This window comes from Prosopis cineraria, unplaced genomic scaffold (genome assembly GCF_029017545.1).
Source record: "Prosopis cineraria cultivar Desert tree isolate PC_DT_omini unplaced genomic scaffold, ASM2901754v1 PC4, whole genome shotgun sequence".
Lineage (NCBI taxonomy): Eukaryota > Viridiplantae > Streptophyta > Magnoliopsida > Fabales > Fabaceae > Prosopis > Prosopis cineraria.
Window position 1 is genome coordinate 9,655,026 of NW_026555335.1, and position 72,089 is coordinate 9,727,114.

Sequence of the window (72,089 nt, forward strand, 5' to 3'; positions counted from 1 at the left end):
TTTGGTTCGTATTTTAGTTCTCGACTTGTCACTGGTTTCACGTCAACCGGTAATTACTATGTTGAACTTCTTGATGCCTCCCTATCTTCCTTGTATATCCACTTCCTACAAAGGTTTTCCAAATCCTTCAAGAGAAAAAGATATATATATTTCCAACTTTATCTTTTGCAAACTCTCATTACGTCGTCATGTTCTGTTCTTCAAAATGTCATTGCGAAACGTTTAACATGGTTTTACTTTTCTTCATTCAAGTTCTTTTATGGAGTAGTAGTCTATTAGTTCGCTGGTCTCTCGTTTTCCGTTGACCATTTCCATGTGTGTTCTTTGCTGTGGTTGTGAAGCCCATCTTATCGTTGCCAGTGGGTCAGTATTTTTTTTTTCTTGTTCAGTAGTTATTGTTTCGTCTTGACCAGTGAAATTTAAATTGGTAGGTCTTTGTGTCTGTAATCGTTCTTTTTGTGGTTTAATAAAATTTATCTTTCATTAAAAAAAAAAAGTCTAACTCGGACAAATCTTCCTAAGAAAAAAAAAAATTTGCCCCCCTGAGGTTACTTCCAATTTCAAGCCAACTTAAATTGACAATGCTAATCGCCATGAAAACTTACTCGAAATTAGTTTATTGTGAAGAGAAAATAGAGAATAAAGAATATATATGAATGAAATGCGTAAATTTATGATTAAATTTTGGCAGGTAAACATAAAGTTCGGTCACTTAAATAAACTTTGGGTAGGGGGATACATTGACAAATTTATACTGCAATGGGTCTAATTCAGACTCGATGTAGACCAAAGATCCAAATTCTAGAAGAATAGTCAACCTTAAATGTGTTTGTTAACTTTGAAAATGCCCACCAAGTCCAGAGAACAATAGCAGCAAGTGGTAGGATCTTGATGGAAGGAGCGACTGACTAGTAGTATTATGTTTGCTTGCATTCTTGTTCTTAATCAATCAATTACTTTCTTATTCTTAATCCATTGCTCATCATTACTCAACTTCCTTGTCAAACGCTTCTGCTCAAAAAAAATCACGAATGGTGGCTCTCTAAGTTAAGATTTTTTATGATATGATTTCTGTTCAAGAAATCACTTTTATCTCAATGATGTAATATTCCCGCAATGTCTTTTGACAATTATATGACACTTTATGAGCACGAGAGTCCATGATTCAAGTTTGTAGAGCAATGATCTTTGATTAGGTTATCCCTCAAATATTAAAAAGCTCGTGGCAAGTTAAGATATCTAAATTCAGTCATGTTATTTGGTAACCCATGGACTCATTTGGAATGAATAAAGAGATTATAATGTAATAGATGATCATGCATGCATATTTTATGTAAATATATGGTATTACATATGATTTTATGATTTGGGATGTAAGACTATTATGTCTACACAATCTTAAATGCTGATTGAATATATGTTAGAAATTAAGAATTCATTGATTATTGAATATTATTAAATTCATTTTGATTTATTTAATAAAAATATAATAATGATATGCTTACTATTTTAAATTTTTCTAACGCATATATTGATATATATAAATTTAAATTAAATTATTATAAATTTGTAATATTAATATTTGATAATATTTTTTTATCAATGTTACAGTTTTTTATTTTTGTTCACGTTTAATGTTTTGTTCTCGAGCTGCATGTTAAAGTAGCCACTTTGATGATTTTCCACAATTTACACTTTCTGTTTATACATTCACACAAATCTAGGGGTGTACTTGGCAGACTAAATACTGTGACGAGTACTAAATGCTCAAATACGTATAATTGAAATTGATAAAATGAAGATAGATAATATGCACAAATTAATTGGATCATCAAACTTCTATTAACAATTATAATGTTCATGTTTCTGATACCCACCTTCTAAATGTAGAAATCTTTTATACGTTAAAATGACTCCTCTTGTCACATGGCACAGTTCATTTGTCACCTTGTATTAAAAAAATAAATTGATAAGCTGATGAGAACGGCGTGAGCAAAAATATGATTTAGAGTCACATAATTAATTATGCAGAAATGGAGGTGTTTGGATTTTTTATACCAAAATTACGTTTCCGTACAAATAATTTATCCTCATGACTAATCCAAACAGGTACAATGATTTATTGATTTAATCGATTATCTTGCCTTGATTTTTGATATTAATTAAAAATAAAATATATTAAATATTACCTCCATCTCAAATTATAAAATATTTTTAAAAAAATTTATGTTTTAAAACATAAAATACTTTGATAAAAATAAAGTTTCATTAATAATTTTTTTAATATTATTTTTTAATATATTAATTTTTTTAATATTTTTTTATTAGTTGAGTTTTAATGAAGAAGTAATTTTTAAAAGTTTATATTTTTTAAAAAATAAAATTATAAAATATATTTAATTAAATTTATTAATATGTAAAATTTTATTTAAAAATATTTTATAATTTAAGGTGAAATAATATAAACATATGGTGGTAAATTTTAATGCCCTTTTCGAGGAAAACACAGCCCGAACTCCAAGACAAGCGGTAAGTTGCTCAAGACAAAAAATAAAAGTAAAAAGTTGGCACGTGCTTTGTCAGCAAGAGAGAAATTGCGTCAATGTTCAAAGAACATGGGTTGAAACTTAAAGCAAATCAAAAGAAGGAAGACTCGTCGTTTTTACTCTGACCATTTGGCAGGAAATACTGTGTGTGTGTGTGAACTGTGAACGCCCGATCCTTTCTTCGCTGGTGCCTCTTATTTTACTGGCAGAATGATTGATAGATCTCAAAAACTAATAATTTAATTAAATTTTAAGTTTTAAGTTTTAATTTTAAGATCGTCTTTGAATTTTGTAATTTTTATAATAAATTTAAAATTTTAATGTAATTAAAAAATAAATAAATTTGTTTTCTTTGTATATATTTAATAAATTTGTTCTTCAAATGTTAACAATGTAAAAATAGAAAGATAAAAGACAGTTCTAAAGCAACTGGAAACTCAACATCCAAGCAATATCAATCTTATGCTGATCCCGCAAATAAGATGATTTATTTCATGGGATCGCGTCTCAACTTTCTACCAATCCCACACAGATATTTGTTGAATGAGGATTACAACAATTAATGATGTTTACGACTATTGTCTGAACAAAACGACAGCCGCTAATCCAATCTAATCCAGTCCAGCCTTAATTTTTCAACAAAACCATTTGGATTCATTTCATCATTTCAACGCCAGCTTTCAACCCTCTCTGGATTTTTCCAACTTTCACACAAATATATTAATTTTATAAACCATCGTTTTCAATCTCATCACTGATAACAAATTAACAATGTTTTGTTTCCATCTCGGTCACTCTTTTTTATTTTTAATTGCAAGCTCATGGCTTTGCAGTCATCGAGGGCCACTCGCTTTTTCATATTTTACGAAGACCGGAAAAATTAGTTAAGTTTTTTTTTTAAAAAAAATAATACTATATTTAGCAACCGTTTGATTTCCGGTTTTAAAAATAAAAAAATTATTTAGATAAGTGTTTTGAATTTATCTATTTTCAAAACTATTTTAGTTTTTTTTTAAAAACAAAAAATCAAAGAATCTTAAAGTTGCTTTGCTTTTTTATTTTAAACCATACTACGTTTGATTGTTATAGTTCATCATCTTTAATCACTATCAACTATCATTATTGTTCATGTTTTTAACTTTGAAATTGTTTTCAAATTAATATATTCAAGAGAATTTTATTTTTTTTATTTTGAAAAATATTTTTAGAAATTAATTTAAAAATAGTTTTAAAAATAAAGAATGAGGACAAAATTAAACAAGTTGTTAATCAGTTACCTTGGAAACTACTCTATTGATAGAAACTCCATTTTAATAATGAAAACAATAAAGTATTGACATAGGAGACAAAGTAGATTAAAAGGCCTAAGTTTGTGTGGCCCAAATTTATTTGTTAAATGAACATTTATCGGAACATGTTGGAACTTATCTTTAATTATAATATTAATATTAATATTAATGCTAGCTAGCGTAGCATGGTATCATTGTCACATTTATAATTTTTTAACCAACTTAGAATATTGTGAAAGCAGTGGTGGGGTCAACATATTCACCGTACCAGTTAAAGAGCAATGTTGTATGGAAAATCACATTGGATGCCTCCCTTTAAAAAAAAAAAAAATAAAAAAAATCACGTGCACATATGTGTGAACACAGTTAATTTCCGTGCAGTGACAAAATTTATTTGGTTGTAGGCTAGGGTAAAGTTTTCAGATATTTTGTAAGAATTCATTTTGAAAGCCACAATAAAAAAATATCGTACTGGACGTTAATTATATAATTTTTCTGGTCCGAAATTAACCATGTAAATTGATTGACTACCAAAAGTTTTAATTCAATCAACTTATTTTATTATTTAGCATCCAATATTTATCATTAACTATTAATTAATAATGTCAATCTTGTGTATTATATTTGCATGGAGATTCGATTTTTTAAAACGACACAAAGTTAAAAAATATGCCCGGATAGATACAAAACTTAAGGCAAATCACGCCATATCTAAATTATTGACAATATAACTTATCTTAGATTTCACTAGGTAATACATGCCAAAGCCAAAACAAAAACAAAAAAAAAACAAAACAAAACAAAAAGTCTAGTTTTGTGTGTCTAAATCAATAAACCCATCACATTGACAAACATCTTAGTGAGCGAAGTCTTGGATATTTCCCCAACAGGCACTAGCTACTTTATTTTCCCTGCATATTAACTTTACACGCAATTTCCTACGAAAATTTTATTTTATTATTTTTAAATAAACATATGATGTGTTATTAAAAAGTTTAACTTCTCTTCAATATTATAAAGCATTTTCTAACTAAATTACACCTTTCAATAATAGCCTATTGTCTGGTAGTGGGGCATTTAAAAAAACAAAAAAAAAACAAAACAAAAATTAAAATCAAAAACACAATATGTGTAAAGTTTTCTATTTGTAAGAATTCATTTTGAAAGCCACAATAAAAAAAATATCGTACTGGACGTAATTATATAATTTTTCTGGTCCGAAATTAACCATGTAAATTGATTGACTACCAAAAGTTTTAATTCAATCAACTTATTTTATTATTTAGCATCCAATATTTATATTAACTATTAATTAATATGTCAATCTTGTGTATTATATTTGCATGGAGATTCGATTTTTTAAACGACACAAAGTTAAAAAATTATGCCCGGATAGATACAAAACTTAAGGCAAATCACGCCATATCTAAATTATTGACAATATAACTTATCTTAGATTTCACTAGGTAATACATGCCAAAGCCAAAACAAAAAACAAAAAAAAAACAAAACAAAACAAACAGTCTAGTTTTGTGTGTCTAAATCAATAACCCATCACATTGACAAACATCTTAGTGAGCGAAGTCTTGGATATTTCCCCAACAGGCACTAGCTACTTTATTTTCCCTGCATATTAACTTTACACGCAATTCCTACGAAAATTTTTATTTATTATTTTTAAATAAACATATGATGTGTATTAAAAAGTTTACTTCTCCTTCAATATTATAAAGCATTTCTAACTAAATTACACCTTTCAATAAATTAATTAAATTATTTCTTATATAACATACTCTTTTCATATTTATTTTTATTTAATAGAGTATCTTAGTTAAAAAAAATTATTAATTACACCCCTTAATTAAGAATTTTTTTTAAAAAAATTACTACTTATACTTTGAAAATTTTAAATACCTTATTTTTTTAATATTTAAACAAACAGAGGGAGTGAGACTTAATCTCCAGATTGTTTAGTTGCAAATACACCTAAAAAATTAGATTTCCCCCGTTGAAGAGCATGTATAATAATTGGTCGTTGATAAAAAGGCAATGACGTATGAAATCCATATATAACCAATCTCATGGGGCCTGGTTTATTGAAAGTAATCAGTCCTTCTTGATGTGACAAATAATTTAGTTAAATTTAAATTCTTATTAAAAAAAATATTTATATTTAATATTTAATTATGTCTCAAATATGATTAAAAAAATAAATAAATGCGCACAATACTATAACAAGGTTTGTTAGTGCCAGGATGAGCACACATACAGAACATGTACTTTTTAGATCGTAATATAAAATATTTTAAAAAAATTAAAATTTAATCAATTTTTAGTATAAGAGGCAGTGATCACTAATGGGATTGTGACTCTGTGACCAGATGGTGTGCATGTGACGTGCTATGGTCCGCATGCTGAAGTGGAGTCCTTTTAGGCCTTTATTTCTTTGGGATGATATCAGATATAACAATTGTTTTTTCCCCAGCTCTAAGCATGGAAAAAACGAATAAAAAAAATTATGAACCCTCATATATTTATTCAAGGCAATAATATTTGATGATAATAATTAATAATATAATATAAAATAATACAAATTACATAGCACACCATAGCAATATGACATCATTTTTTTTAATTATAGCATCATTTAATTTTCATTTCAATTTAGCTAAAGTTCTCACCATTGATTTATTTTTGGCCTGAAGGTTCTAATAATTGAGTTATATACTATTTTGTCTTTTTGCCGTTTTGAGAAAAGAGATAATAAAGGAGAATCTTTCGAGGGCACGTGTACAGGGGGCATAATAGTTGGCTGCCAGCAGTTAAATTTATTATAGTTAGATCTTGAAAAATTTATTAAAAATGAGTTGTTAATATTAATTTAGACAAAAATAAAGGAGTGAGGGATAAAATTAAATTCCTAATTTACATTAAAACTATTCTATTAACAATTATCAGAGTCAATATCTATAATTTATCATTAGTAAAAACATTTGAGATCTATTTGCTATTAAATTGACATTTTGGAATATAATTTTCATTGTGCCATGTGTGTGTTTAGAATTAATTTCAGTGCTCATCGTGATAAATGCTAACAGCTCATCATTTTGGACTATTTAAATTTAATTTTCATGGCTCAAATTTACAGTTTTTCAACGTATGTTTTTAATAAAAAATTAATTTTTAAAAACAAATAATAGTGAGAAATTATTTTTTATTTTAGATTCTATATCCATTAAATAAAAAACTGTAAATATAAATCATTTAAATTAGACATGAACAATTTAAAAACGATGATTTTTTATACGACGAGTACTGAAACTGATTCCACGTGTGGCTACCCCCCAACACACACACACAGATACAGAGAGAGAGAGAGAGAGAGAGAGAGAGACGGAGCGAGAGTGAGAGAAGCAACATGGTATGCACAAGTTGATAAGAAGCTTTTCGAAAGTTGTAAATATCCATAAAGTTATTTTTTTCATACTTCACTCCAGCTGGCGCTGTGGAGTTGATTGATCACTTGGAGAGACGATGACCACCCCTTTGGTCCCTTTTATTTGTGTAGTATATATATACTCCGATGAAAAAAATTTAAAATATTTTTTAAGAAATTAAATATTAAAATATATAAAATATTTTTAATATTCTAAGATATAATTAATATTTTTTTAAAGTGATCATAATAAATAAATTATTTTATATTTTTTACCATCAAAGGAAATCAAGCAATAAATCATTATATATTATTTTAAAAGAAAGCATTTTATTAAATAAAGGTAAATATAAAAATATAATATTAATTTAAAAATAATTAATTATTTTTTTGAGAGTAAGGTTTAATTAAAAATGTTTTATATTTTTAAATAAAGGAAGTATAAATTATGAGTTTTGGATAAATAAATCACTTTCTTCATTTAGTTCAATAACTCAACTACATTAAGGACCATTTTGTTGAACATTTTAAAATTAAAAATTAATTAGGATAATTGTTGGAAGTTATTGCAAAAATTTAAATTAAGCTATTATTGTTAAGCTCTCAAGTTGAGTCCCTGACTTTATTATTTTTGTATTTTTAGCACACAAAACTATGTTAATTAGTTCATGAACTTGAACTCGATGTAAATTCAGTTAAACTGGGTGAGTTTACTCTCAAGTTTACTATTTTTATATTTTTAACTTATACAATCATGTTAACTTGAACTAGATAAGAAATCGATTAAACTTATTAAACTCATAGATTTTTATCAAACTGAGCGAGTTAAGTATATATCATGCAGAGCTTAGGTGTGAAGTGTGAGTGATAAAACTCGATTCAAAGAAAAATTAGACTCAAAAAGTAAACTAATATTGATAAAAAAGAAATGCCAAAAATAAGTTGTCATATTTTAAAATTTATATGTTGAAATATGAAAATCTATCAATGTAAATGGTTTTAATTTTAATAATTTATATTTAAAATATATTTAAATAAAATTATTATTATATTTTATATTTTAATTATTTAATGATATACTTTTCATGACTATCTATTAATAGATATAAATTTTAATGAGTTTCTGATTTTAGTTTATATTTTTATAATAAATTTATTTAAATTCACTAGTTTGGCTGTTTTAAACTAAACTTAAAGGAATGTGATGGAAAAAGTTTATTTTAATATGTCATCATTATTATAAAAATGAAATTTAGAGATAGACAAATCTCTCACTGAATGCTATTTTTTCTAGTTAAATTATACTTTAATGAGGAATTTTGTCTCTCGCTTAATTTGTAACTAAAAAAAGCTCGCTGAATTTGTGGCTAAAAAATGCTCATTAAATTTAGCAAGGGATCGTATTTCTCTTGCCAATCAGTAAGGGGTCTAGTAAGAGATTCAGTCCCTCGTTAAAATTAGCATGGGACTAAATCCCTCGCTAAACATGTTTATATTTAAAAATAGTGATGCCACATCATTTGTCATGTGTGCGTCAACTTGTAACATGTCACTAACAATCTCGTGTCTCATCGATCGCCATGTCACTTACCATCTCATGCCCTATCACCCGTTACATCTGCAACAACTCATGACATGTTATTGTTCACCTTACGCCGTGTCACTTGTTCCTTACTATGTCATATATTCATTATATTTATGCTAAAACTAAGACTTGAACTCTTGATTTCATATCTTTCAAGTCTTATGTTTTTTTTTGTCAGTTGAACTGAAAGACACTTGCAGTTATCATATGAAAAATAAAATGTATACTCCTTCCGTTTAAAAATGTAAGACATTTTTAATTGAATCTTACCCTCTAATAAAGTGATTATCTACTTTCAAACTAACCATATCTTTTCATATTTACCCATATTAAACATTTCATAATAAATATAAAATAATCTAATAATAGGGACACTTTTGAAAAAAAGACAATAATCACACTTCAAAAGAAAAAATGCTTTACATTTTTGAAGGGGGGAGTATTATTTAACCACATAAATATATCAAATAAACATCATAAAAATACAGTCATATACATATTAAATTTTATTTTCAATTATTAATATGTTAAAAATATTTATATTTTATTGAAATTATTTTCATATTATATTTTAATAAAAATTATTTTATTAATTAAAATAAATTTAAAATAAATAAAATATTAAATATTAAATAATTTTATTATGAATATTTTAATTAATTTTTAAATTTAATTTTTATTTTAAAATAAAAGTAATTAAATATATAATTAAAGTTATTGTCAAAAGTTTTTTTTGTAGTAATTAATAGGAATAGAATCCCTTACTAAATTCATCACTAATTCTTTTATTTTAGAGAGAAATTCGTAATCTCATTATTTTTTTTCGCTAATTATTTTATTTTAGAGAAGGATTAACAGTTTCTCATTATTTTTCTCATTAATTTTAAGATAAGCTATGAAATTAATATTTCTCACCAATTTTCTCATTAATTTGATATTTTAAAGAGGAATAGATGGCCCTTCATTAAATTTTCTCATTAATTTATATTTCTCTCACAGTGAATTTGGAAAAATTATAAAAAACAGTTCTAAACCCCGTGGATTAAATTTGGCCAAACAAAATCTTGTGGATTAAAGAATTGGTGGTGAACAGTGAAGTGGAAACGGAATGAAAGATAAGATCAGCGATCTAATCGATAATTAACAAGAGATAAGAACTGATCCGTCGTGATTATTGTGACAGACTCAGATTTCCCTGTTGTTAAATGATTTCATATCCCGGAAGTCCAAGGCCACTCCAAGTGTGGGTGAAATATGGTAGGTGAGGTAGACTTAAGTTAAATAAGTTTAAATCTATATGATAAATTAAAAATTTAAACTTAACATGAAATTTATATAAAATTTTTTTCATAATTTAAACTTAAATTTATTAAAGTTTGACTTGATTTAAAAATTTATTCAATAATTATTCAATAGCATACTTGAAAGCAAGCCATTTAAATAAGCTCGTCTTTTAATTTCATATGTCTTAAATATATTTTAAAACTATTAATATAAATATATAACTTACTTGAAAGCAAGCCATTTAAATAAGCTCGTCTTTTAGTTTCATATGTCTCAAATATATTTTAAAACTATTAATATAAATATATAACTTAATTTATCAATTACAATATAATATAATAATATTAAAATTAATATATAAGTTCAATCTAATTAAAAATATATATAAAAATAAAAATATTAATTAAAAATTAAATAATAAAAATGATGTGTGATATATTATATAATATATATATATATATATAAATAGGTTGATTTGTTGAGTTTTTAAGCTAGATGGTAAAAAAGTTATACATGATTTATTTAATTAATAGATTTAATTAAAAAATTAAAATTGACTTGAACTTAGTAATAGATAGTTAAGTTGAGTTTATAGGTTGGGGCGTAGGTTCCCCATACCCTATTTCCACCCAAACTCCAAACGCACAAAATTAAGTAGCGCGAAACACGACAAATTCTCATGCCATCTTGTCCACACATGGTTGGTTTGCATTCCCTAAAATCTCACCTCCCACTAAATGCTCAATTTTCTCCTCCCTCTTATCTTACGACACTTACTCGTTGGTTAAAAAATATAAAATGTTTTAATTAAATTTTACACTTAATAAAATAATTATTTATTTTTAAATTAATTATTTTTTGAATTTATTTTATTTAATAAAATGTTTCACCCTGAAAATTATAGAGTAACTTATTTAATAGGATCACTTAAAAAAAGATAATGATTACATATAAAAAAACTTAAAATGCCTTATTTTTTAAACATTCAATCCCTTACAAAATATCTTAATTTTTTAATAGGTGAGTATTTTTAAGTGTCTCAAACTATTTTATATTTTAAAAAATTATTAAAAATATTACCTCTCTCTATTATTAATAAAAGGTATTTTTAAAATTTATAAAAAAATAAAATTTTAAATTATATTTAATGCACTTCACTACATGTGTAAATTTAACAAAAAATTGCCTTGTAAGTTAATGGAATATCAATTAATTAATTAATTATTACAATTTTTATTTTTAATTTTTAATATATATGAGTTATTGCGAGAGCCAAGAGTTAGTCTTGCCGATGAGTATCAATTTAGATTGTCTATATTTAATATAATTTTATTTTTAATTTTTAATGAATTAGTATTTTAATTGACACTCCTTCCATTTAAAAAATATAAGATATTTTTAATAAAATTTTATCTTCTAATAAAGTAGTTACCTACTTTTAAACTAATCCTATATTTTCACATTTACTCCTATTAAATATTCTACAATAAATATAAAGTCCCTATCAATAGGAACACTTAAAAAAAGGCAATGATTATACTTTAAAAGATTAAAAATATTTTATATTTTTGAACATTCAATTTTAAAAAATGTCTTATATTTTAAATAGAGGAGAAATAATTTAAAATAAACATAATTCGTTATTGTTATTCCATGAAAAAATAATTTTTATATAAAGAACTAAAAATTAAAAATTTTAAATTTAAATCGTAAAAGTTAATTCAAACAATTTCAAGATCCGTGGGTAGTCATCCCTGTGCAGAAGATATGCTAATCTTTTTGGAATCGGCTTCGGGAGAGAAGCCTCCGGCGGAAAAAAATTTTGACCGTTCACATTTAATTTGAACGTCCATATTTAATAGTTTTTATTTTTTATTATATTTTAAAATGAAAAGATATAAAAATTATAAATTTTTTTAATAAATATACTTATCAATCTGACATTCTAAATTTAATATAGATAATTTAAATTTACTTTTTTAAGTATATTTTGAATAATGTAAATATATTTTGAAACAAAACAGTAAATTTATTAAAAAATTTTTAATATTAATTTTAAATCATTTATATTAATTTAAATTATCAGATTAATAAGTATATTTATTAAATTTTTTTAACAATTCTATATATATTTTTTATTTAAAAATATAAATAAAAAAAAAAAAAATAATTTTAATAGTTCAGACTAAATCTCTGCCTCTCGAGGAGGCTTCCAGAAAAGCCTAGACCATTCTTTTCAGTATGGTTAGTTTTGAGCTGCTTGATCTGCCCCGCCATAACTTCGCCGAAACTCATAGCGTAGCGGACCACAAAAGTGTGGCTGAGTTTCGGGCTTCAAGTTAAAAAAAAAAAAAAAAGGATTCAATGATTTATTTAATTGATATTAAACGATTGCACTACGTCATTTTGTTTGCGTCACATGGTCCTATAAAAATAATCTAGCTGGCCGTGTTGGTGAAGATTTATTATTATATTTTAACTTAAAGTAAATAAACTATTCACTTCAGACGCGAGGGACCACTCGTGGACGACGCAACAGAGGGGGAAGACTTGCGATCTGAAGCCAAAATACATGGACAGTTTTGGCCTTTGGGTTTCGCCCACATTTTCTCACCTGTTCATTCTATAGAGTATTTGGGGAAACCAATGGTAGTTGATCCCAATAATAAATGACTTGGTTTTATTTAAATAAGATTTTGAATTTGAGTTATGTATATGTAAAAAATTTTTATTGAAAGATTTATCACCAAAGTCAGATGTGTCAAACGTCGTGTGCTCGTGAGTCAGGACAGTATGCTACAAAAAGTTATCGAAAAGACAAATAGAAAATATTTCGAAAAAAAAATTGAGAACCCCCATCTAGATTTGAGTGTCTCTTTGTTAAAAAAAAAAAAAATCTAACCATTTTCATTTGGAAGCCTCTTTTTGTGGGGATTTGTCAATCTTATAATAGAAAGGAGGCTATTTTTTTAGTAGACCAAAAATTAACCTCTATTATACGACAAGAATTGGACTCTGTATCACAAAGCCATTATTCTCTCTTCAAAATGCTAACCTATTAAGACGTACATGCACCTGCATATATAATCGGGCTCTTACCAAATCCCTCCCATGTGCAGACTTGATAACTCCCTCGATCAATTCATGATGCCCCTGTCATGGGTGGCCCATTAAAGAGACCCACAACTGAACAAACTCAGGTCTGGCTTAATACCATTTTGTCATGGGGCCATTACTCTCTCCACAGAAGCTAACCCATTAGGGCGTATAACACCTGTTTATATAATCTGAACCCTCCTCAAGTCCCTCCGATATGGGGCCTAACATCTAACCTCTTTTTTTGCTCGTATAGAATCAAAGAAGATTGAAAGAGATGGAGAAGATGTAGCGTCTATTTAAAAAATTATTTCCTAATTTTTTATTATCATAAAAATGATTTTTTATTATTGTAGACAGTCACATGCTTTCGATATTGTTGTTGATCTACATGGCTACCATATCATTTTTTCGTTAGCCATGTTAGCATAGTATTATGTGTTAATTTTTTCTTATAAGATTACGACCCAATTTAGATAATTCATAAAATATTAAAAATTAAAATGACAGAAATTAAAATTAAGGAATTAAATTAATAGAACCCGGAATGAAAGTTTCAGTGAAAGGAAGATTTTATTAATTTTTAAAAAGAACATAAAAAAAAAAGCTTGACCCACGTTTTAAATTAAAATTTTTAGGTTTTAAAATCACTTTCTTCAATTCACCTCCATTTGATCTTGGTTTTCTCACTTCTTCGAAAATTTAATTCATATACATTTACTTAATTTCTAACCAAAAAAAAAGAAAAAGAAACAGTAAACATGGGACCTGTTACCTGTGTAAAAAATAAATTATATTATTTATACTTTAGCCGAAAAATTTATTTTCTCTTCATGAAGAAATTTTTTATAAATTTGTAATTTATATTGATGGTAGGGAAAAGCAAAAGTGGCATACTCAATTTAGCATCCATACAGCACTGCGACACAAATGCTTTTTTGTTCCCAGCTCATTTCCCTTCTCTTGTAACTCGACACATCAATGTCATTCTCGTAGAATGGGATACGTAAGCATTATAATTATAAAATTCAAATAAAAATATATCACAACTATAATATGTCTTGATGATCAAATATTAACTGTTTTGATGCTTATTATCAAATTTTAAAAAATATTATTGAATTTTTGCAAAATTAATAATTACAAATAATTCTAGTGACAGCTTTCATAATGCAGTATAATTTTTCATAAGACATGGTAATCCCATTCCTTAAAATATCCTATAACTTCAACTCTCTCAACATTAATTAATTTTACAAAATTTAACAATTCTCCATCAAAAAGTAAAACGCAGGCAAGCGGCTCACTGTTAGTTACTGCCGGCGCGCTGAATTAGTTGAAATTCCACAAATATTAATTTTGACAAGTCTATGTCGAGAATTCACTCAGATTCTTAAATAACTTGTCAAGTTGTTATTTTGATTTTTAAATTCTGAAAGACCCTTTAAGTCAGTTAAACAGTAGTAATTTCTATTTGTATTCTAATTATAACATCTAAAAAAATATTTTTAATTCTAACGCAAGACTTTCTCATATAACTTTTAAAGACTAGGTCGGTCACAGCATTATCATTGAATTAAGCGAAGTCACCATCGGTTTTATATTTTTATTATTTTGAAACTGAAAGTGACATTTTTTTTATCAATTATACACTTGAATTTACATTCTATGCATTATATAGAGCTTGAAAAATAATTTGTAACCCTAGTGTGAGAGTTTGTACAAATTTTTTTTATCACTCATAGATATACTTCTATTATAAACATGGTTTATCACTAAATTTTGCATTTTTAGGTGAGATTTGAATTTTGATTCATCATAGACTTGTCCCTTTCACCACACCTAATCCATGTGATAAACATTTGTTTACATTTTTATATTATACTTTGATTTTACGGTATTAAGTTTATTTTCATGATTTTAATAAAAATAATAAAAAATTTATTAGTTAATTAAAAATTTAATTCATAATTTATAATGTTGTGGGTTTATATCTCGTTATTAATCTAAAAATATAATCTTATTAAAGAGGATTTTGTAAAATAAATATACCTTTGAATTCGAAGGCATGCTTGACCCTAAATGAATTTCAAAAAAGCCAACTCACATAAAACTTTAAGGTTTAAACAATAAAAATTGATTTTAACAAAGGAAAGACATGGGGAAGCATCATTTGATAACAAGAAAAAAACACGAAGAATGGAAATGTTGACCCTAAAATGGACCAAAATAGGATAAACAGCCGCGAAAAAATCCGCGAAAAAATGATTTCACTCCCACTTGTGTTGGCGCCGGCACCCTTGTCATAAATTTGATTTGATTTGGTTGTGTGTATATCTCTCTCTGTTTGCTATATTTATTTTGAGATTATAATATTGAATACGCCACGTGTTTAAAGGAGAGTAACTTAAAGCTTTAAACAAAAGGCCAGTTTCAATCAAGTAAACGTCAACGTTGTTACAATATTAAACTATAAACATAAAGAAAAGCATTTGAAGCTTTCGTTCACCCTTCACACACAAAATAACTCAAATATATAACCACAACCATTGTGTAAACCCTCTCTCATCCTCTTTAATTTCTGCGCAATCGTGTCAGCGAGCACATCAGAGATCCGTCCATGGCCGACCCAGTTACAGTCTCTGCTTTCATGGCCAGCTGGTTCACGCCTTCTTCTCTTTTCCTCTTTCTCAACCTCGTCATCGGCACCATTGTCCTCAGTTCCCGTTTCAATACCCCCAGAAAACCCTACGACCACCACGATGGCCACCCACATCTCGTCCGTTCATCGTCCCTGCTCGAACGTCTTAAGTCCCTCCATTTCTACAAACACGACACGGCGTTTCCAGAAACCGAGTATCTTCAGCCCCCTCACGACTCTCTGCAGCTCGTTCGAACGCCGTCACCGATCGAGCGAGTCAGGTCGTTTGATTTCCGGTTTAATAACAGCTGCGAACCACCAGTGCAGAAACAACCGAGTATCTTCAGCCCCCTCACGACTCTCCGCAGCTCGTTCGAACACCGTCACTGATCGAGCGAGTCAGGTCGTTTAATTTCCGTTTAATAACAACTGCGAACCCACCGGTGCAGAAACAGTGTCCGCTCCGCCCGATGACCCGACGGAAGACGAACACCCGACCGAACCGCAACTGGCGAGAACTCCCTCGCTCCTGGAGCGTCTCAAGTCTATAAACTTTTCGTCTCTATACAGATCGGACTCAATCGAAGCGGCCGGAGAAGCAGTTGAAGGTGAAGGTGACGTTCGGGAGTCGAGAGAGGATCATGGTTCGAGTAATTTAGCGAGAAGGAGCAAATCGGAAACGAGTAAGAGGACGCCGGTGAAGTTACCGGAGAAGATGAAGAAATCGGCGAGCGAGAAGTCAGCGTCGAGGAAGCGGGAGGAGGAGGAGGAGGAGGAGGAGGAGACCGCGGCGAGACATGTGGAAGGTAATGAAGCGGCGTCGTGTCTGGAGGACGAGATGGTGGATGCCAAGGCTGACGATTTCATCAACAAATTCAAGCAGCAACTGAAGCTGCAGAGACTGAATTCTTTCCTGCGTTACAATGCTTCTGTGCGTGGAGTCCCACCGTAAGGATAGGGTCAAACGGGCAAGGAAAGCTGGGGACTGAAATTACTAAAAGGCCCTCTAATTATTAGTCATTAGTAGTTTTTAAACTTTGGATGCTCCTTCTCGTCACGTAGTTGTGTTATATGTTGTGGGTCTGTTTCATTCTATATACATAATGAGTGAAAGCTAAGGCATATTGTAAAGTTGCTTGCATTAGTGAGGACGATTACTCGCAATTATATATTGCAGATATTTAAATAATTTAGCAGTGTTTAGTTTTTTCATTTATTAAAAGTTTATTTAGTAAAAATTTATTTGATAAAAATAAGTTTCATAAAAGTTAGTTGTTATATATAAATTTTGTATTTGAATATAATTTTTTGAAAGTAAGTTTGATATATTAAAAGTTATTTGGTTTATGATAGTAAATGTAATTTTGAATATATAATTATCAAAAAGGATATTAATTTATGATGATTTGTAATTTTTATATAAATGTAATGTAATTATTTAAAAAATGTGATAAAGAATTTAAATAACCTAAACCTTTGATCTATAATGTTAAAAATTTGATCTTTAGTTATTTAAAATCATTTTATAAGCAAGAAAGATCTAAATTGTAATGAGTAGATAATTATTCAGCTATTTTGTTTGTTTAATTGGATTGTTATTTATAGAAGATTTCATAGGAAAGAAGACAGAATTGGCGCATGTTCGTTTGTTCCTCTGATCTCAAAGTTCAGAGTCACTTCCTGAATAGAAAGTGATGATTTGGAACTTACGCCAATGGTAGCATTATTCTTTCAGTCTTCGGGTTAGCGCATTGGTCTTTTAATTTGATATCGAAGATTGGATCTTCAGAGAATGATATACGGATGCGAATCCAAGTAAATTTACCCATTAACCATCCAAAAATGTTTGCTGCTAAATTTGGTACGTCATCATTAATAATAACTTAATTGAATAAATTTAAGTTAACACGAGTAATGAAAATTGTGGATTTATGGTCTCTGATGCCCTCTTTGAAGTTACTTCTAATGTCCAAATCTCAACATTCACTTCAGCTAATGGCAAGAACAATTTCATTTAATTCCCTCAAATAAAACCCAAATCCAAAAACTACCGTCTCCTTTAGATAGATTGAAAGTTTGATTTCCAAACTTTGTATGAAGTAAAAATCTAATTAAGAAGCTGGCTTCACTATTTGCATTCTGGACTTGAGTGAGATTTTATGTAACTGAAAATATTTGAAGGATGCATTTAGATGCTAATTAACATAATTTTCTTGGCATGCATGCTTCTCACCAGATTGGGAATTGAACCAATATTTCAGAGATTAAAATGCAATGAAAAACAAGAAATAAGAACCACACATTAATTCAAACCACTTTTTCTTATCATGCTTGGAAGTCTGAACTATTGTCGTACATTATCAACACCTTTTGAATTTGTGTATCAATATTCATCATTTGCTGGGTTTTGCTTTTTTGGGGCGTGCCAAAGGATGATGTTCTCAATTGATATGATATACCTGATTTTCAAATCAAATGATGAGTTTTTAAGATCCCTTAATTGTCACAATTCCCCCCGATATAAGATCTTAAAAATAAAAAAAAAGGAAATGAAAATTGAGAAAAATGAGATACTTGCATTGTGAGAGCAAAGATGATGTTGATGTTGATATTGATATAAAACAAATTATAAAAACTATAAAACACAAAACTAAAAGAAGAACACTGAGGTGGTAGTGGCACCGATCTATTGGAAGCCATGGCTCTATTGGTTGCTGGAAACTTGCAGCTCTCTATTGGAAATGTGTTGCTCTAAGGGAAATTACATCTAATTTGATAAAGGATGAAGTGTCTGGTTTGATTAAATCAAATGTTGAATTAATTAGAGTATTATTGAGTTGATTGAAGTCCGAAAAGGCGTCCAACACGTGTGGCTTGCTTCTCTTTTTATTGGCAAAAAATGAGAGTCTTCTGATGGCTTCATATTCCAATTTTTTGGGGCACTAGCTGTAATTTTTTCCCCCCATACTCCTTCACTTTCTCCTTTTTTTTTTTTTTTGTGCGGCTGAAGTGGTGCGCTGGTGATCAAATCCTCTTATTAACCCCTACTCTTTTAAAAATTTTAAACGCGGTCTGGGCCAAAAATTGAATTTTAGCCCAAATAATTAGTCTTGGAGCAAAAATTACAAACACATTGTTATAATATCAATGTTAAATATAAATATATCAGAAATTATACTATTTATAAGCTATAAATGATTAATTTATTTATCAAATTAATTGTTGTAATTATGAAAAAACAATTGGAGTGTCTTTGTTCATAAGCATTCCTCTACGTGGCCTCCTAAAACTCAATTATGCAGCAGTGATACAGTAAGAAAATTAACATGCATGAGCTTGACTGTTTGGGACGACAGGGAAGCTCTGCTTTTCAGTTCAATTCAGATTAGCTCCATTTTCTTTCTTTTTTCTGTTTTGGGAGAGACATGCAGATTGAAGAAAAGCTAGATTTTTTCCCCAAGGCCAATTAATTCTTTGAAATCTTGTAAGAATGATAGGATAATAAAGTATATAGTACTAAATAGAAAGTGACATTTATATTTGACGCTTATATATATTTTTTGAAATATTTTAAATTAAATTTAAAAAATATCAAATTTATTTTTATTAACATTTCTTTTACTTAACTTTTAAATAAATTGGTGAAAAATAAATATTACTCTATGTTTTTTAAAAATAAAAATAATAAAAAATATATAAACTATATTTTATAGATTTTTTAATTAAATACTTTATAGTTTAAATCAAGAGTAACTGCATTACTTATTTCCTGAATTCCGAATCCAATTTCCAGAGGCAAAAGACAACGATTTTTCTTAACTAGGAAACAAAAGAGTACAAAGATAATAACCAAGTACGAAAAGCAGTAGTTTTCTTCAATTTTTCACATTTTTCGCGCGAAGCAGCAGTTTTTGCCCCCAGTATTACCCCGCCGGTTTATTCTTGGTTTGGAACACTAATCATAAAAATTTCTAGTAGCATATTTTTTTATTTTTTGTCTCGAGTTTAGTTAATTAGGTATAATAATCTAGAACATGATTGTACAATGAGATTATAAATTATGTTCCTTTGATTTTTCACGGACACAATTATATCATTTTGGAGGTTCATTGGAAGTGTAAGTCTATGATTTGAATGCATAAAAGTTTAATTGAAAGCTCGATGATTATTATGGTGAAAAGTCATGAACATATTACAATAATTACCCGTGGACATCAACCAAATTGTATGCATACAAAGATGATTTTTTTGGTGTGTACGTATATGTTCAGAATAAAAATCAAAGTCCATGAGCAATACGGCCAGGCGGCCAGGGATATTCTTTTTCTCAATCCACAGCATGAAAAAGTATAATTGTTTTAAGGTTGAATATAACGGTCCATAAACCCAGACTCAATTCAACAACTCTATACTTCATCACCATTTAACATCATCCTATGAAGGTAGTTAAACCACTGACCATGCATACAATGTGTAATAAGGTCCGAGCCATGTTCCTTCGGTGCCAATGACTAATCACAATGCTACTACCCATAAAAGAGTTTAGTGGACTGAACTTCAAATTCAACACTCCAAACCTAAATAATTTTGCTAAAGTCAATCAGGGACCGTGACTGGGGGCAAAGGATCGGATCTGACTGGCCCAAGATGTACAAGTTTATCAGCCCTTTACTTCAAAAGTACAGTAATATGGCTGAGTTTAGCAGTCAGTCTAATAAAACTCTCTTCATGCCTGCATTTCAGAGTCAAGCAGCCGGAACTTTCTTTCCATCTTCTATGAAGAAAATTGCAGTTTCTGGGACCTGCAGCGGAGACAGCCTTTCTATCACAACCATGTTTTGATTTCCGAGAGAAAGGAATTAATGAACTTATACAAATGAGTCGCATGCATAGCAAAAAAAAAAAAAAAAAAAAAGAGAACAAAGATTTGGTTCAACCCATGAGAAAAAAACTCCTCACTTGAAAATATAGTGGTTCAACTAGTATCTTGTCTATGCCGATTGTACTGTGTTTTTTTATGCGAAACAAGAGATCTCTCCTAGAAATTGGTTCCGTCCCTTGTTGTGTTTCCCCTTTCCGGGGCTTGTATCTTTGAAACTCTACCAGTACCAGGAACTTGTGCTAGAGTGAACTTAGACACTTAAGAATCTCAGAAAAGGGGTTTCAGAGTCAACAATTAAGCGGGGAAAAATAATTTTCATTATCAGCATCTCATCCAATAGGCAATAACAAGAAGCATGCCACCTTAGCCAATGAAATATATATCAAACATGAAAGCATCATCGCTAAGATTACAATTGGCCAAAAAAAAAAAAAAAAAATACAAAGGCCATTTATAAATAAAACAAAGGCAAAAAAAAAAAAAAGGCTTTCCTCTAAACAAGCACATTCTTCTACGTTATTCATAAGATCATACATGATTAAAAACATGAAGGAGCCCAAGCTACTAAGAGAAAAAACAGAATTGATTATCCAGCAAAAAAATGTCTTGAGCAACTGACAATACCGAGTTATATTAGTTTAATCCAATAGAAACAAGTCAATACTACTAGCTTCCAATCATAGCTTCTACTTGCCTAGCTGACAGAGGATAGACTTAGTCACCACATACAAAACAGAATCATCGGTAACTGAAATGTTCCAAAAAATGCACAATTCAATGTAAATGTCCACAGATTACCACATTCAAGAATGCACTGTCCTTGCTGTAACTTTTGTGCTCGAATCAAAACAGTCACTCGTGTCTCTTATACAAATAAATATGTGAATTTAATAACACAGATTATCATACTGAGACATGAGAACACTTTTTTTCTTCCTTTTACTTCTCTTTCATTGATTGCAGGAATTGCGTGCTAAATCAAAATATAATATCATTAGAAAACTAAGAGTCAAAGTGTCTTACATCAGTCCATGTTTCTGTAATGAACTCCACTATGTCGTAGGATATATCTCCTTGGACATCAATTTGCTCTTTCTCCGTTGGTCCCTGAAAACAATCCATGCAAAATATTGTAAGATATCATACACAGATACTAAACAAGTAATTAAATAGACACCAACTAAAAGCTAACGAACCTTGACAACAGATGCTCCTGTCGCAAACTTTTTCCCAAGTTTCTTTGAAGCTTCACTGAGCTTGACACCTGAAATGTGATAAACAGACAGAGGTACTAATAAGAATGTAATCAGCAAAACAAGAGCCTATGGCAATAAAACAAAAGGGCTATCTATAGCTCACCAAAAAGGTCAAGGCCTTTCACTGTGGTAATACATTTTCGTTTATTGCGAATGACTTCTCAATGACAACCTCCTGCTTCTCCTGGGGAAAAAAAAGTGCCACTCTCATGAAATGATTGGAATCATTACTTGGTGCCAAAAGCCAGTTAAGTCCTATTAGATAGAGTGAAGGAATGCCGTGGAGTACCTTTTTCTTTATCTTACCACCAGGAAGACGCTTGACTTCTTCTTGCTTAGGTGCTGAAACATTGAAAAGATGCTGTGAGCGACTATTTGAAACATTATCATCATAACCAACATGCAAGCAGTAGGAAAGCAACACTTCACATTATTACAGAATTAAATTGCCAAGAAATATTTGGCTCAACTAAATAAGCATGATGGATGTCTAATTAAACATCCAAATTCATGGAATTATGGGGAAAACACTGACAGGTTACATCAGCTGTACAGAATCTTCAATGTTCTCATAAAGGAAAAATTAATTTACAATAAGAAAATTAAGAGTTCAATCTTTTGTGCAATTACATTATTTCATTCAACATTAGAACGGGAATAACTCAAGTTACTCAAATGCACACAAAAATAAATATTTTCTCAATTACCTAGAAAATATTCAACCCTAGTCAGCATCAATTGAGAAGTATAATATTTTAAAGACATGTAGTTCTCCAGAGGAAAGTAAGCATTGTCCAATCAAGTAGTACCCTATCAAAGTTAAAAACAAAGCACAGAAATAATATCATAGACTATTAGTTGCGAAGTTCATTCACTATTTTTTTTCCTTGGCTTCTGAGCTGCCAATTCCTTCATTGCAACTTTGTTTAGTTTCTCACGTTACATAGCATCATGAACATTGAAGCTGAGGTATCTTTTTCGTTCTTTCTTAGTGATTTGAGAAATTTCAAACTTTACTTGGTCGATGGAACATAACATATATAAAATGACCACTTGTATTGTGAATCAGTGAAAATTAAGCTACTTCTCCAAAGAGAAATGATCTGCACTGAGGCACTTTTCATAGTTGGGGAACATGACATTAACTCAATTGGAATGTTCAGATGCAACAGCATCCATGCTGTCCCTTGTAAAAGTAAAATATCATAATGCATTCCAGCCAACAAGGTAACTCAATGGTAATGACAATAATGCGCAGGGAGCAGCCTGAGCCAAACTAATGGAAACATTACAGCTTACGAGATAAAAGAAATATTAATGGCGAAAATTTAACTAGACGAACAAAAATGCACTCAGAAATGTAATTAAGCTTCATTACAAGCGATAAAGGCTATAATCTTGTTCTAGGTTAAATATAAAATGAAATTAACAACGAATGCCGCAAAAGGCAAAGTACTTGAATTTGCTTATTTTTGAGAGAATCACCAACAAAGAAACGTGCATCTCAAAGTACGAAAGACCAAGTATACATTACATTAGCGGCTCATATGACTGACCCTTAAAGGGGGTAATAATTAACAAAAAGGGGTTCATGAAAGTTCTGGAGAAAAAAAGATTTAGAGTTAGTATAGCTTCAATTAACTACTAGTTTGAGTGACCAAATTGAAGAGGGAGGAAAAAAACGATAAAGCAAGGAAAAACACAGAGAAAGCCGACCTGAGGTAGCAGCTCCATCACTAGCCCCTGACGATATTCCGCTATTTTGCAATTGGTCGGCCACTTTATCAGCTTCCTTATTGCTCGCCTCTGCGCACAAGATAATCCAATTTCATATGATGATATTCAAGGGATTAAAATACATTTTAAGCAGTGCAACAGCGAGAAGAAACCAGCATCGAAGAATGAAAGAGACCTTTAAGGAGATCGGGGTATAATTGAGGGGCGTTCTGGATCAACCAGGGCTTGCATTTCTCGAAATCGGGTCCGAATTCGCAGTACTCAGCGGGCAAACTGCAGACAGGGCAGTATAGCACCCGAACCGGTTGAGGTTTCTCCGCCATCGCACCACAAAGAACTGCTCTCTTTCTCTCTGCGTCTCACAGAGCGGTTGAGAAAAACGGAGACGGAAACGGTGCGTTTAGAAAACGCAGCCCCTTCGGGGAAAAAATAAAAAATAAAAAAAAGATCTTCGAACGTGTTCCCTTCTTTTCAGAATCGTTCGCCGGTCGCCAGTCGGCATCTCAGACACCTGGCTCGCTGGGAGCGCGATGCCCAATTCCGTAATAGCGACGTCGTTTCATTGCTTCCTCCCCGGCCCCAACAGGCAACAGCCCAGCCCATAACGGAGAAATTAAGCCATTGACAACTACCAAAAAATGTCAATGCAGAACAATGCACGCACACGCATGACACACCACTGCACACATGTGTGCACACACACAGCAAATATCACGCGCAATTGTGAAAATATAATTTTTGGTTTATTTGAGTCCCTTCAGTTTTTTATTTTTAAAACCTATTTTGTAAGCTACATTTTAAAAATTATTTACATTCAAAAAATTATTTTAAAAATAAAATAAAAGAAATTTTTGTCTTATATTGTTCAATTTAAAATAATTTTAGAATTAAAATTGTAAAAATTGGCCATGATGATAGTGATCGACGGCCAGCTAAGTAGCAAATATAGTCTTTTTGTTAAAAAAATGGACAACTCTAAAATGTTTCCGTTTTTTTGGAAACTAAAAATTGGAAGTAATTTTTAAAATTATTTAAATACAAAATACTTAGTGAAACAAAAAAATTATTCTTTAAATGAAAATAATTAAAAAATGGAAATCAAATAGACCGTTCCTAATATATTTTAATTTTAACTATCGATTCAATTCTTATATTGTGATTAATGATTTATAATAAATCAGTCAGTGTAGTTTATTAAATTAAAAATATATAACAAATAAAAAAAATTCCAATCACTCAAACAGTTTGTGTCTGATAAGAGCACGGGCTTGAGCCTAATCGAAATATAACAAATCAGTCAGTGTAGTTTATTTAATCAAGGTGTTGTGTCCAGAAGGGAGTATGGTTTCAGGGGGAAAAAAATTGTGGTCAAGGGCAACAAAAGAAGAATAGAAAATGGGAAAGGTTGGGGCCAGAGCAGGAACCTGGGCCACGGCTTCGTCCATGTTTTGAAGTGGCCCCAAAATAAACTTAGAACTTTGCGTTAACATGCGTGTGTGAATTATAAATAACCAACAATAATGAGATCTAGTGCAAATATGCTTGGGAGAACCAACCTCTAAGCCCACAACGCTTGGATTTGAACGTTGAGGCTGTCAGCCTTGGATACTGAATGATTATACAAAAAAAAAAAAAAATAATTAAATCCAGTGGAATATGCTAATCTCTGATAAAATTATATTAGTTATCTATATTTAGTGCATGACATGATTGCCTCTAACAAGAAGATGCCTGTAGAAATTAAAAAACTCATGCACTGTATAACTAGCAGTCTCATTTGTCTATTATAAGATTTAAACAGTGAGAAATTCTTTAATAGATCGGGTGCATTATATCATTTGTGATTTGTCTAATTAGAATTCTTTGAAGTCATTTGAATAAAATATTGGCTAAAGTATACATTTAATTTTTTAACTTTATAAAATATCTTTTTAGTACTTTAATCCTAATACTATTAGTTTTATCCCAACAAATTTTTATTAACAAAACATATTTAAATGTTGACATATTAATTTTAATTTTTTTAAAATAACAATAATTAATACAAAAAATAATCATTTGAAGTTAAAGATGTTAGGGTTAAAGGACTAAAAGATACATTACAAAATTAAAGGATTAAATTAAAGCATTAAATAAAGTTAAAGGATTAAAAGTATACTTTAGTCTAAAATTTTATGTGATATTATTTAAATTAATTTTATTCTTATAACAAAATTCATATTTAATTTCTTACATTCTCTCTCTACTATCATTAATGTCAAAATCAATTTATACTTAATATCATATGAATGTTATGGTTTTATTGGTAGATCACAAATGATATGGTGCATTTGGTTGACTTAAGAATTTCTCTTCAAATAATGTGCCTTTTGTTCATATCGCATGGACAAACTTTTTTTATTTAAAGTCCAAAATAAAATTAATAGTATATTCATTTATTAAATTTCTATAATGCATGAGAGATTTACTATCTATTTTTTTATCTGTTATATACAGATCCAGCTATTTCTTTGAAAATATGGCTTAATTTATAGGAGTTTTTATATTATATACTCATACGTATCGATAAAATATTGTTTAATCTCGCGAAATTATTTGTATAAACCTCACGGCGGTTATCTATATAACTCATAAAACGAAGAATATTAGTTGTATTCATTTCATCATAATTAACTGAATATTAGTTGTATTTATTTCATCATAATTAACTAAAATTAAAGTATATATTTAATCCTTTAACTTTGCATAAGGTTTCATTTTAGTGCCTTAACTGTATAAAGTATTTGTTTAGTCATTTAATTCTAACATTATTAATTTTATCCTAATAATTTTTTATATTAAACTTTCAAATATTAACAAAATATTATCAAATGTTGATATATTAAGTTTAATTTTTTTAAAAATAATAATGATTGATACAAAAAATAATCATTTGAAACTAGTGATGTTAGGGTTAAAAGATTAAAAAAATATTTTACAAAACTAAATAACCAAATTGAAACCTTATATAAAATTAAAGAACAAAAAAAATATACTTTAGCCATTAACTAATCAAGTCTTATGATATATGTTTCATTTGATAATATGATCACTCATATTTTTCAATCTGCAAGCAACTTCTCTGTAGTTGTGATGCATTAGTGTCTTTGTTGGGAGTTAGAACGCCTGTATCACACATTTTGACCTGAAATAACTTCAATTTTTTAGGTTCTTTTATGAGCATGAAACATGATTATTTGGACTGAATGAATAAGTCATAAACCATAATTCTAAATGGATTTGTTTGGTTATTAGCTGCACATAATTCATAAGTTGACCTTTTGTATATACATATATTCATTGCACATCTCCTCTCTTTTAAACTTTGTCAATTTTAAGCTCCTCATGTCTGTCAGAATTAAATACCTAATAATCAAGTTAAAGGCTCGTAATTAATAATTAATATCGTCATTAACCAATCTCAGGGATCTCGTTGACATAAATTCATTATTCCCACAAACTGAGATGATTGACTTTATAAAAATAAAATATATGATCGTAAATTAAGGTTTCGGTTTCAAGAAATGATTAGAGGCTGATTAATATATATATATATATATAATAGTTGGTCAAAGCCTCAAAGGCGCAATTTTCAATAGTGATAGTCCGAGTTTGAAGATTATTGATACGTTAAATCCCAGAAAATATGTTGAGCATACTCACTTGTAGCAAAGTACGTACAGGCGTACTGCTTCAAAGTCTTTCTTGCAACGAGTGCAACTTAATTATGTAATAAACTAATAATAAATCTCAAAATGTCGGTCAGTGGTATATTGCTTAAGAGATTTCAAGCCAAGCATGCACCAGAAGGGATAACTCAAATTGTGATTAAATAGTTAACAATATCACCTCCTCAAATCTTCATCTCTAATCATTTCTTCGTCAAAATGCTCCATTTGCTCCCAAGTTCAAGACATGTTCTGCTGTAAAATCGTTTTTCATACATATAAATTACAAGTTGGATACCGAATGCATTAATATATTCGATTAGGATCCAGATAGGAAAGAAATAAAGGGAAATAAATAAATTCTATCAAAATTGATAAATAAGATAAATAAGTACCACAAAATGTGGTAATTACTTTGAAATCATTGGGAACTTGTCAAACATTTTTTTTGTGAAATTACATTTCTAGCCTTAAGCAAAATAATAAAAAGTATATGCGTTGATACAAAAACTAAAGTTATTAATAATGAAAGTAAAATTGTTAATATAGGAACTATGGTTGACAAATACTTTTTCTATGTTAACATCTTCATCTTACTAATTAATTATTTTAGTTTAAATAATAACAACACGATTAATCATAACTTTATTTTAGTTATGCAATGACAACTACACTTTCAAATATTAAAAGATTTCTCTCATTATTAACAATTTTAGTTTTTGTTTGAACAGCTACACTTTCTATTATTTGAAAGGGATTAGAAACACAATGTTACGACAAAACTTTATGATAGATAAGTTTTAAGGACTTTAGAATACTTATCCTGAACAGTGTTATTTTGTCATTTTTCTCAAAAAAAAAATGACTGCAAAAAAAAAATTAAATGACTGAAATCTCTTTACCTTAATCATGCATATATTCGTAGAGCAAGACTTTGCAATTTGCTCCTCAAGAATGCGTGCATTTAATGTAATGAAAATTTGAATGGGTTATATTATCTAACACAAACTAAATTAAATCTCTTGTCTACAGCAATTAAATATATGAAAAAAATATTGATAAGAAAAGATGAAGAGGATAAGGATAAAGTGTGTGCGATTTTATTATAAAAACACACGGCAAGTTAATTAACTAGCGACTTTATTAGTAGATTTAATTTAATTTGCAAAACAAAAGAAAAATAAACAAATTGCACATGTTTTTGAAGATAAATTACATCTTTCATGTTCTACCAAAAAAAAAAATTACATCTTTCATGATTACTAATTATAGTACATTTCCACTCTGGACACAGAAACGAATGAATAACATCCATACTATGTTTGTCATATATAATTATACACATTTACGCATTCAAAAATAGAAAAATATCAAAAGAAGTGTAAAACTATGCATGAGAGCAACATTGTGCCCAGTTAATTTCACCAAAAAAAGTTTGTTTTTAATTCATTTATTTTGAGTTATATATATATGTACCAATATTAATCGAGTTACTATCAACATAACTGATAATTCTGGGAATTCTATCAAAAATGCAGTGCACTGTAGTGTTTAGTTTATTGTATATTTTATCGAGGATGATGAGAAGGATATAAAATTGATTTGGCGCACAAGTTCAGTGAATATTTAATAATCACAAACACGTTTACCAAAGGCTAAGTATACGTGATGAAGTGTAAAGAAAAGGTCGGCTTCACGTTAGACTGGAAGCTGGCTGGACAAAACCATTTCTCAAAGTCACTTCAATTCATTGCAAGTCAATTAATTAATAAACTTAATGAAACAATATATGTACTCCAAGTCCCTAATGGATAATTATTGTAAAAAATTGTAAAACCATGGGCTCATAGAAAATATCTAGGGAAAGAAAGGATCGAATTAAGAAGGGATTAGATGGGTTAAATGAAAATTTCACTTTTAAATTATAAATCTAGGAACATCTAGGATCATAAATTCATTTTTATTGCAATATTCTCTTTCAATTTTTAAAAATGATGCAATGTTGTCCGACCTATAACAAAAGTTATTTTTAATTGTTAATTGACTAAAAAATAATATAAAAAATTAGTGAAAATGGCTTGAAAAATTATAGAAAAAAATCCAAAATTACAAACAATAACCCAAAAAATTATAGGAAAGAACTAACAAAATTTTTTTTATCTTTTTTTATAATTTTGTGGTCAATTAACTATCAAAGTTAACATTTATTAGTAGTTGGTGTAATGTTGTACTATTTTTAAAAAACTGAAGGGAATTATTATATTAAAAATGAGTTTAGAACCCCAAATACTTTTGGACTTGTAGTTTAGAGATAAATTTTCCATTTAACCCTATTTTAATGATCACTCTTTCTTGCATTTACCTAAGATAAATAGATAACTATATTAATTTTGATTAAATTTCATTGACCTTTGAAATTTCAGAGATGTTATTCCCTTTGTTTTTAAATTAAATACTTTAATCCAATTTTAAATCTTGCAAAGGGTATTTTGTTAAAAATTCTAAAATGTTTTCAATTAATTATTCTAACAAATTATTTCTTGCTGAAACATTTTTATTAAAAGAAGAACTTATTTTGTGTTTGATGTGATCATACAAATGTTTTTTATTTAAATGTGCTTCTCAAGATAATAAAAAGACACTCGAAGTGGCTTCTTAAAAACATAAGAATCATCCAATCTTTTTACTTGTAAGAATCTGATTAGATTTCGAGAGCCAAAAATTGTATAAGAGTAAGCCACAATACATACTATTTCTGAAAATAAATTACATAATTTTTATGAGATTATAGAAGTTTTGTTATTTTCAAGATATACACAGTTTTTCCCCAAAATTAAAAAGGTAAATTTATTTTTTTGAAATATTATTAAAATTTTTCAGACATTAATATTATTTTCAAAACTTGCACAAAGTTCTTCTACAGACAGCGGAGAAAATTCTATAGACAATTTTTCTATTTTATTAAAATTGTATTGACTTCCTTTATTTTTTTCAAGAGAAGTTTGCGTGTATTTTAAAATAGAAAGACATTATAGATATAGATATATGCATTTCACGCTTTATTTTCATGAGGAATTCGGGTTAGACTGAAAATAAAAGAAAGGTTTTTGGAGTTTTTGAAAATGAAAAATAAGTCTATAGAATTTGATAAAATTTAACAGAATTTTGTATCACATTATCTTAATAAAGTTAAAAAATGTAATATGATATTATTTTATTGAAAGAAATATTTTTTTTTCTTTCTACACACTTTTTTCCATCATCGTATTCAATTTTGTATTAATGGTAGGATTTTTCCACGTTTCTGTATTACTCAAAGAGACAAAAGATAAATGACCTAGAGATAGCAAGATTCTAAACTGAAATCTCTTGCAAAATAGTTATTTAAAATTCATCTTTGGACATAAACATTACTCCCTCCATTAAAAAATGTAAAGCATTTTTAACCGAATCTCAACTTTAATAAAGTAGTTATTTACTTTCAAACTAACTCTATTTTTTTATATTTATTTCTATTAAATATCGTATAATCAATATAAAGTCATTTATTAATAAGGCCACTTAAAAAAAGGCAATGATTACACATTGAAAGATTAAAAATATCTTATATTTTTAAATATTTAACTTATTAAAAAATACCTTATATTTTTTATGGATGGAGTACTTTTTATGGCTAGACACCTGCTACTTTGGAGAAATTAAATCGACAAGATATGAGAAAGAATAATGTATAAAACCAAAGTATATACAGAGAGCATGTCTGAATCATAATTGAAATTATTAATTTAATATTTAATTTATATTCTAATATGTTTATATATATTACAAAAACCTTCCCTCTACAACAGTTAATTTTATATACAATTATGATTTTATTCAAAATATGAGGATACAGCAAACTCTGATGAAATTAAACTCTAACAAGAGATTCTGGACTTTTGCTTGATATAACAATAAAGACAATTGATGTATTCCTCACAACATCTGGTTCTATTTGTTATATATGGGATATGATTTTTATTTTATTTTAATGTATTTGTATAATTATACTGTCACAAGTGCTATATATAAGTCACACTTTAGATGAAATTAACAATTATTTTTATAAATCACTTTGAATAAAAAGCACAAACTATTTTACTTTTTTGTTGGTAAAAACTATTTTACCTTTTTTAATTTGACCACTGGACTATTTTTAATAATTTAATTATTAAATTACTTAATATTTTAAATAATCATTTAATGAAATTTGATTTTCATATCCATTATTAATTAGGAGCATGTTTGATTACCTGCTTTTATTCTGAAAAATAAAAAACTCAATGGTTATTTTGAAAATCTAAATAATCAGAATTTTTTTATGTTTTATTACTTTTTGTTCTGCAAAACTAGAGAAAGATAGAAAATATCAAGTTTTCGTTATTGATAATTATATTAATAATTTTTACCCTTTATTTTACCATTTTGGATATGTTTTTCAGAATAATGATTCAGCCAGAATTTTTTTATTTTTTTCCTAAATGTTTTCTACAAAACCATTTTACAGAATTCTTTTAAGAATATACAAATAGAAAATAGAATCAAACAATGCCATCACTATAACATAACATGCGTTTTGGAGAGTACAAGGCCATCGATTTTAAATTTAGTGGATGATTAATTTAACTGGTAAGATAATGTTTATAGCAAACAAGGCTGCTAATATGATCAGTTACAATATTTTTTGACCTATCAATTACAATATTTGAAAAATTCGAAATTACCGTAATTGGAATTAAATATTACTCCGGATGATTGCGAACTCTCTAACAAGATCTATAAAATAGACTCTATATATTGATTAATATGCTTGAGTCGTCTTCGCCAAAGGAAGAAAAATCTCATGTCTTTTCTCTGCGGATTCGATCGTTTGAAATATTCGACACTATCGATCATCTTGGTCAAGAAAAATCTGAGAAACATGATCCGATAAAAATACACGAATTGATTGAAAATCGATACATGGTAATTATTATCATTATCTGGCTAGATATTCTTGAGAAATATGGCCCCCCTTATAAGAATTGCTTTTACGGGGCGAGAATGTTGTGGGAGAAAAGAAATTTCGATGGCTACAAAATCTCAATAGTATGTCAAACGTCCCATCTTACAAAATTAAATACTTGTTGACTTTGACGAATTATATTGCTTGTGTATATATAATATAATATAATTATGCCAGTCAGCAGTTAATTTAAAATGAAATCATTAAGTTTGACTATAATTCTTTATTTCCTTTTTTTCCCGTCCATTGAGTAAGTAATTTTAGAATGATCATCAAGAAAGATATGGCCATTTCCCACTTTTATTTACCAGAAAAAGGAACAAGCAAATCTTGGTTTTATTTCAATATATGCGTGCATCTGAAAAAGGAACATTCATTCACAGTGCAAGGCGTGAATCGTAAGTTTTATTTTTGTTTTGCTTGTAAGCTTCAAGATTTCAAGTATTAGCTAGATTTGATTTAGACTAATCCAATTATCGGTTGTGGACACTTTTTTCAAAGCACATGCCTCCTATCAATAACTTAATTGCTGTTGTATTTTTAATGTTTGGATTCGTGATCTTTGATTAAGAAAGATTAATCACTTTACCAGTCAATTCAAACCTATTTACCGTAAATCATTTGTTCACAACAAATCAAACCCACAAAAAGCCTTCCCACTAGACGACGTCGTTTCACTCCCCCAGTCCGCTCCAGCTCTTCCTAATTCCTATATATACACAACAGAATACCACACACACTTCGCCCCATTAACTCTCTTCAAACAGATCAACCAAAAATAAAAACTAGTCTGCGAATCAAATATATATATATATGGGGAAGCCTTTCTTGGTGGTGCTATGGCTGACCAGCATCCTAGTAGTCTCCGAGGGACAAGATGAGACACTACTGTCGGTGTTCCAAGGACCAACAGAGGTAACCATAAGGCTGAGTCGTGACCCCGTGTCTCTGTCAGAGGGCTCCGCAGATTACGGCCACATGGTTCACAAGAGCCCCGTGGCGATCATGAACCCGGTGGCCACGAGTGACATATCGGTGCTCATAAAATTCTCAAACTCGTTGACCGTTCCGTTCAAAGTGGCGGCGAGAGGGGAGGCTCACTCGGTGAGCGGGCAAGCCATGACAGATGGTGGGGTTGTGGTGAACATGAGCAATTTCAGAGACGTTAATAATGGCGGTGGGGTGCTTGTGACGTCGGAGAGTACGGCGGCGATCGGCGATTACGTGGACGTTGGTGGTGGGCAGAGGTGGATCGATGTTCTGCGTGACACGCTCAAACGTGGGCTCTCACCTCGTTCTTGGACGGATTACTTGTATTTGACTGTCGGTGGTACACTGTCTAATGCTGGGATTAGTGGCCAAACCTTCAGGTTTGGTCCTCAGATTCAAAATGTTTACGAGCTCGATGTTGTTACAGGTATGAATCACTGTTCACTTCGTTCCCCCCCCCCCTCAAATGAATCTCAAATTTTTCGTTTACGTTTGAAGAAAGTATGTTTTCCCCCCATATGCTATCTATGGTATATGTTTGTCTAATGTATTAACAACTCTACAGTCTACATAGATTAAAGAATGCAGTTCAGACTAGTCAATAATGCTTTTAAAATTTCAAAGTCATCAAAGACTATATTCCTTTTGGCCCTATTTATATAGAAAAAGATTTTTTCAATCTCATTCATAAAGCTGATTTTTTAACACAAGTTTTACTTTTTCTTTTATTAAATGTTAACGAGAGAAAATATATTATTAAAATATGTACAATCTAATAGCGGTAAAATTAAAAACGTATTAAATTTTAAAGATAGTTAATAAATTTTAAGATTTTTTTTGTGATGAAATATGTAAAAAATAATTTATAGAGATAGTTAATAAGTTTTAAAATTTTTTTGTGATGAAATATGTAAAAAATAATTTATAAATAGGATAAAAGGTTATTAAATTTTGAAGACTTTTAAAATAAGGAAGGCATTTTCAAGGATACGAAACGGCAATACTGAAAAAAGACAGCTAAAGAACACAAAACTTTTTATAAGTTAATTTGTTTAAAGGTCAAGGAGAGAATTTGTCATAATCAATAAGGATATATGTCATTGGATTTAGTTGCATGCAATAGAATTCCGTTCACCATCTATTAATTTTAATTATTTGATTACGTAATTAAACTTTATTAGTCACACCATATGTTTGTAGCATATTTTAAAGGGTTAATAAGCACCTGAATCATAAACTATTATTTAAAAAATATCATGAACTTTAAACTTTTAAAATGAATAAAAATTCTAGTTTAGGATTCATGATATTTATTTTAAAAATTTAGAGTCTAGAATGTTATTTAAGTAATAGTTTAAAATTTGTAATACTCATTAACCCTATTTTAAATATGTAAATACATGACAACAGAAATAAGCCGTTATTTCTAGAGGGGACAGGCAACAAATTAATTAGCCGGTCATATTTGATCACCTGGAAAGCCTGTGACATTTTTTTTATTTTATTTTTTACCAGCGATAGGCTGTGACATTTGGAAGTTTATGTATTTCACTAAAATAATATTTGTTCTAATTTTTTGACCAAGTGTTCAGTCTTCTATACAAAATGGATTCAAATTTCATAACTTTGTAATCAAATAATGTTAATAATATATATTGTGAAAAAAAGGATATGATAAAATTATTGTGAAAGGTATGTTAAACTACTTTCTTTTCGTTATATTTTTTAACCCTTTTCCTTAATTTATAAATCATCACTATTTTTATTTTCATATAAAACATTACAATTAATTACTAATTTTTCTTTTTTATATAAAAATTCATCTATTTGTGTGTGTTTTCTTTTATTTTCTTTTAAGTATATATCACCCTTAATTTCCCTCTCATATTTTAATATGATATAAAATCATAACTTTAAGTTTCTTCTACCTTTGAAATTGTATGAAAATATTAAATATCTTTTACTTTATTGAATTTTTCTTAAAATTAAAAATGATGCACGTTAATAAAACACATCCTTGTTAAAATTTTCTTGAATATTTAGTTTAATAAAATTATGTAATGAATTTTTTTTTGACAAAATCAGATCAATCAATCAGTTTTTTTGGCTATATATTTGGCTGAGACCATACGACCAAAACAAAAGTGTTGAACTGTGGTTTTTGTTCATTCCAATTATTGTTATCCTATTGTTTCGATGTGTTTGGTCGGTTTGAAAAAAATATCATAAAAGAAGCATAACAAAGACCCAAAATAAATAAAACACATATACATGTAACTGTCACGTGACTTCACCGGATATTGATCCAGATTACATGTAAATGACTGAATGGAGACACATCATCACTAGATTGCGACAGCAAATATATTCATTGGTTCTGCCTAAAAAATCAGCCACATCATCAAATGTCACACTTGGCGTTTGGCACTATATATTCAATACACGAAGAGGAAGTGTGCTTTAATTCCCTTGATAATAATCCTATTGACCAATCTCTCTTAACAGATGTCAACAATATTCTGAGATAATTTAGTATTATGAAGAATATTGTTTATTAATGAAAAAAAGATGGACTAATTATTTATTAATCAAAACCTAAAGTCAACTCTTCTCCTGGTTTGAGGATTACCTTGCCATTTGTTTGTGTGGCAACATATTACTGAAACCTGGAGCAATTCAGCTGATTGAGCGGGTAAATTATTGAACCAGTATGTTGACTGCTTTAATGAACAGCTTTTCTATCTTAATTAGTTTAATCAAGATTCAGTTATGATTATTAACCCTTAAATTAGTGTATACCTGACTGGTTAATGATGAGTCTGGTTTTCAATATCTTAGTTACTTGCATGAAGGTCAGTCAATTCATTTTTATTTGTGCGGTCCATTACCTTATAGCACATTATAATTATTGAGACAGATATTCTTTTGTATTCTTTTTTTATTCGACGTGATTGGTAGTCCTTGTTTAATACTGGTTTGATTAGCATTTTAATACTTATATATATAATCTTTTTTAATCAAAACCCACGTTACAATTCAAAGTGATGAAACTTAAAATACAAGAATTTAACAGTATACTTGCGCGGGATTATTTGCAGGGAAAGGAGAAGAAGTGACATGTTCTCCTGAAATTAACTCGGACCTTTTCTACGCTGTTCTTGGAGGTTTAGGCCAATTTGGGATCATTACCAGAGCCAGAATTGCTCTAGGGTCGGCACCATCCAGGGCAAGTAGATATGTGTAGATATATAGATATATGTGTGCGTGTGTGTGTGTGTGTGTATCTTGTTATATAATAGATGCAAACATATAATAATATAGTAAATTATTTGTTTGATTGATTGCAGGTGAAGTGGCTGCGATTGCTTTACAATGACTTCTCTGTACTAACTTCAGATCAAGAAAGACTAATCTCGATGAACGAAAGCGTGCAAACCAACATCCCTAATTACTTAGAAGGATCGCTTCTGCACAATGAATCATCCTTGGATCTTTCCTTCTATCCACAGACTGATCGTCCAAGAATCACTTCCCTCATCAACCAAAACGGCATCGTCTACATCTTAGAGCTTGCCAAGTATTACACCAACGATTCTCAGACAACCGTCGACAAGGTACGTACGCACGTTAGATAATTAATGATGTTGAGAAATCTCTGTGCTGGGACTTGACTTGTGTTCTTGAACTGGAAACAGGAAGTGGAGGAGCTGATAAGTCGGTTAAAGTTTGTGCCTACGTTTGTGTTCGAGAAGGATGTGTCATACGAAGAGTTTCTGGACCGGGTTCGCAGTGATGAGCTTGTTCTTAGGCCTCAAGGACTCTGGGATCTTCCTCATCCATGGCTCAACATATTCGTTCCAAAATCTCGAATCTTGGATTTCGGTGAAGGCGTCTTCAATGGCATTCTTCTCAACCAAAACCTTTCTGCAGGAGTCGTCCTCTTCTATCCCATGAGTCGAAACAAGTAAATAACATATATAATTAGGATTTAAATGGCAAATTTGCCCAGAGCATCTAGACCTGAACTCATATGTTTTTTTTTGTGCAATGTTTCAATTTTGCAATATTGCAATATTACAATGTTATACATTTTTAAAATGTGAAATGGAAATATTGCATTACAAATAAGTTTAGGTCTAACTTACACTATAATTTGAGAGCAAATTTGCCTTGTTATCCTGTATAATTATCACTTTGCTTGATTGATGAGATCAAATATATATGTTGACTTGATGGATGAATGAAATATTATTTGCAGGTGGGATGATAAGATGTCTGCTATGATTCCAGACGAAGAAATTTTCTACGTTGTGAGTCTTCTGCAGACGAGCACGTATGATAAAGTGGAAGCATACCAGAAACGAAACCAGATGGTGTTGCAGTTCTGTAAGGATGCTGGTATTCAGATAAAGCAATATCTTCCGCACAACATGACGAGGAACGATTGGACCGATCACTTTGGAGTCAAATGGAAGGTTTTTCAACAGAGAAAAGCTCGATATGATCCCAATCATATTTTGTCACCTGGGCAAGGCATTTTCACTGAACAATAAATATAATTAAGCTGCGCGCGCGCGCCCCTTTCTCTTCTTGTTCATCTTAATTTGTATTTTAGTATTCGATCATACCACCAGAATTAGGTCAATTTATGTATAAATAAGTGGACGGTTTTAATTTGAAGCTAAATGTAAACAATAACGTCTATGCCATCTTTATGGTAAATATTGCAATTGCTTAAAGACTTGAGTTGCAATTTGTAACAAATGTGAATTTGTTTTTTTTTAATCATTTTTTTAATCTTCATGACTGGGATAACTAAGTCAGCCGGAATCATAATTTTAGCTATGACTAGCTAGAGTCCCACATACATACATACATACATACATACATACATATATATATATATATATATATGAGAATGTGTATATAAGAAGCTAGCCAGATATATTATTTTCTTTATTTCCGTTGTCACTAAATTTATCTAAGTAATGTTAAGAGACAGAAAAAACCTGGCAACTAATTTACGCCCACATATAAAATAATGACAATGGAATTCACCAAAAAAAAATGACAATGAAACTTTTAGTCTTTCCAGTTATCTCAATTATCAATTTGTTCTCTCAAATTTTTTTACTTTTATTGATTTGGTTCTTTATGTTTTTTTTTTAATTTTCATGAGTTCTTTAAATTTTAAAACATTAATTGACTCTCTAAATAAGATTATATGTTAAATTATATTAATGACTTGACATGTATAAGTAGCTAAATGAGAATAAACTAACCATCAAATTAACTTAATATTATCAATATAATCCCTTACACTATATCATATTCTATTATTTTTTTTAAAAAAATTTGAATCTCTTTTTTCTAACATAAATAATTATACTTATTTTTATTAATTTACACGGTTGCTATCAATATTTTTTTTAATTTATATCAGAAAATTTTAATAATGTAACCTCCTTTTTAAACAATAAGGACCAAATTGAGAATTGAAGTAAACTTAAAAAATTAAATTGATAAAAATTAAATTTGAGGGACTAAATCAACAATTGAGAGAAACTTAAGGGATTAAAAATTGTTATTATCCCAAAAAATTTGGATGAGAATTTTGTAATTGTGCTACAAATTAAATTTGTAATTACTCAAGGTGAGAAGATAATTTATCCTTTTTAAAAATATGGCACATATCTCTCACCAAATTCATGACTAATTATGAAAATGAACAATATATATATATATTCTTTGCGTGCACGTTCCCTTCTCATGCCCCAAAATTGACTCCATCAAACCTAACCAGAAAGCCCTCTTTCTTTGAAAATAGTAATAGTAATTAAATTTGTTAAAAAAAAAAAACTTGATTCAGTCAGATATCTTGTATGGGTTTGGTAATGTCATTCCTAGCCGCGTACTGATTTCATTACCTTGACTCCAAAATCAACTAACAAATATCGTATTACCATATGGTGTGTGATTAGTGGTGAAGTTAGGATCCGCTATCGTGTGTGATTATATTTCAAATGCTAGATACGATATAGTTGAACTTTTCCCACAAAATTTTAGGGATGCTTTTTAGAAATTTAGTCATAATTAAAATCTGTTGAACGAATAACTTCATTGAATTTTTGAGATATTTGACGAGGCTAACTATTGTTTCATAATGACTTTTCCTATAATGCATCCAAATATTTAGATTGTATCAAATATCACTAAAGATCACACACCATATGGTTTGAATTGAGTTACTCCTACTTAATTAACTATCATTGAAATTTGAAAAAAGTTTGCAATTCTTCCCTTCATTTATTTGTCTCCAAGTCTTTAATCTACAAATATGCGAATGGAAACAAAGTCAAGATTCAGTTAGATTTTGTATCAACATCTGATGCTTATTTCTATATTTTATATGTATGTATATTTTATCTCTTCTAAAGATCTCAGTAACGTCACATTATAAATGAAAAAAAAAATATACAGGATATACATTGTTCCAAATTCGAGTGGAATATGGACCAGCTTGACTTGTGAAACACATGGTATATTGTACAAGAAACAAAAAGATGCTCCGAAGTTTTCAAACAATCAATTAATTTGGAAACTGACTTCCTGTCATCCACTATATTTATTTCTCATTGGGATTTTATATAAGCTATAATAGCTAGAAATAGGCACCCACATAGGCTGGTCCAGACCCACTACAGTACTCATAATTTTTCTAGCCTTTCAATTTTTTGGTTCACATTTGGTCACCATGATTACTTCCACATATAATATGCGAATGCATAATGATCTAACCACTCTAATAATTTCCTTTTTCTTTTCTTTCTTCAAGTGATCTGTTTGGTTAGAAGATTAAGTTCTAGATGGCTGGGAGGGACAGTTCAGGTCCACATAGAAAAAAAGTTTCTTCAAAAAAGCCAAACATTAATGCATGCTAAAACATAATTAAACTCAGTAATTTAAAATCTACGAAAAAGAATTAGTGATGGAGTGATTTATCCCGGCAATGTCCATATAATTTGCTCCATGTTTTTCTCATTTCTGCTGCTAATGATGATCTAGATACTTTTAAAAAGCAGTACGTTGCATGTGCGATCGGTGTTCATATATATTAGCTACATTAATAATATTAATACACTGTAATGTTTAATTTTCATGAATTACTGCATTCATATGTCTCATGTATGTAGCTATAGATATCATTATTAATTAATATCTTTGATTAATTTTCTTTGTTGATAATGATGATGACATGAAAAATGTGTCTTGCACTCGTGCATGCGCAGATGATAATAAACATCTTTAGAATCTTATATATGATTGAGATTTGGATTGTCATATGCATATCCATCTTTTCTTCTTCACGTGCGAATCACAATCTTGTGGATTTGTCTCCAGAGAGACAAAATAATTACTAGAATTAGAAAAATCAGGAGCATTGTTTTCAATAGGACGTCATCTTCTTCAACTTTAACTTTAATTCCCTAGTTTCAAAAGAAAAAGGAGAGAACCACTTTATTTATTATGAACTGATGAGCAATACGGAACTAAGATTGTGTGTGTGTGTGTGTGTGTGTGATCCGTGGAGGATCATTTGTTTTCTATTTTATAAAGAATGAAATTTAATAGTATATTATATTATTTTCGTTAGTTTTATCCATCAATATAGTAAAAGATTTTTTTTGCAATATTACTTTTTTTTTAATTCCATTTTGAGTATTAATCCGTTAGTTAAAGGATGAGAGTTCTAATCGCTTACATCAGCCTGAACAATTGGTAATTTGATGACTATTTTAGTTAGCTAATACATCTTATGGTTGGTAATCCTGTGCATGCATATAAAATGCAAGATAAAAGTTGCACCATTTATAATCTTAATCATAAACAAAATAACTTTCAATATGTTATATATGTTGATTTCGATAATGATTTTGACTTCCATTTCATCATCACACTACTCTTTTATATTAGTTTCAGTCTCATAGAGTTCTTCAGTTCTGATTCTTTTGGGATCATTAGCTTTGATCAAAACGCTTTCGTCAGACAAAAGTTCAGAGCCATTTTCATACAACTGCAATAATTAATGAATATTTAACTAATTTAAACATCTAATAAGTATTAGTAGGCTGTCTCCAGGGACGGATATGCTTGTATTATGGAGGGGGCAATTGCCCCCATAAGCCCAAAAAAAAAAAACATAATGACCCTAAGTATTTTATTTGCCCCTATTTAAAATTTTCAGCTGCCCCTGCCCCCTCAAAAAAGAAAAGAAAATTTATGTAGTCCTATAAAAAAATTTCACTAATTTCCTAAAAAATTTATTTGACCAAGGTCCTATTTATGTGTTTTAAACTTAAATAGAAAGAGTTTTAAAAAGAAAGGAGCAATAATTTTAAAAATAATTTCTCTGATTGTATGTTTAAATTAAAAATTTTGTCACAAAAAAAAGTATATTATACAAAAGAATTAAATCTTATTAGCATATAAAAGTTTAGATGCATGAGACAGATCTTCAAAATAATGAATTAAGTTCTTATTCATTAAACTCACTTTTATTGATCAAAACTCAAAAGACTTAAGTTTTATTAATTAAAATGAAAAGTAGAATTCTAATAGATATAATTTTATGTTACTATAATTTTATATTTTATGTATAGTTCCTTAATAGAATTTAATTTTAATAAATTTTATATTTAATATAATTTAATAAAAATTATAATTAATTTAATGATAATATTTATATTTATATTTATCTTATGTACAAATTTTGCCCCCATAAACTAATTTTTCTGGATCCATCACTGGCTGTCTCAATTAAAAAATCTTGAAAAAATTAATCTTTTAGTCTTCCAACTTTTAATTTACTTATAACTCAGTCCCTTAACTATGACTCGGTCCCTCAACTTTTGAATCACTTACAAATTAGTCCCTTAACTTTTGTTAATTTTTTTTCATGTTAGCTTATATCACATATCAATAAGCAAGAGGAGGGTATTTTAAAATAATATATGAGTATTTTTTTTATCCCTCTTATTTGATAAGAATTTTTTTGAAAAAAAATAAAAAATAAGGATCGAGTTATAGGTGAATCAAAAGTTAAGAGACTGAGTCGCAGCGAGTTATAGTTGAGAGACGGAGTTGCAATGAGTCATAGTTGAGGAACTGAGTTACAAGTGAGTTAAAAATTGAAAAATTAAAAGATTAATTTTTCCAAAAATCTTATTAATTACTGTTTCAGTCTTTAATATAAGATGAAATTAACTATCTTCAATTCATGCTTATTGAAAAATGGTAAACCTTGACTATAATTTTAGGAATTCATACGGCAATAAATAAATAAAGGATAAAACTAAAAAAATATTAATTATTCTAATTTCGTCTTGTATTAAGGACAAGAAAGCCTTTCAAACTTTGTCTTTTATTAAGGACCAAAAAGACTAAACCCTTAATTAAAGATACTGTTCAAAAATCATATTAATTACAGCTTAAAAAATTTAAAATGTCTTATATTTTTTTAATATAATATTTCAAAGAAAAAAGTGCCAGAATAGTATGATTTATTCGTTTTTTGTTGTATTTATGTGCTAATGGATTGAACATTAAAATCCTGAAAAATTATTCGATTGTAATGCTCCTTGGATTCTAGTCATGGAGGTGGACCTCCGTCCACTTTCTGGAATTGTCCGTGAAGGTTGATAATGAAAGAAAAAGAGTTAGAAATTGGATTAAATTAAAATACGTTCATATAAAGTCCAGCAAATCTCCCATGGATATGCATTAGCTTTGTAACATTCCAAAAGGAATCGTAAAAAGATATTTGCTGCTATATGTGTCTCCAACATTCAACTTATCTTTAGAGGAGCCGTTTGGTATAACTCAGGGAACATTCATGAATCATGACATATAATTTTACATGAATGGGAAGTGCCTAACTGTAACCTAGAATATGGCATTACTTCATGTTTAATTAATTTTATATAATTTTTCAAATATCAACTGCTATATATTTGTATATGTATCTCATTATATCATCAGACTATACAGTGGATATACATTTTTTTATTGTTTTTTAAATACTTTCTTTGTTTCTATTTGTAAGAGAAACTATCATTTTTTACTTCTTTTTTTATATAAGCAAAATCATCTATTTCAATAACTATTTATTACACATTTTTTAAATTACCTTTCATAATTTATATTAACAAAAAATAATTAATACATACTTATATTGATTAATATAAGACATTTTAGTCTAGTTTATTTATCTTTAGACATGATTATTAAGGTTAACCAATTTTATTAAACTATGTGATATAATTTTTTAACCTTTTCCTTTTATATATAGAAACGGAGGGAATACATGTTAAAAATTCAAATTTTTATGCATGTTAATATGTTGATTTGTTGTATATGTCTGTTTTTATTTAATTCAGGCACTAGTGTATATAGGTGGACTAACATTCTAAATAATGTTAGCTACCATAATTAATTTGGAATTTGGAACTCATGGATGAGGAGCCTTGGACTGGAGTGGGAGGGATAGGTTGATAGTTCATATTTTCCCTCTTTCCCACGGCATCCATCCATCCTATTTACCAAGATATAAAAAAAATTAAAGTTTTAAGTAATTATTTTAAAATCGTGATAATAATTACTAATACTTAAGCATATTGTGGATAAAAGAGAGTATAGTGGAAGCCAATTTATCTCCACAAAAAGCCAAGAGGCCTGTCAATACTCAAGAATCATCTCGAATCTTTTCAATTGGAAAATTTTGAAGTTTGTTCAAACTATATTTATATTTAAAATTTGAATGAGTAATTTTTTTATATCCTTACTGGGTGATGAGAAAATAAATTTAATTGTGAATCAAAAATAATAACAAGTCAATGATGTAACTCGTGATCCATTCGATCTGGTTTGGACAAAATTCGAAGTCTCTCCACCACAAAATAAAAGGGACCAGGGACAAAAAAATAAATTGAAATCAACTGTGAATGTAAATCCAAAGAAAAGTTAATATCATTGAAAAAGCTGTGGTGCTTTTAATATTACATATATTCTTTGCTCCCTCGACCATATCTTGCTAAAGATTCTGCATTTGTTGAACTGTCAATTTTGAAACTAAGAGCCAGTGTTCTCACTTCCCAACCCCCACCTTCATTCATTTCTCTTCTTTTCATTTTTGTTTTTTTTTGTTCTTTTTAGCAAGAGGTGACAGAGAATTGGAACTTCCTCGTAATATAGAACGAATCTTTTACATCATGAATCAAATCTGATCCGATCCACACTACTTTTTGATTATATATGGGATAACAACACAGTTGATCCACATCATAACACACCTAATATGATCGATGTTGATTCAAGTTAATATAATCACAATGCGTACCCAACACTCTTGGCCAGCAATATGATATATTGCTTTCATTGAGATTAGTTATTGCATATCGTTGATGATTAGCTGCGGTAGTCATTGCACCAACAGGTTTAATTAGCACCAAAACTACTTGTATAGTGTAACTAGCGAAACATATTGAAGAGATGATATGATAATTTTTTTTTGGCCAAGGGAAACAAAAAAAGTATTCAGAGGATGATATGATAATTATAACAGTGGAAAATACAAAGTAAGTCACTACATTTGGATTGTATTTTATTTTCGGTCTCTATATATAGTTTTATTTTCTTTTTCACCCTGCTGTCCCTTTAGTTTGATTTCTGTTTATAACGTTAATCCTTGTAATTTTAAAAATACTAATAAGAATTATGAGTTAGAATTGACGGAGTTTTAAAAATACTAATGTATACTTACGTTATTAATCCCTGCGTTGACGTGTTAAACTGACGTCCAATGTAGTGCCAATGCACTTCTACCCTTGCCGTTTCAAAGGTTTTATGATTTTATACCTTTTTATTTTTTTTAATCTTCTGCAATTTATTTACATGTGATTATAATTTTATCATGCTAGTATTGGAGTTAATGGAGTTAAATCCACATTGATGAAAAAAATTAACTCCTTGATCAGTGTTAACTCTTGGTCTTTATACAGACATTTTTAAAATTATAGGGATTGCATATAAGGATCAAACTAAAGGGATTGGAGATGACAAGACAAAATTATAAAGAACTAAAAACAAATCACAATCAAAGTATAGGGACATATTATAATGGTTATATTTTCCCTTCTAATGATTACAAATATATATATATATATATATTATTTATTGAAGATATATAAAAAGCTTTTCTTAGAATAGAAAAGCGATGGAAGTGAAAAATGAAAGCTTTTTGGATATACATAAAAATTATTTTTTGTTTTTGAAAATAAAAAATTTAAAAATTTACCTGAATTAGTGTTTTTTATTTAGTTATTTTAAAATTGTTTTCATTTTTTATTTTTAAAATGAAAAATAGAAACAATTTTAAGTTATTTTTATTTTATTTTTTAAATATACTACATTTGATTATTAAAAATTATAGTTACCTTAATTAATTTTTATTATTAATTATTATCATTAACTATTTATAATTATCACTATCAGTTTATGTTTAATTGTAAATGCTATTTTTTAATCCGTAAGTCATAACCAACTGAATTTCATTTCATTTTATTTTAAAAATAATTTCAAAACTGCACGTCTACATTACAAAACAATTTTAAAAAATAAAAAATAAAAACAGAAACCAAACAATCACACAAAGTTTCAATCCCTGTGAAACTGTTATGTATCCTTTCATGAAAGGTAAAAGTCAGATCACTGGCATTAATATCTTGAGGGGCAAGTTTCTGGTATTATTAATTAATTAAGACCATTAACACTGTTTTTAATTGTCTTATTACCACACGACAGTGCAGTACAAAGTTAATTCATAACAGCACTGATCAGGCAAGCAACGATTTCATGTTTCTGCGTGTCTTGTTGGACTTTGTCCAGATCGCATGGATGTTTCATGCCATTCAATTTTCTATCCCAAACTATTACGTTTCCAAAAAGATAAAGCTTTTTTTTCCCCCTACTGTGCATGATTCAAGGACGACACTATGTGTGGCACCTTGGCTAAAACAAAAACGTATGTATATATATATATATATATAAGAACAAAAGTTGAATTAGTTTAATACCATTTATAAAATACATTTTAAAAAATTTATTTAACCTCATTTTTAAATAATATTTTAAAAAATATTTTTAAAATTACACTTTATGAAAGAAAAAAGTAATTTCACATTATTTTTTAAATTTATCATATAAGAATATAACTAAATTTACATATTTTTATTTATTACTCCCTTCATTAAAAATATAAAATATTTTTTTAAAAGATTAAATATTAAAAAATATAATACTTTTTTAAATTTTAAAGATGTAATCATTATTTTTTTATAAATATGTCCTTATTAATAATAATTTTATATTTATTATAGGATATTTAATAAAAATAAATTTAATTAAAAAATATATTATTATTTTATTGAGAGATAAAATTTAATTAAAAGTATTTTATATTTTTAAATAAAAAATATATATTTTTTATATTGACATTGATGAGAGTTAAAAAAATAATTTATAAAAAAAATTGAAAGAGTACAAGCTTCTGCAGTGACTTTTTTTATTTTTTATTTTTGAACAATCACTGCTGTCACCTTTAAAGCTTCTATACGGAAGAATTGAATGAAGCATTAGGCCCCCTAGCTTAGGCATGTACGTGAGAGAAAGGGATCGCACAGATATTGAAGAAGTCAAGAAGAGGATCTATTGGAACATCTTATTAGTACGTTTCTGAAAGTATGCACCGCCCTGCATTTTATACATTGCCAGCCAGCACTCAAAACTCTTCTGACAACACCTTCGCTATTCTTATTCACCATAACTACTCTTCCGCATTAGTATGGGTAAAATACAACTCTCGGGAGTCCTGGCCACTATATTTTTAACGTATTTTGATATTAATCTTTATACTTCTGTTTTGTTGTTTCAAACATTTTAAGTTTCATATATATACAATATGAGTCTTTATCTTCATTAACAGAGTTAAATCTACTGACACATGCATAATTTTGTTTAATTTTTTTGACAAGTTGATAAAATTATATGATGAGTTGGACATTGTATGAGTAAATTTGACTATTAATCTTTTCACCTGTTTGTCTTAATTGTGTGTTTTCTTCTTTTCAAAGCTTTATTCATTGTATGTTTAAAGATTCTAATTTAATCTCCTACTTGTTTTTTGTCTTGTACTCATTTCTTATACAAATCATAATTTTAATAAGTCAATAGAAGGAGTAATAGAGTTCATGCACAATATTATATTAATCATTGTTAAGTCTTTATGATTATATTTAAAAATGTAGAACTAATGTTGTAGATAAATAAAGTTTAAGGGACTTGAAATAAAGAAATAAAAGTGTAGGAACCAAAATCAAAATATGCTAAAAGTATTTAGGCCAACAATTTGTAATTGTTAGCAACAATGGGAGCGACTATACAAAGAAAAAGGAAAAATAGGCAAAAAGTAATGAAATAATGTTACATCTTAATTCAAAACTTTAAGTCTTAAATTTATAATTTTTTTCATTATTTTATATTAATTATTAAATCTGACTTTATTTAATGTTAAACTTTTCATGTTAAAAAAAAAAAAACCACAAAAGACCAAGTCTCAGTGTTTGCAATTAGGGCCAGTTTAATTTTTTGAGCTTTAAATGTATGAACACTAATGAGATTTTTCAAGTCCCAAGTAAAACCGGACACTAACACTACTTTTAAGGAATGGGAAGCAATCACTTGAAAAATGGGGAGAGAGAACAAACGGGTAAGATTAGTATAAAAACATCACATATTAATTTAAAATTTTAAGGTTCAAGTTTATGTGTTCTTTCTTTTTATCATATACTAATTATTAAGCTAAACTTATCCTATACCTACTTATACCTCCCCATTCCTGACAAGTAATGTTTTCAAAACTGATATACTCTAAAATCTGATGACAAAGTGGTGAAGACTTGATGTAAAATTAAAGCTAAGTATGTATTATTTTACTAATCTATGATTAGTTTGATCATGGTCAAAATAGTAAATTTTAAATCAATGTGCTCCAACCATGTTATTGAAATAATGTATGGATCGACATTCTTAATACAACTATGATTTTTTAATCTAATTAATAATTAATATTTTATTAGGGAGTAGCATGTGATTAATTTGTTGAAAAGGTATAATTTGTTAACGCGGTAGCTTCACATGCATTTCACCATTGGCTTCAGAAAATCCCTGGCCTACTTATGGCACCTTATTATGCATTATGGGTTTATTTTTTCCCCCATTTGGTCCCAAACAAAATGGCTTCAATTAATTAATTTCCTACAGGTATGTATAAGATCATGTTGTCCTATTCCACACACATATATAAGAGCACATTAATGCTAGCTTAAAGTGACACCCAACTAGGCAAGTGACAATCATACTGTTCAAAAAGATTAGACAATAGAATTGAGGGCTAATCATTACCTTGCTTATCCGCGAATTTCTGCAAAGTAATTGAAGGACCCCTTCTTTGAACGTGGGCAAAGTATTAGAGCTTCCAAAGTACTGCTGGTGTACATATAGAGAGAGAGAGTTGCTCAATTGTCCAGATGTCAGTGGAGTTAAGGCAATATGAGAAGTTTTAAGCTCAATGACATAATATATAATAAAAGAAGAATCACCCATGCATAAATTTAACCTTTAAAATTTTGAGTAAGATGTAACATTTTTTTGCTCTTCTTGCCCATTTATTCTCTCTTCCATTTTTGAACATTGATATGCAATAATGCTTGAGGATGTCTGTTTTGTTTGAAGAAATTTCTCTTCTCTTTGTTTTTTTTTTTCGTCGGTCTATATATATATAGGGGCTCACTTTGTCAAAGTCTTGAAGAATTGTGTATGCAGCCTAATGTTAGGCAAAGTGGGAACCGACCTCTCACCGAATCATTTAACTTATTCTGTATGTTAAATCCAAGTCCACGTGGGGCTTAGCTGTTATATTTACTTTAATGTCAATATGGTACTGATATTTAATTAGCATGTTGATGATGTCTGATTATTTCTCGACAGTAACACAATCATGGATTGTTCGTGCATGATTGTGTTGTGCCTCGGCTTAGAGAGTTTGATTACCTCCAAATGTGTCTCAGCTTTTGGTAAACTATTTTGTTGTTTTGTAATCAAGTATCTTCGATCATATGATATATGCATTTTACTATCTCCCTGCTTTATAGTTTATCACATGCATGGACAATTATATTAATCCTTAGTTTAATTAAAGTCGCTAGTGTATGTTCATAATAGGTTTCGAACATGTCTGATTCATTACCGTGTCTCCAGAATAAAGTTGTGGATATAGTTTTTTAAGGGACGTAATTTAATTGTTCAAAATGTATATTTTTCCCTCTTCAAAGTAAAATTGCCATTTTGTATATCTTTTTAACAAATATATAATATATAAAAACGAGTGATATGATCTTAAAAGAAGTTGGTGCGAGATTATTAAAAAGTCCATTTGTCAATAAAATAAGTCATGCGTGTAAGGGAAATTTCATATTAATTACTCAAAGCAGTATAATATTATATTTTAGTGCCTAGATCATGGTATATTTCAACACAAGTAGATTTAATAAAATGATCACATCAACTTATCTTAACTAGGCCATGTTACCCAGTTATATTTATTTATTTATTCTTTGTAATTGAGATTTAACGTGAAGACAATATTAAAAGCAAAATATTTTAGAGTTAGATGACAAATTAGCTTTTAAACTATAGGTTTAGGAATGCCTATGACCCTAAACTTATTTTTTATGTAATATTTTCTTTTAACTTTTAAAAACGGTGTAATATGTTAATATTATTATTAACAAAAGTTAATTTTAACTATTAGTTTATTAAAATATGATAGACAAATACTTCAAAAATTATAGAAAAAGACAACAAAATTACAGATAATGACAACAAAATTTACAGAAAAAGATCAAGAAAATTTTATTAATTTTTTTATAATCTTTGATGTCATTTTTTTAATAATTTTTTTAGTTAATTGATAATCAAAGTTAATATTAATCAACAGTAGGGGACACGTTGCACATTTTAGAATGATGAAGGTGAGCATTACTCTAAAAAATATGAATTTAGAATCTCAAACACTACTGAACATATAACTTAGATGCTAATTTGACATTTAATCTAATATTTTAAATATAAATTTAAATAAATGGATTGAACTTTGAAGAACTAAATTAAAATTAACAAACATATTATCAAAATTTTTCCCCTAATTAAATCTGATATACATAATTAAAGGGAACTATTGAGTCATCAACACAATTTATGTATCCTGATGAGGGATTTTTCTTTCAGTATTCCTGGAGTGATTAGAAATAAACTGAATTATTGCACTGGTTGTGGTTGTTTTCGTGCAAACCAAAAGAAAGAAACAAAAAGGTTGCAGTGACGCGAATCCCAGAAAATGGCAAGAAAAAGCATTAATGGAAGGGAAAAATGAGATGAAAATCTAGCAGCTAGCTAGGATTTGGGGTACAAGAGAGATTTTAATCATGGTTTTGCCATTTTCACAACTTTCAAAATGAGAATTGGAAGGGGCATATCACAGAGCCGAATAGGGCAAGAATGAGAGGAAGAGGATAGAAGAGAGCAATATATGTCGAGCTCTCTCTCTCTCTCATATGGTCACATGCTTCCTAGCTCAAACCCCAAATCCCAATCCATGCACGTACGGCGATCCATATACATTATTATTGCACTGGACGCCATTTACGGCAATCAAAGTGACATGAGATTTGGCTCTGTGTTTGCACTGTGGAGTTGGAAAGGGTATATATCGTTGTTGTTTCTCTTCTATGTCCACGTGATCTTGTGGCTTTTCTTGCCTGCCTTGGTCCCCATAAAGATCTTCAATATCTTACTAACAGTGCCCCCCACCTTCTCTCTCCCTTCTGGACAAAACCCTTTCTCTCTCTCTCTCTCGCTCTCACACACACACACTCACACGTTGTATTCGGCATCCTCAATAAGCTTTATGCTGTAGCTGCTGCAACTTTGTTCCGAAAAAGGAAAACCAGATAAGATCAGTTTTACTAGCCACTCGTTTAAATTGTTACGCTGTTCAAGTCTAAATGGACTTGAGTTAATGTGAGAGAATAAAATCTTGATAATTAATAAAAAATAGAGAGAAATTACTCATAAACCTGAGTTTAATTTGAGGTTTTGAATTAAGATGCTATTTGACTACTTGTCCTTTTCCCCATTTCTGACTACAGCCAGGACTTGTGAGCTAATACAAGATAAAAAGAAATGATTCGTAAATTTTAGCATTCACATAAACATGTTATTATATTTTTAAATTATATATGCTATGGTCTCGGCGTAAAGTATCACGAGATTGACACAAGGAATTGCAAAATTACAGAAGGAATATTGGCAGCTACATATTTTAGTGATGTTTGGAAAGAAGGATTTTTTAAAAAAAAAAATTACTGTCGTGATGCTTTGTCAGAATTGAAAAGCTTACCCTCCAGAAAACAACAAAAATCTAAGCCAGCTAGATCCAGATTCATTCGATGATCGATGTCTTGTCTTGTATCTTTTGAACACAAACCTTTGCATATATAATGATGAAGATGATGCTTATGGCTTTACTATAGCCATTATAGGGATCGGTCCGAAATAAGAGCGGTGTAAGTTCATTGTATATGTTCATTGCTCACAATAATTCACTCCACAAAAATGTCAAAGTCACAATATCAGTCGTTAATGGTGGCAACATATACATATATTGCTACATCGCTCTCTTTGTATCCTCTCGAGATGAATTGGGATTCCACCAAAACGTGTCCAACGAGACTCTAATCAATCAATACGTGGTCCTATATTCCGGGGAAAAAAAAACATTCTATAACATGCTATGTTTCCCCACATGCATTTTCTTCTCCAAAATAATGTGTTTCGTTAGGTAGAAGAAGACCTAACTGCCACTGTTAGGACATGTGGGAAGGTATTCTCACAAAAATTATAAATGCCACATGCATATTCATTGAAATCCAACCAATAAGGACCATCGAGTTAGAGTTATGAAGTCATTGATTTTTGTCATTTATTGGTCATGCATGGGGCACATGTTTTTTGTCAAAGATCTTAAATCTTAATGGGCAAGCATTAAGGTATTCAAAAATATTGCTCCAATATTGATATTGATCAGCCATGCATATATATAAATGGTGGAGGGTCTTGCTACCAGATAGCTCCCCCTACCTGCGAGATCTTCGGGTCAAAGATTGTTCTTTGAACAAAAACACTTTGTTCTTAATTAGTCCAATTTCCCCACTTATTATTCCAGTCAAAATATTCGATCATGACCTAAGAAGATCACGTACTTGTCTTTGCCTTCTCTGTTTAAATAATTAATTTTAATTAGCCACCTCCGTGGCCTAAACCAAACCTTTGGTTAGTACAGATAGATTCCTCGTTAGCTTTTTCGACATTCTTTTCCACATTTTTAATAGTTGTGTGTGTGTCAATATATATAATGTTATTTATTACTCAAATTGCACCAACTAGATTTTCAGCCACTTCAAAAGCTAACCCTGCTAGCTCCAAAATTATATATGTATAGTGTACTATATATGTTAATGATCAGTTCTCACTGGATTCTCTCTTGCGTGTGTGTGGCATGGTGTTATTTTTTTCAGAGCCATATCTTTTTAAAAATGAAATGCAAGCCAGGCGTTAGTGTTATTTATTTAGACATATATAAATATATCCCTGTGGTATTATCATACAAATTAAGCAGTCTTGTTTAGCTAGCTAGCTGGGTTCATTAGATATATAATTAAAGTAGGCAAATAAAAACAGTACAGTGCAAATGGGTATATATAGTTCAATGAGGATTTAGCCAACTAATGATAATCAACCCTCTCAAAGGAAGAATATATATTTAAAAAAAAACTAATACATAGACATGTATGACAACATCAATAATAATATAAGTAAGAAAACATACATACTATATATATATATATATAGCGAGACAAGAAATGGGCGGGCATAATTATAGTAGCATTTGGAAGCTTGACTTTAATTTTCATTGATTACATGTTGGCATAGACGGTCACAAACAAAATCTGGCCAGAAGGAAATCTGATTTGATGTCTCCCTCAGTTCAATATTGGCCATTACCCTTCCGTGAACCACAACAGGTGAATTCATTACCACATAGCTTCTGGTTCAGCCTTTCCCCCAAAAAAACCCAAAAAAAAAAAAAAATTTAATGGATCTTTCTGATAATTACCTAATCTTTACCGTCCTCAGACCCTTGAATGCCAAGTCGCATCATTTTTGCGCAATATTAAAGTGCGACACACCAGTTCACGATGGATGATGGTTGACCAACGTTGACCACACACAATCTTGATCCAACGGTCTATAGGCGTTCCCTGGTCGCTCGTCTGTCTCTCTCTCTCTGATAAATTGATGAGGCCCACAGTATTGGAAAATTTATCTGTGGGTTTAAATTGCTGCGAATCTTCGTGATCATTATGATGCGCGCACACACACACACACAAGCACATATATTCACAAAAAAACACGTACCCCATATGTTAATATTTTATTTTAAAAAAATCAATTACTTTCCCTCCTCATGAATAGTTTCATGACGTTTTGGAAGGGAAAAGGAAAAATAATCTTTAGTCATGTTCCATCGTATCTTTGAACTTTGAATTTTAGCCACCTCTCTCTCTCTGTCATTTACACATCCCCACCTACGACGTCGTTGCCTTTACCCGAGAATTCCACCTTTTTACCTCATGCAAATTATATATAACCCCACTTTTCCTTTCCCTCCCTAATTCATCCTCACCACCACAAGCTCAAGCTCTCCTCCTCCTCCTCCTCCAGCTCTTGTCTTTCATTCTCACTGTCTTTCCCTGCTAGCTTCAGAAATGGCTGAGAATTTCCCCTTTCCTACATATTTCGTACTGACTATAATAACCATAACCCGTTTGATATCAACTGTGGGCAAAACCGAGCTCACAGGGCCGAGTCTGGTACCTTCGAATATATCCCACAGGCTACGTGACGACCCGGAAGCCATTAAAATAGCTTCAAGCGACTATGGCAATCTCGTTCGTGAGTCTCCTCTCGCCGTGTTTCAACCATCTTCCATATACGACATTATCAGCTTGATAAAATCCTCCTACACCAGCTCTGTTCCTTTCCACATCGCCGCCAGAGGACAAGGCCACTCAACTCGCGGCCAAGCCATGGTTCCCAACGGCGTCGTCGTCGACATGTCCGCCCTCCGGCGACAGAGTCTCGGCTTCGGAATCGGTTCTGTGTTCCATGACCCTTCCGTCGGTTACTACGCCGACGTCGGAGGTGAACAGCTCTGGATTGATGTTCTTCAGGCCACGCTCCGACACGGACTTGCACCGCCATCGTGGACGGATTATCTCTACCTGACCGTCGGCGGCACTCTGTCTAACGCCGGCATCAGCGGCCAGACCTTCCGTTACGGACCTCAGATCAGCAATGTCCATGAAATGGATGTCATCACTGGTATGATCAAAAGCATACTAAAAGCTGTTGCTTTCTCTCAAGTTTTAATTTAATAAATTTGAATCAACTGATCGTATAAAAAAAATAGATTGATTTGAGATGATAGTTAAAGTACTATAAAAAGACAAACTTTTTAAAACTAAATAGATTGATTTCGTTTTTTCTGGAAATTTTGTGGATGTTGCAGTGTTTCATCGGGGCCCCCCCTACTTTGAACAATTCCTTCTGTCACCAGTTTCCACGGTCATAGCCAACCTCTCTTGATTTATTCACTAATATTTAACTAATAAACAATTCTGTCTTATATAATTGAGATCAAGCAGGCTACTTGGGCTCAACTCTCAAGTCGCGTATGGTCAACTTTTTTTATATCGTAGAAAACTGAAACACTTATTGACTGTTGACCAGGACATACAAGTATATATATATATATATATATTTTAACATGCATGTGGCTAATAACAATATAAAGAAAATTATGTGAAAGGATTTTATGTTTGTTGTGATTGATTCAGGAAAAGGAGATTTCTTAACCTGCTCGCCGGAGAAGAACTCAGAACTTTTTCATGGGGTTCTTGGAGGTTTGGGGCAATTTGGAATCATAGCAAGAGCAAGAATCGCTCTTCGGCCAGCTCCAAAACGAGTACGTTATATATATATATATATATATATATTTTGCACGAGAATTGACTGCCACTTTGTCTCCTAGCTCGCTACACTTAATTCTTCAAGCCATTCATTACGTTCATATATAATGTCAAAAAAAAAAAAACCCTCTGTTCCTCACATTTTTCAACTCTTGCATTTATTAAAACTCTGCAATCTGTCCTTTTCCCAAAAGTCAGAGTTCACTCACACCCTCATATCTTATTCACACCGTTCACATATATACACCCTACGTTTCTGCATGTCTTTGTACATGTTACACGTATTTACCAAATTACGAGTTTGAAACTTTGTAAAAGGAAAAAAAAAAGTAGATATGTGAGGATTAATCATCAAATAAACGATCAGTGTCTATGGCATGCATGCATTATTGATGCATTAATTAGTGAATTAGTACAATAAAGGGATGTTAATAATGGAGGATATTTGTATGTGTGTTTCGCAGGTTAAGTGGGTCAGAGTGATCTACAATGATTTCTCTGCCTTCACAAAAGACCAAGAACGATTAATCTCAATCAGTGGAGAAAAGAAGAGAGATAATGATGATGATGATAATGCCTTAGATTATTTGGAAGGGATGCTTCTGATGCACCAAGGACCCATCAATAATTGGAGATCCTCTTTCTTTCCATCATCAGACCACCCTAAAATAATCTCTCTACTTGTTCAACATAGCATTCTATACTGCCTCGAATTCGCCAAATACTATGATGACCATTCTGAACATAGTGTGGACAAGGTATATATATTCTCAATTGATCCTATTTTAACTTTTAGTTCTCACATGCAAACTTTAACTTGCTTGTTGTATCTGTATGTGTGCTGTATAGGAACTTCAAGAAATGGTCCGAGGACTGAGCTATGTTCCTGGGTTTTATTACGAGAAAAATGTGTCGTTTATGGAGTTCTTGAATAGAGTTCGGAGTGGAGAGCTAAAGCTTCAATCACAAGGACTATGGGATGTTCCTCATCCATGGCTAAATATGTTTGTACCCAAATCTCGAATCCACGATTTTGATTCTGGGGTTTTTAAAGATATTATCCTCAAACGAAACATTACCAAAGGACCAGTCTTAGTTTATCCCATGAACCGAAGCAAGTAAGTCCAGAATCACAGATAATTCTTATTTGCTTAAAAAACGAGAAATTAAAGATGCAATTTTTTGTCCAAAACAAGAAGCCTAAAGGGAAAAAAAAAAAATTTCACCCATTTTTCAGGTGGAACGACAAAATGTCAGCGAGTATACCAGACGAGGAAGTGTTTTACACAGTGGGATTTTTGCATTCAAGTGGGTTTGATGATTGGAAAGCATTTGATGTTCAAAATAGAGATATATTGAGGTTCTGTGAGGAAGCTGGGATCAAGGTGAAGCAGTATCTGCCTCACTACGCAACACAGCAAGAGTGGACAAACCATTTTGGCACCAAATGGATGAGTTTCCAAGAAAGAAAATATCAGTTTGATCCAAGAATGATTCTATCACCAGGACAGAGAATCTTCAACAACATTGATTGATTAGCTACAAGTCATTCTTTTCTTTTATTTTTTTTCGTATTTATTAATTTCCCAAGAAAAGAGTGGTATATATGTGGTACTACCTCACTTTTAGTTAATTAATTAATTAGCTAGCTGGTTGCAGGTGTATATGACACCAGATTTGCTTAGATGATAGTTTGTCTTTTTAAGTTATTAGTTCTGTAAACTTTTTGTTAATTAATGAGAAACATATTAAGAGAGTTCAAAGTCCGCCAAAAAAAATATAATTAACTTGTAGACCTTGCTTACACACACACACACACAATTTAGCGTTACATCATTAATTAACTTGTTCACTTAAAAAAAAATCATATAATAAATATCAATACTAATATTATTGACATTTATTTTACATAGATAGCTCCAATAAATTAGTTGAGGAAATTAGTGTAAAGAAAAGTATGAAACAGCTGTCTAGCTGTCTTTGTTTCTCTCTCTTACGTGTGTTTCTCACTTTCTCTGTCATCATATTGATCAGTAGTTTTCGAAGCATACATGAAGAGAAAACGATATATTACGACGTTTATGGTGCATTTCAGCACAAGTACGAAAGAATATATCCCAGTAGAACTTCGCCTATATATCCGTAATATTTTCCTCCTAAATAATTTGAGTATATATGTTCTTCATAATACTATTGTGATGACTATGATGTGATTAGTAATTATATATAATGAATAACATTTGAGTGGAGTCAAGGGATTTGATATTCCTTGAATAAGATTTTGGGTTTAATTTTTTTAGAATTAAAAAATAGGGATAATATATAACTTTTAGCATCTAAACTTCCTCTTAATTATCAATTTAGCCTTTAAATGGACTCAATACAACTTAATTCTTGTAATTAAAATTTAAAAACTGAATTGATGAAGAAAAACTGATTCTAGGATCAAAAATTAAATTTTCCCTTGGGTGAGAGGGCCAACCAAATATGTTTGCCTGTTTGGATCCGATAATACTCATATTTAACTTCATAAAACTAGATAGCAGGTAATTATACCCAAAGGAATAAATGCAAAATAATATTTTATTAAATAATTACTCAAACTGTTTAATAATGTACTTCATATTTGGAGGAACATAAGATTCATCAATGATTTCTCTAATTAGTCAAGCCTCCATGCGTGCTTCATTGGCAATTAGTGTATTTTGTCCACTAATGATATTGTCTTAACTTGATTTTCTTTTGCTTTATTTCTTCCTTTTTGTGAGGGCAGCCTAGCTAGCATTAATAATAATTGATGATATCCTCCTAGGTTACTTACAATTATATGTATAGTGTCTATCTACAGCTGGGGATCTTCATAGCTGTATTCCATGAATCAATCATCGTAGGTTGCTAGATAGATATGATAACGCCAAATGGTTCAAATACTATAATCAGTTTTTTAAATTTAAAGCCAAGATCTTTCTTCCTTATATATGTTATATATATAGATCACACTGCTTTGTGAGGATGATAAAAGAATTCAGATCATAACCCCTCAATCAACTGAGGGTGCAACCATTGGAGAGAAGCTACTCATAGTTTATATAATTGGTGGGTCACATTTCAAACTTTGTTTTAAGAAAATAAAATCAGGTTTGTAGGGAATTTAATAAATAATCATTCATGAATTGATTGATTATAGAAACTTTTTTAACATCTTAAAAAGCTCAAGCTTTCTTAATACATATTTTTCTGAAGTAGCATGTGTGTGTGAGAGAGAATAATAGTTAATAATCAATTATACATACATACATACATACATACATACATATATTAATAATTGAAGATCTTAGAAATAGAAATTCTACTAAAATATTTTACATAAATTATTATCAATACCTATTAAAATTATAAATTATTAAAATTACAATATAATATTTTTAGATTTCAAGAATATATTTATTCATGATACTAACTTTAATTTCAGAAGATTAAATTATAGTTTTATTGGAGGCATAATTAAGTAGTAATTTATAAGAAAAAGTAATGACAACTTATTTGTACACTCCATCCATCTGTTTAGTATTATAAAACATTTTTAACTTAATTATGCATCTAGTAAGTTAACTAATTATCTTTAAAATTACACACTCTTTCTATGTTTACCCATATTCTTAATTAAAAAACTTTATTAATTGCACTATCTAATTTAAAAAAATTATTGATTATATCATGAAAAATAAAAAATATCATATGTTTTTTTTAAAAATTTACTTGAAACAAATGCCTTCGGATAGAATAATTTTAAAAATGTCTTATCAACATAAATTAAGTTATCCCTTAATGGATGTTTTCCCCCATTAAATTATAAATAAAATAAAACCATTTACGTTGAAAGAAGTCCTTGGTGATAAGAAGAGAATTCAATTTTAAAAGAATGAGGTAGCTGGCCTTTGTCCAATTATAGGAACCAACCACACATATTTCTTTTGCCAAACTAACATATATTAAATGTGATGGAATCACTTTAGCCAACCCTAAAAAGAAAAAAAAATAAAAAAGAAAAGAATGTGTTTGGTTCTAAACTTTTAGGGTTTCAGATATATATGTAACGTATAGACCCACGAGGGCCTTCGTTGTCACAAATTAAAGCAAACCTCTTCTCTTACTTCTTATAAGTATATACCTATTAATTATTTAGTTGTCCTTCTTTCATTTGCTTTAAAGATGATTACTCTGGTTTTTTCTTCGTGTTTGTGTTCAAATTGCTTTTTTTTAAAATAATAATTCCCGATTATCATTGTTAATAAGATTCGATAATAAAGGTCGTACGATCCTTCGGCTTTTGCCCCCATAAAGCGAAACTTGTATCACTTTCTATAATTTATTAAACAAAAATTGCTCATTAATTAATTGACTAAAGTAATGCGCTTTACGGCCTAAACAGGACCCAAAAGCTTCTTATTTAATTAATTACGCTTGTCCATTGCAAATACTTCACTTAACTCAATTAAGCAGGTTTGGATTTTTTTTGTATATGCTGCATAAAATGTCAAAAATAATTACTACTAGTAGTCTATTATTTATAATTTATAAATAATATATTTTGATAATATTTTATTTTTTTTATATTGATATTAATGAATATGAGTCTCTCAATTAAAGCAGGTTTTGTAACACTTAATTCCAGCTTGCAGGCAGTCAGGAGACAGAGAAAGTGGGGAGAGCTACAGTCATTTTTTTGACCTTTTTTTCAATATAAATATTTTATTTTATTTTATTTTATTTTATTTTTGTTTTTTGGTTGCAGCCAACAGAGAAGAAACGCTTTTAAGGATTGATGTCTTGTTGGTGTGGAAAATCCAAGACAAGATCCCAACATTCACAGACTGTGAATTATACTCATGTTGACGAGTTTTCATTCATTATATTAGTAAATAGTAATAATAATAATATTTATTAACACATCTATCCCCATCTGTAACAGAATCTAATCATCACAAAGATTTTTCCTAACCCTAGCTTTCCTTTTCTTCTTTACCACCATTACTTGAATTATTTTTTTTAAAAGGATATCTGTATCTTTAAATGATTATCTTGATCTTTTGTTCTCCTATTAAGATATTAATTTTTAAATTTTTTACCATCTCCCAGTCCACTAAATGGAGAATTACCTATCTCTTGGTCACTTGGAAGTTAAATAGTTAATGCTCATATTATTTTGGATCGAATTTAACCTGATTGATACCTGACAGGGTCATGAACCAATAACCAATTCGTATGGATTTAATTAATCTCGATATTTAAGTTGAATTTTTTATTTTTTTATCTATATCTTAGATGGATTACTCACATATGAATTCTGAAACTTCATCACATTTACCGATTACCACATGAGTCAACATGTTCGAATTTAAGACGTGCAACGTCCATCTTTTATTTAGACAATTTAAATAATTAATATTTAAACGATTTAGATTTAAAATTTATACTCTATATTCAAATCGTAATTCAAACGCTTATATTACTTCAATAGTGTTGTAATTATTTAGAGACATGTGAGTTTTCCTGTAAATGTAAGGTCATGGGTTTAATTTGCTTATAATCTTAGGCCATTAATGTTTGTTCCCCTTATTAAAAAAACTATCTTTATATAAAAGACTAATTTCACTGGTCCTTAACACACCGTCCTTTGCAAAATTCAATGTAATATTTGTGATTCATTTACGAAAATACAATTCCAATCATCTTCTCATGATATGGGAAAAGACTTGTCTTATATAATTAAAGTAAGATTTAGATACTTGTTCTTATATAATTAATATATTTTTATTAAATCAAATTAAGATAAATAAATTTTAAATTATTGATAATACTAATAACACAAATTTATTGCAAAATAAATCATCTATAAAATATACACATATATTGATCTAATTAAAAATAAATAATACATGCTTACAAAAAAGATGACATGAAGTAATTTTTTTTTTTCCATTTTCATGATTTTAAACTTTCAAAAATCAGGCCATAAAGAATGGGTTGGAACCAGTTTAGATTGAGGGTGTCAGATCATCCAATTTCCAAATAACATTATTTTAAAAAAAAAGTAAGGCTGGTAAATTTGTTTGAAAGGGCGATGTTGACAAAGGAAAGGTGTCAACTTCCTTTTTTAGTGAGTTATCTTATCTCAAACGTCCACCAATAGTTGACCAGCGCAATCTTGCCAGTTGCCAGCATCGGTTTTTGTTGTTTGCTTGTGAATTATCTGGATTTTTCTTTTAAAATTGTTATTTTATGAATAAATAATAAGCTTAGATGCACTTCCCTGTCATAAAAAAGATAATATATGCGTGACTCAATTACAAATTGAATAAATTGGCTCAATAGTCATGAAAAATATATTAACAAAAAATTATGAAATTTTTTTTTGAAAATTTTAAAATGTGGCCCATATATAATTAGTTGGGGTGTGATTTTTTCTTTTTATTCCCAAAACAAATAAAAAAACTTGCATAATAGAATAAAAAATTCTCGTAACTGAATTATTAAAATTGTCACCTGTTTACAATCATATATCATTTCAATATTCGAATACTTTTGAATATTTTACCGTGAGCTTAATAGGTATAATATATTTCAATTTTGAGAATGAGAATAAGATTTTAGATTTAAGAAGAGGTGTTTTTGTTATTTCAATTTGACTTAAATATTAATCCGGCCACATTGTAAAATATTTAAAATGTTAGACTGTTATCTTTATTTGGTTCTATTAATTGGGCTATATGTGCAAACATACAGATTCTATGTTATCATGTTTTCATAAATTTAATGTTAAAAAATTATACTTAAACTATTTCTTTCTCGTTTTTCTTCTTCTTTTTGGTTTTTTGTCAAGAGTCTTTTTGAGACTAGGAGTATTTTTTATTGACTACAAAAAGACTAATTTTTGTTAAACAAAATAGTAAAGGCAAAATATGAACTACATCATTTAAGCTTATTTATACACAATTTCTAACTACTTATTTAAGAGACAAGAGCTTCTATCAACGACTTGTGTCTACGTAAGTTGTTGTGTTTAAACTATTTTTTAGAAAATATTAAATTGTTTGGGAGAAAAAAATGAATATAAGTTCTTGGGAAAATATCAACTGAGGACCACTAAAGCTATTTTATATTAAAGAAGAATATAAGATTTTGAAATTGCATTGTAACCACTTGGTCCTTAGTTGAAAATAAAATTTTATGAAAAATAATTATAATACTCCTAATTTTTTTTGTTTTTAACAAAAAACTCCACTATCACTACCGCTGGAGACTCTGCTGGCGGTGAGATCATCAGAACCCTTGCCATTGGAGCCACTACCCAAAAAACTTATTTTCAGCTAAGTATCAAGGAGCTGTAATGTAATTTCAATATCTTACAATCCTTCTTAGATATAAAGTAGCCTCAGTGGTCCTCAGCTAATATTCCCCCTAATTCTTAAGCCAGAGGCGTTCAGAGTGAAGCAGCAGTTATCCTATTTTTTAACAATAATGGATAAGTTTTCTGAAAATATTAACAGACCGTCCTCAGACGACAAGTCAACAATTTTAAGTTCATCATTTGAAAATCTATATATTATGAATAACCAGAGGTAAGTCCTATGTGGTGTTACTTAAAAAGGCAACACAGTTCTAACTTATAATATATACGACAATTGTTTGCAATCCCATGGTAATAGTCCCAGGGATCATTATCAATAAGCACAAGAACAGATCTCTCTAAAATAGCTCACATGCCATTAATAAGCAGGTGAAGTTTGTCATCAGCGTCACAATCAAATGGCTCAAACCAGCCAGATATAATACAAGCCCTGTTATATATATTATGAGACGATATAAAAGCAGAGTTCATAAACCCTCTAGGACAGAACTACCTAACCTAAGCATTGCCCTGATGCAACGTTTCCTTTAGGAAGTTCACAACGACGGAGGTTAATTCAGCTTGGTGGTCAGAATATATGTGATTAGCTCCTTCTATGATATGTAGCTTGTGGTTAGGTAGGATCTTGGTGAACTCGTATGCATCTCTAACAGGGATAGCTTGGTCAGCAGAACCATGGACTGTGAAGACCCTGTCACACACGGCAACAATGTAATAACATCAAAGCTTTCCAATGAAGATACAACAGACACATTTTTTACACTTGACATTATAGTATTGGCACTTGAGTTTCATTAGGACTGCACTCATCAGGAAAATAAACCCTGATTATTATGATAACTAAGAGTCTGATAGTAGGACCACAAGAAGATACTTATATAACTTCGAATGCATATACGTAAATTTTTTCTTAATCTACAAAGGTTTCCTAAATACATAAAACACTTTAATGGGGTTTACTACAAATAACTTTTTACTTAATCCACAAAGTTTTCTTAAACACTAACTCTTAAATAGCTGTTTTTTTAGAAACTTTACTTTATATTGAAATATCATCAGCATTATGGGAAGGTAGCTCTGATTTAAGTTTTGATGTAGACATACATGGTCCATGAAAAAATTTGACAAGAGGCAAAAGGGTCAAGTGAGGGAAAAAGGAGAGGAGAACTATCAGACAACTTGTTTTCCCCTTACCTGCATTCTTTGTCAATCTTAAGGCATTCTTCACGCATATTTATACTTAGGCGATCCTTCAGACTTTCCTCAGTGACCCTATAACTTCCTACAAAAGTAGATAGATTTCTTTTAGTGAACATAAACAATAAAAGAGAATGCATGAACATGTATGTACAGGAAACAGACTATTTTGTCGACTGCCAGATTAATAGCGTTTCCATCAAGTGTTAAGATGTCTTTCTGATGGAATAAATGACAGAAAAGTAAGACTGTTGAAGCAGAAGCTTCGTGACAATGATTGTACAGCCCCCAACTTAATATTCTAAAGAGTGTAGGAAAAACAAATCAAGACACAGTTCTCAACTCGCTGGATTTAGTGATTTTCATTCCACAGCAGGATCAGAATAAAGAGGCAAGTAATCATAGATAAAAAGAATTTGTTAAAAAATCTCTTACAGGACGCTTCCAAACCAATTTAGGCATTCAATGACATTCCTAAATAAGTGACAGATCACCTGAATTAATCTTCACCTCAATGAAGCCTTCCTTCCTTATTCTGTCCATAAAATCCTTGCCAAGACGTTCTTCAATGCCTTCCATCAGATTATAGCGACCAGAGAGGTTGAAAACTGTCTTAATGTCATGATACTTTGAAGCATATAGAAGCACCACATTGGCTCCTGTATCCAAGTACAGCAACAATTAGTAATGGTTCCAATAAGCCTACAGTACCTCGTTCACAATGCTACAAGTTGTAGGACAAAAGACAATGAGCTAATAAACACAAGACATGGATGAGTAGCCCACGTTTTGCTTGCCTTCACCTGGGTAAGCTTCTTTACATTATCATGTGTGACATTATGTCAGTGTATGAACTTTGTTTTTTATCCGGAAGGGGTCAGAGATAATCTAGGGAGTTTATTCCTCTATTTCAGCATGCTGCGTTCTCACTTTCCTCTTTGGACATCTCTTTTACATGCTTGACTTATCTGTTTCTTATCTAATAATGCAATCAGAAAAAAATGCGCCTGGTTGAAAGTTTTATTGAGTTTCACAAAGGGTTGCAGTTATGTCTCAAGAAATTACAGTCAAATTGAAAATTCACATTATCAGTTCTAATTAGAAGATAAATGATGATAAATCAATCATCTAAATTATATAAAGATGTTTTCCTTTGTCTATTCTTATTTGTAGAAATATATAAGCATGCATCGAGAACAAATATAAACAAACCTTTACTGTGCCCAATAATTGCAATAACTCTGCGGTTTGCTTCATGGAAATGTTGGATCACTGCATTCAAATCGTCAACCTCTCTACAATAGTTTCCAAATCCAAATGAACCTTCACTTTCCCTGGAAAGAAGCAACAAAATCAAAATGAAATGGTATGAAATAAGACTAACAGTGAGGATGAAATGTATAAACCACAAAAGACAGTTTTGACTATAGTAAGACACTGCAGGCCATAACCATTGCATATACTAATTTTGTTTGCACAATTATAAATGTATTTTGCAAGTTCTGTAATCTGTAGCATGATCTATCATTGATACTTCAATTTCCTATATTTAACAAAATATTAATAGCCCCCAATATTTGGACATCACCTTTATCAAGCTAAAGCATTCTAAAAATATCCTTCCACAAGAAAAACTAAGATGACAAACGGTATCAATTTTAGTAAGTTCCTCACTCTGATGAGGCCAATATCTATAGCAACAAGTAAAGCCAAGTGTTTGGTACAAAAGCAATACTTCACATGCATAATCTTCAAAATTCACAGCTTCATTCTGTAACATTAGAAACATACCCATTTCCAGTGAAGTCGAAGCGAAAAGAACTAATTCCAGACTTTCCCAGAGCAGAAGCAAGGTTCACCATGATATTGTCTTCCTGAAAATGAGAAAACTTAATTAGCTAACCAGCAGAGTTAGGATTTATCAGGTGTCACACTCAATTTTAATGATAACGCATCTCCACAATAGTAATGAACGAGGGCTTTCTGTATCAATAAAAGTAACCTTTGAGGCTCCAAGACCGTGGCATAAGATAACAATTTCCAAGGTTCCAGAATCATGTAGGATGCCAACTAGTTTATCTTGCTGCTTGTTGGGTATTATGACTTTTTGTTGATGAATAGCTGAAACAATAATTGAGCAATCACATATTTATTTATTTACTTTGTTAAAAATCCAAATTGCTGGTAAGATTACCAATTTAAACACTGCTGCAAGAATTGCAAAACATCAGCATCATTTTCCCAAGTTGATAGTCCATTTTTAGGATATTATACTTTTGAAATACTACTTTTGATATTTGCTCATTTGTTATTTTCATACAAATAAAAAAAAATACAGTGAAATTATTTAGACGATATAGATCCTGCTTTCAGAAGTACACACGTAACATTATTAAGAGAAAAAAGAATAAAACAAGAGAAAGAAGTGATCTCTAAAGATAACATGCTCAAAGGGGATCTTCAAGCAGCCTTCCTTTTTTCCATTTTCGCTATGGAAAACAGAGATCACTGGTATTTTAGAGGGTTCTAAGCTAAACCCACTAGAAGCTAAGGAAATGAGCACAGCAACAATGAGGGCAGGAAACCTTGCTAATGAGATCAATTGTTGTGTGGTACAGTCAAAAGTACGTAAAATCGGACCGGTCATGGCACTAGGTCACGGTTAGTGGTTAAACCAAGGTTGAACCGGGGTTTAAACAGGTCATGATTAAAATAATACAATTTAAATAAAAAGATATTGACTATAAAAACATTCAATCAAATCCAACCACTAAAAAGTCTAACAATAATAAAATACAACATTTTACAATTACAACCCTTCAATCATTAAAAAGTCTAAAACTAATATTCATTAACACCAAAGTCATCATTAACTTCATTCAAATCTCTACGCTTAAAGTAACAATCAGCCAAAGTAAAATCAAAAATGCAAAGGGGAGAGGGAAGAGAAGACAAGACACAAGTTATAGAGACTAACTTAATGCAAAGGGAATGCGAGCATGAGCTAAGATGTAGAAGACTTCAGTAGCGAAGGTGAGAAGAGAAAGAACGTCATGCTAAGCTGTCAAGTTGGGCCACACATTGTCGACAGTGAGAAGAATTACAGCATCTGGTTAGGTTTACAGCAAACAAAGGTTTACGGTGAGCAAATGAGAAAAGACGGAGACAAGAGCGATTGGCCGATTAGGTTAAGACGAGAGATAAATGTCTGCATTGATGCACTCTGCTCTGCCTCTGATTTCATTTTTCATTTTTCATTTCTTCATTCAATTTCAAAATTTGAAAACTCTAAAAAAATTGTGGGTTTTGCATAAAAAAATAATAACCCGGCCAACCCAGTCAACCCACTGGGTTAGCTGGGTGATACCGGGTCACACCGGATCAACCATTGATTGGGTTAGATGGAAACCCAGACTGGTAAAGAGACTGGGTCGCCAGTTCACGAGTTAACCCGACCGGTCTGATCCAGGTTTCCATACCATGGGTACAGTTAAGGTCAAAGCCTTTAGACAATGACCACTAGAATAACTCATGGGTACAGTTAAGGTCAAAGCCTTTAGACAATGACCACTAGAATAACTTGGTTTAAATCATATCCAATGTGAGGAAGTTCAAGAGACATTTTTCCGTGAGTACAAGTGATAAGAATATTATAAGCAATCATGCAAACATAAACATATAAAGATTTTTAAATATTATATATAAATATGGAATTTGAGCAGGAAATAGCAACTATTTATTGATACGGGTAGCTTCGAAAGAAAGCAGGAATTAGATGTTCAGGCATCGATCAATTTGGTCTGAAATAATTAAATGAGCATAAATTATCAACATTGTCTAAATAGATAATGCTAATACGCCCGGTTCAATCTCGACAAATGAATGAACAGAGTTACCGTTTGATTCAGATAACTCGTAAACGAAACCATAATTTTTAAGTTTTTGTTCTGAGTCATAGTCAGATTCGTATATAGAGCCGAGTAGCAACTAACAAGCACTAAGAAGACTAATTAATCTATTTTCTTGGAATTTCTTTTCCCTCAAAATGCCATCAGCTACGAGCGTTTTCGAGCACATAAGCTAAAGCCTTTGCTTTTAATAGATAACGGGGTAGTAATCAACCTCTTAATTAACTTGCATAACAGGGCAAAACAAAGACTTACCTAGGTCTTGTGGAGCTCGGGCCATCCTTAAATTTAGGCTTCTTCTGGGTTTCCGACTGCCAAGGAAGGATATGGGACCTGGCTTATAAGAAAGATTAAGAAACTTGGGGACACGAGGCTTTCCTGAAACGGATGAATCTGACAGCACCGAATAAAACTTTTGAAAAATAGTCTCCATTCAAAGCATCACAATTTACAAGCGACAGTTCACTTACAAGTCGCTCACAACTTCTGGTCGGCTGCAGTCATGGTCCGAAACCGTAAGTCCCCTGTCCGTCAAGTCCCGACCATCGATGACCAGCGTCGGATTGCCCCCGTTTTTTTTTTTTTTTTCATAAAAGATTTTCATTTTTTTATTGCCAAGACGTAGTCCTCTCTTATTGGACCTTGGAAGCAATTCTCCCCAACCCTGACAAAGATTTGTAAATTTTATTATAAGAGAGTATGATTTATTAAATTTCCAAATTTTACAATAAAATATGTTATACATTAAAATAAAAAAAATAAAATATTATTTAAATATATAAATAATAATTAAATTTTTTAAAATATTATAATTCTACTGAACTTTTTTAATATTTTTATGATATTAATAATTTAAATTAAATGATTAAATTATTTTTTATTTAAACTAAAAAATAATAATAAGTTCAGGTGAAAAATTATGATTTTTATTTAATTTTTGATATTTATCAAAATAAAAATTATAATTACTTAAGCAAAATTTGTAACTAATTTTTTTTCATAATTTAGACTTTAGTAATAGAAGAGATTTCATATGAAAAGTTATAATTTTTTATTTAATTTTTATTATTTATAAAATAAAATTTATAATTGTTTAAATAAAAATTCTGATTAATTGTTTTTAGAACATTGATTTCAATAATCAAAAGAAATTTTATGTGATAAGTTGTAAATTTTTTATTTAATTTTTATGATTCACAATATAAAAATTATTAACAAAAGTTGTGATTGAGAAAATAAGTCAGACCCATTATTTTTATTTCAAATAAAAGATAATTTAATCATTTAACACAAAGTTATTATTGTCAAAAAAAATACTCAAATACTTCAAAAAAAATTTAATATTTTGAGAGACCTAATATATATACATTAATGAAATTTTATTCTCATTTTTCTTTAAAAAGAAAAGAAAAGAAACGGTCCACAGGACTTGCGAATTATAAATCCATGGTCCAAACAAAACAAGGGCTTCTCACCTGTCTCACGTCACATGCTTTAATAATAATAATAATAATAATATCATCATCATCATCATCGTCATCATCTTCATCTGTCTTAATCAGGAGCTTGATAAAGAATTTCATCGGGAAAATATCATTCAAGACTATTGAAGTAATTTAACATTTTATAAGAATCAAAATATTTTGAAATATTACCGTAAAGCCAGGGAATCGATTTAAAAATAATTTTAGATGAGGAGCTAGAAAAAAAAATTATTTACTAATGCTTCTTTGCTTAATGACTTTTCTATTCTTGTTTTGGATGGGTTTCAATTTCAGTTAAATGTAATTGATTATGAAAATATTGATTAATATGATTGATGTTGATTATTAATTGTCTAATGTAATTATGTTTGGATATTATTTTTTTAAAATTTGATTTTGACAAAATTGAAGATGTTTAAATAATTTCAGGGTTGCACAAAAGATTGAATGGCACTGGACTTCGATCTAATCCAAAGTCTGGTCTCTTTCATGAAAAAAATTGGGTTAGGCAACCCATAGTCTGGTCTTATTCAATAATAACTTAAAAATTAACAAGACTATACTTGATATATAAGATTGAGAAACTGCCCTTGTTAATCCAGTACTCACTTAGCTATTTTTTTCTTTTTTTCATGAGAGGCAGTAATTTATTTCAATCTAATAAACTCAATTAAAATTATAAAAACACTTATAATTACAATAAATCCATAATAATTTCCATCAATAAGAAAAAAATATTTCAGTTATAGTCCAAATGATTTAAACTTATAATTTCAATAAATACAACACTCAACAAACTTTAACAATACTACATTACATCAATAATTTTAAAACAAACTCAGCAAATCTTTATGCAATCATCTCCTTAACGCTAATTACACTTGAAACATTTGTAAAAAATAAATTAATTATAATTATATTAAATAAATTAATAGGATCAAACTAGACCAAGTGGTCTAGATGCCTAGTCTCCTGTATAGTCCAATTCGAATAAATAGTTTGATCTTTTTAGTCTTTTTAGTCTTAAAGAACCAGTGTTTATATAGATTGGATAGGACAAGACCATTTCAGGTCAAACTAGGTCGAAAGACTTTTGCACATCCCTAAATGATTTAATCAAAATCAATCTTAGATATGCAAGTTACCATAAAAGCCATGAGTTTTATTGTGTAAATATTAATAAAGTTACATGTAATATTATTAATTTTTTTTATATATTTAACAAATAAATATATAATAACGATTCATTTCATATTTAAATTGCATTATATTATAATATAGATAATTTAATCACTAATGGTTGGTTGGCATTAAAATACTAGTAAACAAAAAATATAAACTACTCCCTCCATCTCAAATTATAGGACAATTTTAAAGGAATTTTTTAATTTTAAAATATAAGATACTTTAGGTAGATTAAGGTTTCATTAAATGTGCCAATTTCAATATTACTCTTTTATCTCTCTATAATTAATTTTCATCCCTTCTTTTTTAATATATTAAATTATAGGTATTTTTTAAATTTTATATTTTTGCTTTAGAAAGATAAGGCTATTAGGTGTATTTAATGAGGTTTATTGATATGTAAAATTTTATCTAAAAGTATATTATAATTTAAAATGAAAGAAATACTAAAAAAAACTTTACTATATTTGGTTGGAGGGGAGAGGAGGGTTGGGGAACCCTCCAACCAAAGAGAGGGTAAAAGGAAAAATATATAAAAACCAATCTCCCAATATATAATAAAAAAAATATCTGTTGGTCTGATAATAAAGGGGAAAATGTATACAAGCATTTACCCTTCATAGATAAAAAATAGCACTTCTTGATCAAATTAAACAAATAGAAATTGTCGGTACGGAGGACTTCGGATGCATATAAGATAAAACATATGGAGGTTTTTTACTTCATAAATCACAAGCTACATACAGGGCCATACTTGGATTGTTCAAATTTCTTACATACAATTAGTACAACAGAAGACACAATTGATATACAGAAGTAGGTGCAATCAGCTTCTCTAAAAATGAAGTTTAGAATCCAAAATCAATTAATGGAAAGAAGAGGATGTTTGGGCTTTTTAATAGAAAACCATGGGTTTAGAATCAATTATTTAATCAATCCAAACAGGCATTTTGAATCCTTCTCTTTGTTTTTTTTTTGAATTATCTGATATAGTTCTTGCAACTTGATTCTTTAGTTTTTTATCAAGTGATACTCTTACAGTATTTGTTGATGATATTCATCGTAATGGATGTCGTAACATCCCAAGTTTCAATTCGCTGATTAATTAAACCTAATTAGGGTAATTAAATAAGTTGAAGTGATGTATGG

The 72,089-nt window shown here is 29.9% G+C and overlaps 5 protein-coding genes across 7 annotated transcripts; 3 read left to right on the top strand and 2 right to left on the bottom strand.

Annotated features, from left to right (window-relative positions):
- Positions 1-15,730: 15,730 nt before the first annotated feature.
- Positions 15,731-16,964, top strand: LOC129308824 (pathogen-associated molecular patterns-induced protein A70-like). Its single transcript, XM_054950213.1, has 2 exons — positions 15,731-16,258; positions 16,290-16,964. The coding sequence occupies exons 1-2, from the start codon at positions 15,857-15,859 to the stop codon at positions 16,827-16,829; spliced, it is 942 nt and encodes a 313-aa protein (XP_054806188.1). The 5' UTR covers positions 15,731-15,856; the 3' UTR covers positions 16,830-16,964.
- A 3,253-nt stretch (positions 16,965-20,217) lies between these two features.
- LOC129308022 (translation machinery-associated protein 22-like) lies at positions 20,218-24,167 on the bottom strand. Its single transcript, XM_054948980.1, is given in 8 exon segments — positions 20,218-20,679; positions 21,783-21,866; positions 21,956-22,023; positions 22,119-22,172; positions 22,175-22,199; positions 22,305-22,357; positions 23,732-23,821; positions 23,928-24,167. Coding segments are annotated over 8 exon segments (579 nt in total). The 5' UTR covers positions 24,076-24,167; the 3' UTR covers positions 20,218-20,622.
- A 9,095-nt stretch (positions 24,168-33,262) lies between these two features.
- On the top strand, positions 33,263-38,234 carry LOC129310126 (cytokinin dehydrogenase 2-like). The gene is made up of 5 exons (XM_054951990.1): positions 33,263-33,920; positions 36,592-36,719; positions 36,841-37,107; positions 37,189-37,457; positions 37,752-38,234. The coding sequence occupies exons 1-5, from the start codon at positions 33,317-33,319 to the stop codon at positions 38,044-38,046; spliced, it is 1,563 nt and encodes a 520-aa protein (XP_054807965.1). The 5' UTR covers positions 33,263-33,316; the 3' UTR covers positions 38,047-38,234.
- A 16,184-nt stretch (positions 38,235-54,418) lies between these two features.
- LOC129309511 (cytokinin dehydrogenase 3-like) lies at positions 54,419-57,517 on the top strand. Its single transcript, XM_054951112.1, has 5 exons — positions 54,419-55,108; positions 55,624-55,751; positions 56,220-56,513; positions 56,605-56,873; positions 56,993-57,517. Exons 1-5 carry the CDS (start codon positions 54,493-54,495, stop codon positions 57,288-57,290), a joined length of 1,605 nt encoding a protein of 534 aa, XP_054807087.1. The 5' UTR covers positions 54,419-54,492; the 3' UTR covers positions 57,291-57,517.
- Positions 57,518-63,440: 5,923 nt separating this feature from the next.
- LOC129309512 (uncharacterized) lies at positions 63,441-68,884 on the bottom strand. Of its 3 annotated transcripts, none has more exons than XM_054951114.1 (8): positions 68,742-68,884; positions 68,527-68,664; positions 66,366-66,484; positions 66,155-66,237; positions 65,576-65,697; positions 64,858-65,022; positions 64,361-64,448; positions 63,441-63,857 (listed from the first exon to the last, which is right to left on the bottom strand). In XM_054951114.1, exons 2-8 carry the CDS (start codon positions 68,549-68,551, stop codon positions 63,665-63,667), a joined length of 795 nt encoding a protein of 264 aa, XP_054807089.1. In that variant the 5' UTR covers positions 68,552-68,664; positions 68,742-68,884; the 3' UTR covers positions 63,441-63,664. The 3 variants fall into 3 exon arrangements, with proteins under 3 accessions (XP_054807089.1, XP_054807090.1, XP_054807088.1); XM_054951115.1 differs by having other exon boundaries at positions 68,527-68,604; positions 68,742-68,855; XM_054951113.1 differs by having other exon boundaries at positions 68,527-68,856.
- Positions 68,885-72,089: the final 3,205 nt, after the last annotated feature.

Excerpts from the sequence above, each read along its gene's own strand:
- LOC129308824 (XM_054950213.1), top strand. The coding sequence starts at position 15,857 with ATGGCCGACCCAGTTACAGTCTCTGCTTTCATGGCCAGCTGGTTCACG. Across the intron at positions 16,259-16,289 it reads TCCGCAGCTCGTTCGAACAC|TTTCCGTTTAATAACAACTG; the intron begins CGTCACTGATCG and ends CAGGTCGTTTAA.
- LOC129310126 (XM_054951990.1), top strand. The coding sequence starts at position 33,317 with ATGGGGAAGCCTTTCTTGGTGGTGCTATGGCTGACCAGCATCCTAGTA. Across the intron at positions 36,720-36,840 it reads TAGGGTCGGCACCATCCAGG|GTGAAGTGGCTGCGATTGCT; the intron begins GCAAGTAGATAT and ends GATTGATTGCAG. Across the intron at positions 37,108-37,188 it reads CTCAGACAACCGTCGACAAG|GAAGTGGAGGAGCTGATAAG; the intron begins GTACGTACGCAC and ends AACTGGAAACAG.
- LOC129309511 (XM_054951112.1), top strand. The coding sequence starts at position 54,493 with ATGGCTGAGAATTTCCCCTTTCCTACATATTTCGTACTGACTATAATA. Across the intron at positions 55,109-55,623 it reads TGAAATGGATGTCATCACTG|GAAAAGGAGATTTCTTAACC; the intron begins GTATGATCAAAA and ends TGATTGATTCAG. Across the intron at positions 55,752-56,219 it reads TTCGGCCAGCTCCAAAACGA|GTTAAGTGGGTCAGAGTGAT; the intron begins GTACGTTATATA and ends TGTGTTTCGCAG.
- LOC129309512 (XM_054951113.1), bottom strand. The coding sequence starts at position 68,704 with ATGGAGACTATTTTTCAAAAGTTTTATTCGGTGCTGTCAGATTCATCC. Across the intron at positions 65,698-66,154 it reads TTCGACTTCACTGGAAATGG|GGAAAGTGAAGGTTCATTTG; the intron begins GTATGTTTCTAA and ends GCTTCTTTCCAG. Across the intron at positions 63,858-64,360 it reads AAGATTGACAAAGAATGCAG|GGTCTTCACAGTCCATGGTT; the intron begins GTAAGGGGAAAA and ends CGTGTGTGACAG.